The following is a 69,380-nucleotide window of genomic DNA, read 5'->3' on the forward strand; positions in this document are numbered from 1 at the left end:
AAGGGATTCCTTGGACCTGCTCGAGCATCTACCCCAAACCAAAATCTGTCTACTGTTTACTATATTATGCCTTTCACCAACTCTTCTGACATTAACAGGGGGTTATCCCCGACCAACTTTCTCTGGAGAAAATCAACTTAGGGCTCTAGTTGATAAGTCTCCTGGGCATGAAAGGAGCATTTCAATTCAAACCCCCCTGTTAGCATTCTAGCTTGCTTGGCAGGTTTATCCAGACTCTTGCAACTACGCATATGATTGTTCACAACATCCCAACCATGACACGGGAAGCCTAAGCATTCTAAAACTGTAGAGCCCTTCAAGGGGTGAAAAAGTTTTATTAAAATAATACTGATGAAGGGTTTCATTGTTGAGCCAATGCTTGCTGCCAAATTCCCATATCCCTTATCCATTGTGTGCCTGGGAGTGCGTATAGTTAGAATGTAGGAAAAACAAGTAGTAGCCTTGGCATTAGCAACATTAGACCTTGAGTTAATAAGTTCTTTCTTTGTTGTAACCCACTGCACCTTTGATCTATAAAAATGTAACTCTGTTTAAGTATTCTAAGGGTGATGCAGATTAAGGAATTTAAGAAAAAACACTTCAAGGGAAAATAAGTTTTCTGGTTGACCAACCTTTATCAAAAAAGAGTCATAAAATGTCAACAGGCCTCTGGGCCAGAAGATAATGTACAAAACATAAGACCCTTGTTTATGAAACGGTATGCAGGAAAATACCTGGTTTTGATAAAGGTTAAAACTGATGGAATGTTGAGCTGACTCTGCATGACTCTGCATCTTTCACTTTGCTCTATGTACAACTCAGGGTATAAAAGCCCCTTTTGAAAATAAAGTTATGGGCCTTGCTCACCGAAGCTTGGTCTCCCCATGTCATTCTTTTGTTCGCCGACGCCGTTCATCCTGAGGGTATCCCTGGACTCTGCTGAGGCTGGACCCCAGCATTCCACATTCTGGGACTAGAGTCTGAAAAGATGATCCTCATCAAGAGGTGTTATGTCACCAACTAGGAAGCAGAATGAAGACTGTGACAAAACAAGAGACCACAAAACAGAGTGACCTGTGAGTTGAGGAGCAGTGTCTCACACCAGTTCATGCTACCTCCGATGTCGGGAGTCCTTGGTTGCCTGTTTGTATTTTATGATTTTAAATTTTACTATTTATTTAGCTCTTTCAAAACATTGAAGTATAATTGATGTCTGTTTATATTTTAAATTAAGGCAATAAAAAATACTTGGGAACTCTATGAATGAGTGTGTTTATGAATCAGAAATGCAACAGAAATGCATTTGAGTGAGATGGTGGCTATAAGGCCAGGACACCCCTAAATGTCAAAATTTGGAAGCCTTTACCTAGAGTTATTTGGTTTTTTGAAGCAATCCCCTTGTTTCTGCCCTATGTAGAAGATATTTTATTGCTGGGTGTTCTTTTTGCAGGACTAGAGGAAGGATATGGAAGGGTTAGCTGTCTTCTGTATTTAGTTTTTTAATCTGGTATCTAAGGATTCAGGTTTGACTTTTTTTTTTAATCCTTCATAAGTGATAGAATATTTTTCATCAGGAAGTGTAAAATGTCTTGTTGTATCTCTTTTTGTGATATTAGTAGCCAATAAAAATTATAATTTTCTTAATTTTAAAAATTGGCACATTCCACAACTACTGAAGCCACATACAGCAACTACTGAAGCCCATGTGCCTAGACTCTGTGCTCTGCAACAAGAAGCCACTGCCATGAGAAGCCTGAACACTGCAACTAGAGTAGCCCTGCTTGCCACAACTAGAGAAAAGTCCACATACAGAAATGAAGACCCAGTGCAACCAAAAGAAATAAAATGAAAATTTGGAATTGCAGGAATTTCCTGGCAGTCTAGTGGTTAGGACTCAGCCCTTCCACTACTGGGGCCTGGATTCAATCCTTGGTTGGGGAACTGAGATGTCACAATTTGAGCAGCACGGTCAAAAAATAAGCAAATTTTTAAAAATTGGAGCTGCAAAATACTAATTTCTAATTTGGGCCTCCCTGGTAGCTCAACTGGTAAAGAATCCACCTGCAATGCAGGACACCCTGGTTTGATTCCTGGTCTAGAGGATTCCCCTGGAGAAGGGATAGGCTACCCACTCCAGTATTCTCAGGCTTTCTTGGTGGCTCAGATGGTAAAGAACCCACCTACAATGCAGGTAGACCTGGGTTTAATCCCTGGGTTAGGAAGATCCCCTGGAGGAGGGCATGGCAACCCACTCCAGTATTCTTGCCTAGAGAATCCCCATGGACAGAGAAGCCTGGTGGTCTATAGTCCTTTGGGGTCACTAAGAGTTGGACAAGACTGAGTGATTAAGCACATACACAATTTCTAATATGGTCATTCATTTATTTTTTGGCTAGAACTTCTATGAAAGAACTTCTACTCATCAATTGTCTAGTTATCCTGAGGGATAACACTCTTAGTAAAAGCAGAATCAACCCTTTATTCTTTTATTTGCCAGTTTTCAAAATAACAAACCAAGTCCCTAAGATTCCTCAAAGGGGACCAGTGAGTCAGGAATTCTCCCCTGAGTATTAGACCAGCCCTAACAAGCCCTAAGACCAACCCCTAGATGTGACAAGGTGATCAAATGACATTTTATCTGTCACCAGGAGACTTAATCCTCTTTCATGAGTGTAACATCATATAAAGTCTCTATAGCTTTTAATCTATAATAATTAACAATTAAATGACAAGAAACCAGGAGAAAAAATATACAACTGAAACAACTTCACAGGTGGTTCAGATATTATTAAGAAACAGTTTAAAACAAATAAAACAATGATTAGTCTATGTAAGAAAACAAAGAGCTACAGAATGCACTAGAAGTCAAATAAAAATTAAAATTCAGAGTTCAATAGACAAGAGAATTCACTGGCAGATAGCAGGTAACAAAACAGAGGATTAGGTAACTGGAAAGTACATAAGCAAAAGTATTCAGGTTAAAACACAGTAAGGAAAAAGCAGGGTGGAGAATATAGAAAAGAGCATAAGGAGTAGGTACAACCAGGCAGGAAGCATATTGTGAGTATCTCACAGTCCTGGGAAGAGAGGAGAAAAGGAACAGGTAAAAAAAAAAAAAAAAAGTTTAAGAAATGTTGGCCTAGGTGATCCAGTGGTTAAGAATCCACCTGCCAGCACTATTTACAATAGCTAGAACATAAAAGCAATCTAGATGTCCATCGACAGATGAATGGATAAAGAAATTGTGGTACATATACACAGTGGAATATTACTCAGCCATAAAAAGGAACACATTTGAGTCTGTTCTAATGAGGTGGATGAACCTAGAACCTATTATACAGAGTGAAATGAGTCAGAAAGAGAAAGATAAATACCATATTCTAACACATATATACAGAATCTAGACAAATGGTACTGAAGAATTTACTTACAGAGCAACAGTGGAGAAACAAAGAGAATAGACTTATGGACATGGGAAGAGGGGAAGAGAGGGTGAGATGTACAGAAAGAGTAACATGGAAATTTACATTACCACATGTAAAATAGACAGCCAAGGGGAATTTGCCGTATGGCTCAGGAAACTCAAACAGAGGTTCTGTATCAACCTAGAGGGGTGGGATGGGGAGGGAGATGGGAGGGAGGTTCAAAAGGGAGGGGATATATGTATACCTACGGGTGATTCATGTTGAGGTTTGACAGAAAACAGCAAAACTTTGTAAAGCAATTATCCTTCAAGAAAAAATAAATTAATTTAAAAAATCTGTCTGCAGCCCAAAATAATAAATAAATAAAAGATTTAGGATTTTATTTTTAAAAAAGAAATACTGGCCTACATTTTTCCACAACTGGCTAGTGTCTGTAAGCCATAGATTCAAAAAGCTTGAAGAACCTAAGTAAGGTCAATGCAAAGAACACACTCATGGGTATAATACAGTCAAACTGTTGAAAACTGAAAAAAAAAATCAGAAGTAACAAGAGGAAAAAGATGTATCATCTTCAAAGCAAAATAATACTGCAGACTGGCTTTTCAACTTCAGAAGCGGGAGATAGTAGACAAAAGGACAATTTCAATGTACTGAAGAAAATAACTGCCAACCTAGAGTTCTAGGTTCAGCAAAAATATTCTTCAAAATTGAAAGCCAGGACACTGTGATGACAGTGGAACGAACTCTTGAATCTATGTCACAGCAGAACACAGCTGGCAAGAATCATTAAAACAAAACAGAAAACCCAGCCCAAACTAACAACCTTCTTAATGTCTCTGGAAATTGTACTAAGGGTGAATAGCAAATTAAGCAATGTTTATTCAACAAAATTCTACTAAAACTTTGTCAGAAAAACAAGAGTGTGTGGCATCTGAACCATGGCTCATTGCACACCCGCCCAGCTCAGCATGATGGATGTTCTGCTGAGGTGCGACTAAGAAGGAGCTTCCTCTCTGCTCGATATCCAGGGAAAGTGCCCACATCTCACCAGGTTAGGCTGCCAGCACTTATCACCCCCTCCAAGTCCATCTGTTGATCTGTTGCTACTGGGGAAGAGCAGAAGGCAATTACTAAGAGCTCCCAAAAGAAAGAAGCAGCTGGGCCAAAGCAGAAACAACGCTCAGTTTTGGATGTGTCTGGTGGTGAAAGTAAAGTCTGATGCTGTAAAGAATAATATTGCATAGAAACTTGAAATGTTAGGTCCATGAATCAAAGTAAATTGGACATAGTTAAGCAGGAGATGGAAAGAATGAACATCAACATCTTAGGAATCAGTGAACTAAAATGAATGGAAATCAGTCAGTTCAGTCACTCAGTCATATCTGACCCTTTGCGACCCCATAGACTGCAGCACACCAGGCCTCCCTGTCCATCGCCAACTTCCAGAGTTTACTCACACTCATGTCCATTGAGTTGGTGATGCCATCCAACCATCTCATCCTCTGTCATCCCCTTCTCCCCCCACCTTCAATATTTCCCAGCATCAGGGCCTTTTCCAGTGAGTCAGTTCTTTACATCAGGTGGCCAAAGTATAGGACTTTCAGCTTCAGCATCAGTCCTTCCAATGAATATTCAGGACTGATTTCCTTTAGGATGAACTGGTTGGATCTCCTTGCAGTCCAAGAGACTCTCAAGAGTTTTCTCCAACACCATAGTTCAAAAGCATCAATTCTTTGGCCCTCAGCCTTCTTTATAGTCCAGCTCTCACATCCATACATGACTACTGGAAAAACCATAGCTTTGACTAGACAGACATTTGTTGGCTTTTGAATATGCTGTCTAGGTTGGTCATAACTTTTCTTCCAAAGAGCAAGCCTCTTTTAATTTCATGGCTTCAGTCACCATCTGCAGTAATTTTTGGAGCCTGCAAAAATAGTCTGTCACTGTTCCCATTGTTTCCCCATCTATTTGCCATGAAGTGATGGGACCAGATGCCATGATCTTAGTTTTCTGAATGTTGAGTTTTAAGCCAACTTTTTCACTCTCTTCTTTCACTTTCATCAAGAGGTTCTTTAGTTCTTCGATTTCTGCCATAAGGGTGGTGTCATCTGCATATCTGAGTTTATTCCTGGCAATCTTGATTCCAGCTTGTGCTTCATCCAGCCTGGCATTTTGCTTAATGTACTCTGCATATAAGTGAAATAAGCAGGTTGACAATATACAGTCTTGATGTCCTCCTTTCCCAATTTGGAACCAGTCTGTTGTTCCATCTCCAGTTCTAACTGTAGCTTCCCGATCTGCATATAGATTTCTCAGGAGGCAGGTCACATGGTCTGGTGTTCCCATCTCTTTCAGAATTTTCCACATTTTATTGCAATCCACACAGTCAAAGGCTTTGGTGTAGTCAGTAAAGCAGAAGTAGATGTTTTTCTGGAATTCTCTTGCTTTTTCAATAATCCAATGGATGTTGGCCTTTTCTAAATCCAGCTTGAACATCTGGAAGTTCGTGGTTCACATACCACTGAAGCTTGGCTTGGAGAATTTTGATCATTACTTTCCTAGCATGTGAGATGAGTTCAATTGTGCAGTGTTCTGAGCATTCTTTGGCATTGTCTTTCTTTGGGATTGGAATGAAACTGAAAAATGAATGGGAATGGGTGAATTTAATTCAGATGACCATTATATCTACTACTGTGGCAAGAAACCCTTGGAAGAAATGTAGTAGCCCTCATAGTCAACAGAAGAGTCCAAAATGTAATACTTGGGTGCAATCTCAAAAATGACAGAATGATCTCAGTTTGCTTCCAAGGTGACCCATTCAACATCACAGTGATCCAAGTCTATGCCCAGTCACTAATATGATGACTCTACCCATGGACATCACCAGATGGTCAATAATGAAATCAGATTGATTGTGTTCTTTGCAGCTGAAGATGGAGAAGCTCTATACAGTCGACAAAAATAAGACCTGGAGCTGACTGTTGCTCAGATCATGATCTCCTTATTGCAAAATTCAGGCTTAAATTGAAGAAAGTAGGGAAAACTGCTAGGCCATTCAGATATGACCTAAGTTAAATCTCTTATGATTATACAGTGGAGGTGATAAATGGATTCAAGGGATTAGATCAGGTAGACAGAGTGCCTGAAGAACTATGGATGGAGGTTTGTAACATTGTACAGGAAGCAGTGACCAAATCCATTTTAAGGAAAAAGAAATATAAAAAGACCGAGTGGTTATCTGAGGAGGCTTTATAATAGCTGAGGAAAGAAGAGAAGCAAAAGGCAAAGGAGAAAGGGAAAGATACACCCAACTGAATGCAGAGTTCCAGAGAAGTGCAATGAGAGAGTAGAAAGCCTTCTTAAGTGAGCAGTGCAAAGAAATAGAGGAAAACAATTAAATGGGAAACACTAGAGACCTCTTCAAGAAAATTGGAGATATCAACAGAACATTTCATGTAAGGATGGGCACAATAAATGACAGAATTGGTAAGGACCTAACAGAAGCAGAAGAGATTAAAAAGAGGTGGCAAGTATACAAAGAAGAACTATACAAAAATGATAACCATGATGGTGTGGTCACTCACCTAGAGTCAGACATCCTGGAATACAAAGTCAAGTGGACCTTAGGAAGTATTACTACAAATAAAGCTAGTGAAGAGGATGGAAATCCACTTGAGCTATTTCAAATCCTAAAAGATGATGCTGTCCAAGTGCTGCACTCAGTATGTCAGCAAATTTGGAAAACTCAACAATGGCCACAGGACTGGAAAAGGCCAATTTTCCCAGTCCCAAAGAAAGGCAATGCCAAAGAATGAGCAAAGTACTGTACAGTTTTGCTCATTTCAAATGCTAGCAAGGGTATGCTCAAAATCCTCAGGGTAGGCTTCAGCAATACATGAACTAAGAACTTCCAGATGTAAAAACTAGATTTCAAAGAGGCAGAGGAAGCAGAGATAATTTGCCAACATTCACTGGATCATGAAGAAAGCAAGAGATTTCCAGAGAAACATCTACTTCTGCTTCATTGACTACGCTAAAGCCTTTGACAGTGCTTTAGCCTGTGACAGCGGATCACAACAAACTGCGGAAAATTCTTAAAGAGATGGGCATACCAGACCACCTTACCTTTCTCTGGGGAAACCTGTATGCAAGTCAAGAAGCAACAATTAGAACTGGACATGAAACAATGGGCTGGTTCAAAATTGGGAAAGGAGTGCATCAAGGCTGTATATTGTCACCCTGCTTATTTAACTTATATGCAGAGCACATCATGTGAAATGCCAGATTGGATGAATCAAGCTGGAATCAAGATTGCCAGGAGAACTATCAACAACCTCATGCAGATACCATTCTAACGGCAGAAAGTGAAGAGGAACTAAAGAGTCTCTTGATAAGGGTGAAAAAGGAGAGTGCAAAAGCTGACTTGCAACTCAACATCCAAAAGAACTAAGATCATGGTATCCAGTCCCATCACTTCATGGCAAATAGGAGGTGGGGAAAGTGGGAACAGTGACAGATTTTATTTTCTTGGGCTCCAAAATCACTGAATGGTGACTGCAGCCACAAAATTAAAAGACACTTGCTCCTTGGAAGGAAAGCTATGATATATCTAGACAGTATGCTAAAAAGCAAAAACATCACCTTGCCAACAAAGGTCCATATAGTCAAAGCTATGGTTTTTCCAGTAGTCATGTACAGATGTGAGAGTTGGACCATACAGGAGGTCGAGCACTGAAGAACTGATGTTTTTGAATTGTGATGCTGGAGAAGACTCTTCAGAGTCTCTTGGACAGCAAGAAGATCAAACCAGTCAATCCTAAAGGAAATCAGCCCTGAAAATTCATTGGAAGGACTGATGCTGAAGCTCCAATACTTTGGCCACCTGATGCAAGGAGCCAACTCATTGGAAAAGACCCTAATGCTGGGAAGGATTGAAAGCAAAAGGAGAAGTGGGGTGGCAGAGGATGAGATGGGTAGATAGCATCACCAACTCAATAAACATGAATCTGATCACACTCCAGGAGATAGAGAAGAACAGGGGTGCTGCCGTCCATGGGGTCAAAAAGAGCCAGACATGACTTAGCAACTGAAGAACAACAAGAGAAACAGCAAGTGATATGAGAAACCTGGATCTACCTACAGAAGGGAGAAGATCTGAGAAGGAACAAGTGAAGGTAAAAGAAAATCTTTTACTTGTCTTATTCCTAATTAAAACGAAAGCTCACTGGTTTTCAGAGTAATAGTCTTGACAGTGTATTGGGTAACTATCGCCTGTGTACGGTGGATGCTAGCAGTGTCCTGAGGACAGGAGAGGAGTTGGGCCTGGGTTGTAAGTACCTGTGTTTCCTGTGAGGCAATGCAGTGTTATTTGAAGGTAGACTTCAGTTCAGTTCAGTTGCTCAGTCGTGTCCAACTCTTTGCGACCCCATGAATCACAGCATGCCAGGCCTCCCTGTCCATCACCAACTCCCGGAGTTCACTCAGACTCACATCCATCGAGTCAGTGATGCCATCCAGCCATCTCATCCTCGGTCATCCCCTTCTGCTCCTGCCCCCAATCCCTCCCAGCATCAGAGTCTTTTCCAATGAGTCAACTCTTCGCATGAAGTGGCCAAAGTACTGGAGTTTCAGCTTTAGCATTATTCCTTCCAAAGAAATCCCAGGCCTGATCTCCCTCAGAATGGACTGGTTGGATCTCCTTGCAGTCCAAGGGACTCTCAAGAGTCTTCTCCAGCTTACGTTAGTTCTAATACACACTGCACACTAAAACAAACCTTAAAATTCTTTTAAAAGTATCATTGATATGCTAAGTAGCAGAAAAAATTGAATCCGATAAAATGCTCAGTTAAACCAGAGAAGACAGAAGAGGGTAAGATTTCTAAAAAGAAAACAAGGGTAATAAATAAAAAACTAACTACCATATTAATAATCACTTTAAAAGTGAATGTCTAGCTACAAGACTGCCAAAGCAGATAAAAACGAAGACCTAATTACACCTTGTCTGTAAGAAACCCACTTTAAATACAAAAACACAGATTAAAAACAAAGGGAGGAGAAAGGCTTACCATGCTAACACTAATGAAAAGAAAGTTGGAGTATCTATATTGATTTCTGACATCTGAGCAAATAAAATTATCAGGGACAATGAGGTGGTATTAAATATGACAAAGGGATCGTGTCTACAAGAAAACACAAGGCTCCTTGCCGTGTATGCAGCTAACAACAGGACATCATGTACCTGAGACGGAAACTGAGAGCAGAGCACACTTACCAACAGCATTTGCTCACGTCCTGTTTGGGTGTCAGATTTTTGTATTCTTGCAATATTTCAAACCTATCATTATTATATTTGTTATGGTAATGCACAATCAATGAAAGTTGATGTTTTTAATACTACATGTCTTGCTAAAGACTCAAATTATGGTTGGCATTTTTAGCACTATTTTTATCAATGTACGTACATTGTTTTTTAGACATAATGCTGTTGCACACTTAACAGACTAGTAACTTATATTCACTGAAAAACTAAAAAATATGTGACTTTTATTGTGTCACTCATTTCATTGCAGTAGTCCAGAACTGAACCTGTCATAGCTCCAAGATGTGCCTGTATTTTAATTGCCATACTTTTTTTTATCTTTATGCTTATGTTGGGGATTTCACTGTTTAAAATTGCCTCAAGCATAGTGCTGAAGTGCTATCCAATGTCCCTAAGCTCAAGGGAACTGTGATGTGATGTCTTTTTGGAGAGAACTCGTGTTAGATACACTTCACTCAGTACAAGTCATAGTGCTGTTGGCTGAGTTCAGTGTTTAGGAATCAATAGTACTTAGCAAATAAGATGTCTTTAGAGAGAAACACACATAAAAGAAGGCCATGTATCGATTGGTTGATGAAGATGTTGTGACCAGAGGCTCCTAGAATCCTAACTGCATTTCTCCCAGGAGCAGTGGTTTGTTATTCCATAATTTGTAATTCTCAGCTACTTTACAGAACTACCAGGAATGATGAAAACTACCTGTACCTAAATATTTATATCTTAAACAGGCTAGGGGAATGTGCCAAGGAAAGATTGTGTTAGTGGAGACTAGTGTGTCTCAGGAGATAGGAAGCAGCCATGATGGTTGAGAGTGAAACGTTAGGAGTGGTTTCTGGAGTGGCTGTGGGGGTGCAGACAGCCAGGCCCGGCTAGATGAAGGCTTGCCGTCCATTTTCTGAGCCTTTATTACATACTAGGGTGGGAGGCAATGGAGAGGAGATTTGATGACATGGAAGACTAGACTTTCTACTTCTTCCTCGCCAAAGTTCTGCAAACACCTACTGCCTGATTCTGGGGGGTTTGAACAGGTGCTCATATTGTCAGGGAAGAAAAATGAGGTGGCTGGTCAAGCAGAGGGCAGTAGGGGTTGCAGGGGCCTGTAAAGATAGGTAGGGAGTGAGGCTCAGAAGGCTGGCAGATCAGCAGGGCCAGAGCAGAGTGAGGTCTGGAAATAGTTGCCTCCGTATGATTTATGGGGCATGTGCTGGCTGGAAGTCAGGAGCTTGGACTTTATGCTGGAAGTAATAGAAGATTTCTAGGCAGGAGAGCAACACAGTTTTATTTTCTAAAGACCTTTCCCACCACATGGTGGCTCAGAAAAGACAGGAGGGAGGCAAGTGCAGCCAGAGAGATGAACAAGAACTCGAATGCAGTTCAGGCCAGAGACAGTGTGTGTTGCATGGTGGAGAGGGGTGGAGATTAGTTAGCAGATAAACTGATAGGTGGTGAAAGTAAAGTTCAGTTCAGTTCAGTTGCTCAGTCATGTCTGAATCTTTGCAACGCCGTGGACTGCAGCACACCAGGCTTCCCTGTCCATCACCAACTCCTAAGGCTTGTTCAGACTCATACCCATCGAGTTAGTGATGCCATCCAACTGTCTCATCCTCTGTCATCCCCTTCTCTTCCTGTAAAATAAAGTCTGATGCTGTAAAGAACAATATTGCGTAGGAACCTGGAATGTTAGGTCCATGAATCAAGGTAAATTGGAAGTGGTCAAACAGGAGATGGCAAGAGTGAACATCGACATTTAAGGAATCAGTGAACTAAAATGGACCAGAATGGGCGAATTTAATTCAGATGACCATTATATCTACTACTGTGGGCAAGAATCCCTTATAAGAAAGGGAGTAACCCTCACAGTCAACAAAAGAGTCCAAAATGCAGTACCTGGCTCAAATCTCAAAAATGACAGAATGATCTCTGTTCGTTTCCAAGGCAAACCATTCAATATCACAGTAATCCAAGTCTGTGCCTTAACAACTATTGCTGAAGAAGCTGAAGTTCAACTGTTCTATGAAGACCTACATGACCTTCTAGAACTCATACCAAAAAAAAGATGTCCTTTTCATCATAGGGAACTGGAATGCAAAAGTAGGAAGTCAAGAGATACCTGGAATAGTAGGCAAATTTGGCCTTGGAGTCAAAATTAAGCAGGGCAAAGGCTAATAGAGTTTTGCCAAGAGAACACATTGGTTATAGCAAGCACCCTCTTCCAGCAACACAAGAGATGACTCTACACATGGACATGACCAGATGGTCAATACTGAAATCATATTGATTCCATTCTTTGCAGCTGAAGATGGAGAAGCTCTATACAGTCAGCAAAAACAAGACCGGGAGTTAACTGTGGCTCAGATCATGAACTCCTTATTGCAAAATTCAGGCTTAAATTGAAGAAAGTAGGGAAAACCACTAGGCCATTCAGGTATGACCTAAATCAAGTCCTTTACTATTATACAATGGAAGTGACAAATAGATTCAAGGGATTAGATCTGATAGACAGAGTGCCTGAAGAACTATGGACGGAGGTTCACAACACTGTACAGGAGTTATCAAAACTGTACAGGATGTTATCAAAACCATCCATGAGAAAAAGAAATGCAAAAAGGAAAAATGGCTGTCTGAGGAGAGCTTACAAATAGTTGAGTAAAGAAGAGAATCAAAAGGCAAAGGAGAAAAGGAAAGATATCCCCATCTGAATTCAGAGTTCCAAAGAATAGCAAGGAGAGACAAGAAAGCCTTCCTCAGTGATCAATGCAAAGAAATAGAGGAAAACAATAGAATGGGAAAGACTAGAGATCTCTTCAAGAAAATTAGAGATACCAAGGGAACATTTCATGCAAAGATGAACACAATAAAGGAAAGAAACAGTATGGACCTAACAGAGCAGAAGATGTTAAGAAGAGGTGGCAAGAATACACAGAAGAACTATACAAAAAGTATCTTCATGATCCAGATAACCATGATGGTGTGATCACTCACCTAGAGTGATCCACATCCTGGAATGTGAAGTCAAGTGGGCCTTAGGAAGCTTCACTACGAACAGAGCTAGTGGAAGTGATGGAATCCAGTTGAGCTATTTCAAATCCTAAAAGATGAGGCTGTGAAAGTGCTGCAGTAAATATGCCAGCAAATTTGGAAAACAGCAGTGGCCACAGGACTGGAAAAGGTCAGTTTTCATTCCAATCCTAAAGAAAGACAATGTTAAAGAATGATCAAACTACCACACAATTGCACTCTTTTCACACGCCAACAAAGTAATGCTCAAAATTCTCCAAGCCAGGCTTCAACAGTACATGAACCATGAACTTCCAGATGTTCAAGCTGGATTTAGAAAAGGCAGAGGAACCAGAGATCAAATTGCTAACACCTGTTGGATCATAGAAAAAGCAGAGAATTCCAGAAAAACATCTACTTCTGCTTTATTGACTACACCAAAGCCTTTGACTGTGTGGATCACAACAAACTGTGAAAAATTCTTCTAGAGATGGGAATACCGGACCACGTGACCTGTCTCCTGAGAAACTTGTATGCAGGTCAAGAAGCAACAGTTAGCACTGGACATGAAATAAATGGTTCCAAATTGGGAAAGGAGTATGTCAAGGTTGTATATTGTCACCCTGCTTATTGAACTTACATGAAGACATCATGCAAAATGCTGGGCTGGATGAAGCACAAACTGGAATCAAGATTGCTGGAAGAAATATGGCAATTTCTGGGAGAAATATGCAAGAAAGTGAAGAGGAACTAAAGAGCATCTTGATGAAGGTGAAAGAGGAGAATGAAAAAGTTGGCTTAAAACTCAATATTCAAAAATCTAAGGTCATGACACCCATCCCATCACTTCATGGCAAATAGATGGGGAAACAATGGGAACAGTGACAGACTGTTTTCTTGGGCTCCAAAATCACTGCAGATGGTGACTGCAGCCATGAAATTAAAAGCTGCTTGCTCCTTGGAAGAAAAGCCATGACCAACCTAGATAGCGTATTAAAAAGCAGAGACGGCCAACAAAGGTCCATATCATCAAAACTCTGGTTTTTCCAGTAGTCGTGTGTGGATGTGAGAGTTGGACCATAAAGAAGGCTGAGCACTGAAAAATTTGTTTTTGAACTGTCATGTTGGAGAAGACTCTCTCGAGAGTCCCTTGGACTACAAAGAGATCAAATCTGTCATCCTAAAGGAAATCAATCATGAATGTTCATTGGAAGGACTGATGCTGAAGCTGGAGCTCCAATAATTTGGCCACCTGAGGTGAAGTGCCAGCTTGTTATAAAAGACCCTGATGCTGGGAAAGATTGAAGGCAGGAGAAGGGGACAACAGAGGGTGAGATGGTTGGATGGCACCACTGACTCAATGGACATGAGTTTGAGCAAGCCCTGGGAGATGGTGAAGGACAGGGAAGCCTGGCGTGCTGCAGTCCATGGGGTCACAAAGAGTCAGACACGACTTAGTGACAGACCAACAACAAACTAATAGGACTCAGTGACTGACTGGGAGTAAGGGCTGTGGAAGAAGAAGCATCTGGAGTGAGGTGCAAGTTCAGGCACACATGTCTGGGCTAAGAAGGCTTCTGCAGGAAGTAGTTCTGGGCCAAGTCATAGGGAGATTTCACAGCCAAAGAAGGCAGGGAAAACCCCCTTAGGATCTGTAATTTACTCACCTCTAAAACTCTCATTTCCCAGAACTTAGAGACATCCTAACTGTGGTTATTATAAAATATGTCTACCAAAAAATAAATTAAAATATAAAATATCTAAAACGTCTTTGGTATTTCCCTGAAGAGAAAGCCTGAACTAGAACCAACCAGCTAGGCTTCGCTAGATTCTGATCCTCAGAAACTATGAGTTAATGAATGTTTGATATTTTCAATGTGCTAAGTTTCCTGGTAATTTGTTACCCCTCAATAAATCCCTAAAATGTTAGCTTTTTGAGTTGGCCAAAAAGTTCGTTCAGTTTCTTCCATAAGATGGCTCTAGTAGTACTTAACTGTCTTTAACTTCATTGTAAGCAACTTTGTTAGATTGCATTGTGACAGCTGCTGTATGGGTGTGCATTTAAAACAACTTACCAAAATTGGTGAATTTTTCTTTTTTCTATTCAACCACTGTGAGCACAATGTAGGATATTACTTCCTCGACCAGGGATCAAACCTGTGCTTTCTGCAGTAGAAGCACAGTGTCTTAACCACTGGACAACTAGGGAAGTCAGTGATTTTTTGTGTGTAACCATTTAAATATTAGAGATGTTAGGGGAAAAGCAACAGTTTTGGCCTATTATGCTTTATTATTTCAAGAAAGGTAAAAACACAACTGAAACGCAAAAGAAGATTTGTTTGCAATATATGAAGAAGGTGCTGGGACTGATTGAATGTGTCAAAAGTGGTTCGTGAAGTTTCATGCTGGAGATTTCTCTCTGGATGATGCTCCACAGTAGGGTAGACAAGTTGAAGTTGACAGCAATCAAATTAAGAACATTAATTGAGAACAAGCAAATTACAGCATGAGGGAAATAGCTAATATATTCAAAATATCCAAATCAAGCATTGAAAATCAGTTACACCAGCTTGGTTATGTTCATCACTTTGATGTTTGGGTTCCACATAAGTGAAAAAACCTTGACCATCTTTCCACATTTGATTCCCTACTTAAATATAATGAAAACTTTCTGTTTTTAAAACAAATTGTGACAGGCAATTAAACGTGGATACTATACAGTAATGTGGAATGGAAGTGATCTTGGGGCAAGCAAAATGAACAAACACCAACCACACCAAAGGCCAGTCTTCATCCAAAGAAGATAATGTTGTGTGTGTGATGGGAGTGGAAGGGAGTCATCTGTTATGAGATTCTTCCAGAAAACCAAACAATTAATTCCAACAAGTACTGCTCCCAATTAGATCAACTGAAGGCAGCACTTGACAAAAAGTGTCCAGAATTAGTCAACAGAAAATGAGAAATCTTCCATCTGGATATTCAAGATTGCATGTTTCTTTGATGATCAGGAAAAAACTGTTAGAGCTTGGCTGGGACATTCTGATTCATCTGCCATGTTCACCAGACATTGCACCTTCAGATTTCCATTTATTTTGGTCTTTATAAAATACTTTTTTTATTTTTTTTTACTTGGAGGATAATTGCTTTACAATGTTGTGTTGGTTTCTGCCATACATCAACATGAATCAGTCATAGGTATACATATGTACAATATTCTCTTAATGGAAAAAAAAATTCTATTCCTTGGAAGACTGTAAAAGTCACCTGGAACAATTCTTTGCTCCAAAACATAAAATGTTTAGGAAGATGAAATTATGAAGTTGCCTGAAAAATTGCAGACTGTAGTGAAACAAAACGGTGAATAAATTGTTCATTAAAGTTCTCGGTGAAAATGGAAAATGTGTCTTTTATTTTTACTTAAAAACTAAAGAAACGGGCTTCGCTGGTGGCTCAGTGGTAAAGAATCTGCCTACCAACCCAGGAGACATAGGTTCAATCCCTGATCCACGAAGATCCCACCTGTGCTGGGGCAACTAAGCCTGTGCACCGCAGCTACTGAGCCGGTGCTCTAGAGCCCAGGAGCTGGAACTATTCAAGCCCGTGGTCCACAAGAGGAGCCACCACAACGACGTGCACCGCAACTGGAGAGGAGTCCCCGTTCACCACCATCGGAGACAAGCCCCTGCAGCAGTGAAGACCCAGCACAGCCCAAAATACCGCCCATCCTCTTGCCTCAGGAAGCGACCCAGATTTCACTGACAGGAATGATGAACAGCACCGCGCACTCCCGTCCTCCTCATGCCTGTGAAAGAAAGCGAAAGTGAAGTCGCTCAGTCGTGTCCGACTCTTGTGACCCCATGGACTGTAGCCTACCAGGCTCCTCTGTCCATGGGATCTTCCAGGCAAGAATACTGGAGTGGGTTGCCATTTCCTTCTCCAGGGGACCTTCCCGACCCAGGGATCGAACCCGGGTCTCCGTCATTGTAGGCAGACGCTTTTACTGCCTGACCCGCAGGGAAGTCCCTGACGCCTGTGCTGCGGGGCCAACAGCGGCTGTGCAGTAGGGTGGCCCTGGGCCGGGAGCCTGGAAGCGCAGGGAGATGGTGCCGACCACACAGCAGCGTCCGGGGAAGGCCGCGACACTGCGACACTCCTCCGAGGGATGAGGGGGTTCCCTCAACCCCCGAACCCCTCTCTCACCCTCTTCCACTTCTCTTGAAACAGAAGCCGCCTGCGTTTCGGTCCGGGGCCCCACGACCCGCCCACCTCGCCGTGTGGCTCGCCCCCGCCCTGCTTCCTGCTGCCAGAGCAGCCCCGCCAGGGCTGCAGCTCCTCGGAGGACTTTGCTGACCACTCCCCGCCCTGCTGGGACAGCGTCGCTCTCAGTGACAGCTATTCATGTCTGTTTACGGGCCTTCTTTATTTTATTGTTTATGGTTTTTTGGGCCGCGACGGGTGTTTGTTGCTGCACATGGGCTTTCTCTACTTGTGGCCAGCAAGGGCTACTCTCTAGTTGCAGCCGCAGGCCTCTTGCTGCGGAGGCTTCTGTTGCAGGGTTCAGGGTCTAGGCTCTGCGCCTTCAGCAGTTGCCGACTGGGGGCTCTGCTGCCCAGGCACGTGGGATCTTCCCAGACCAGGGATCCAACCCGTGTCCCCTGCGTTGGCAGGCAAGTTCTTAACTGCTGGGCCTCCAGGGAAGCCCCCTGTTTTCCCACTGTTCCCGCCCCACTAGCAGGTGGTTCCCTTGAGTAGCAGGTACCTTCCCTTGAGTAGCGTCCCTTCATCCAGAGCAGTGCCTGCAACCTCTCCAGTATCTTGCCTGGAGAATCCCAGGGACAGAGGAGCTGGCAAGCTACAGTCCATGGCGTCGCAAGAGTCGGACACGACTGAGCGACTAACCCACCACCACCACCTGCAACCTAGTAGGTCCTGAGTGGGTCTCGTCCAGGCGGTACTCCGAGCGCCCGCGCCCCACCCACAGCGCGCACAGCCCCCGCCCCGCGGAACTCTGCGACGCAGGCTTGTTTCCCTGGGAGCGTATTCGGCGTGGGACCCCAGCCCTTCTCGGTCCCAGCGGCAGCGCATGGCGGTAAGCGGTGTACAGGTGGGGAACGCCTTTGGGCGGTCGGCGGCTCCTCATGACCCTCGTCCTTTCCCCCTTTCCCCAGGCTCCAGGACATCCTGCTCGGGAGACGGCGGCAGCCCCAGGCCCAGGTACTGCCCGTGCACCCTGCAGCCCCTGGTTCCCCAGGCTGCTTCCTAAAGCCCCGAGTCCTTTCACTGTAAGGCCTCAGCCAGTCCGTCTGCTTAGGGCGCCCTACGTGCCGTGACGCTGCCTCGAGGACCAAGAAGCAAAAGAAGAAAACCCGGGATGGGTCGTCTGTTGCCAGTGGAAGCGGGAAGACCCCAGAAAAACAGGCCCCCGAGGAAGCCCCCCTAAGCGCAGAGGCCCAGGCAAGGGCGGGCCTCAGTCGGGAAGGGTGAAGTCCCGGGCACGTACTGGGCGGGAGCCCGCCTGTGGGTGTGGTCCCGGATTTACAGCGGGAAGTGGGTGAGATGCGGCGTTTGGGGTTCCTATGGGATGAGGCTGGAGGCCCCAGCGCCCCGATGCCCGCTTACAGTCACTAACCACAATCCATCATAGGCTGAGCAGCTGGCTCGGGAACTGGCCTGGTGCGTGGAAAAGCTGGAGCTGGGACTGAAGATGCAGAGACCCACCCCTAAGCAGAGTGAGGGCCCATCTGTAGAGTTGGGGGAGGGAAACGGTGACGGTCCTATGGCCTCAGGTGCTGCCAAGGGGTGGAATTGTTGCCTTTGCGGTAGGACAGTTGGAAGTGAGGATAGAGGTTACTAGCCCTGTTTTCATTTGCAGAAGAACAAGCTCTTGGAGCAATCCGAACCTTGCGCAGCCAGAGAACCCCCTTGCCCCGGAAGAGGCAGCTGATGCGCTCTTTGTTTGGGGACTACAGGGCTCAGATAGAAGCCGAGTGGCGCGAGGCCCTGCAGGCTCTCAGGACTGGTGAGAAGCTGAGAACTGGTTGATGAAGAACTGCCTAGTTCAAGGGGGCAGAAGGAAAAGCCTGGGCAGTGAAAGGGGGAAGCCTCGAGCAGCGGGGCTCCCACAGTAGGAGGGGACTCAGGAAAGCTGCGGGGAGAAAGCCTGGGGCGCGGGTCACAGAACGCCGGCTTGGACTAGGGAGGCAAGGAGAGCAGCGTTAGTGAATCTCTGTGATTCTTAAGGGTGTGAGATGATAGTACTTACCTTATAATTTTGAGAAGCCAGTAAGTTAATTTTTACAATGGTAGAGTTGTATGGGCAGTTAATGTTTGCTGCTGCTACTGCTGCTAAGTCACTTCAGTCGTGTCCGACTCTATGTGACCCTAGAGACGGCAGCCCACGAGGCTCTCTCATCCCTGGGATTCTCCAGGCAAGAACACTGGAGTGGGGTGCCACTGCTATTATTATTCAATTCTGATACTGTCCCTCTCTTCGCTTACAGCTGCCCACTCAGCCCAGGTGCAGCCTGTAGGTGAGGCTGCCAGAAAGAAGAGCCGAAGGGTCTGCAGACCTCGTCCAGAAGGAAGGTCCAAGGGCACCTCGGATATTTGTGATGAAGAGTTTAGGTTTAATTTCTTTTAGCCTCTTCCCTAGAGTGGCCACCTCTGCAGTGGGGCAGGGTTTCTCTGGAGTGCAGCACTTTTCCAGGAATGCTGTGGGGCAGATGGGAGACCTGCATGTTGGCTGCTGACAAGCCCAGGACCCCATTTGTAGGTTTTCAGCTGAGATGTCCCTCCTGCCAGAATAGGGAGGTTCCTTTAGATGGTTCTACAGTAGACTGAAGTGAGTGTTCACACTGTGTTGTAAAACAGCTGTCCCCAGCCTTTTTGACACCAGGGACAGATTTCATGGAAAACAGTTTTTCCACAGAGAGGGTGGGAGATGAAACTCATGTTGTAATGCAAGCAATGGGGAGTGGATATAAATACAGATGACTCTTTCCTTGTTCGCTGTCTTTTCATCTCCTGCTGTGTGGCCTGGTTCCTAACAGGCCATAGACCAGTACTGGCCCAGGGGTTAGGGACCCCTGTTATAAAAGACTCTCAACAGTCTCAGGAGCAGACCAAGTAGGTATTGTTAATAAGGGTTAGTGGGGAAGCTGTATAGTTGTACACTGGTGCTCACTTATGGAAGGATGTCCTCTCAAGTGGTGTGGCGCTCCATACCATTGAGTCCCATTGCTATAATAAAACTGTTTCTTATAAATGTGGATAAGCAAAAGCGTGTGCTAACTGTGCTGTTACGGGAAATGTAGATGAGGTGGTGTCAGGCACTGCTGGGTGCAGGCTCTCACCCCAGGGCTTGGTCCTTTGTATTGCCTTCATTCCTGAGCAGGTGTCATCCTCAAGGAGCCAGTGTATCCCCCAGCAGCCCAGGCTTTGTTCTGAGGAGCAGGTAGCTTCTTGCCCTAAGAATCCTAGCCAAACACCAGCATTGAATCTCTGGGCAAGCTCTGATGTCAGCTGCTCCAGGTGATAGTCCCAGGACTTCTGCATTAAGTCGGGTTTTCATGGTGGCTTAATTCTCTTGTGACTGTGATGCCATCTTTGGTAGTGTCTCCCAAACTTGCAGACTAGACAGAGACCCAGAGCCTACCTGCCTACTCAGCATCTCTGCTTTGGTGTTTCACAGATATTTCACACTTGACATGTTCACATCTGATTAGTCCCTAAATCTATCTTCTGCTTTCCAGTGAATTCCACTACTGCCCACCTAGTTGTAATCAAAATCTGTCATCTCTGCAAAAGGAGTTCCTGGATCCAGTTCCAAAGAGTGAGTGAGTGTGTGTGTGTGTGTGTGTGTGTGTGTGCGCGCGCGCGCGCACACCTTGGCTTCCTCACACCAACAGCAATTCTTAGATGTTGGCAGCATGTCCAAAATTCAACTCAGTTATGATGCTATCTACCCAGACAGAGTCAGATTCCACAGGAAAGTGCTCAACCTCACAAGACCCAGTTCTGCTTCACACACCAGTTGCAAGTCCAGGTTGTTACCTGTATTTCTGACCAACTGGCTACAAATCAATCAGCTTCCCGTGACCCAGTTCTTGGGTTCAGTTAACTTGCTACAGTGGGTCCCAGAACTCAGGAAAACTTGTTTACTCACTAGACTACCAGCTTGTCAATAGGATGTGAATAACAAGCAGATGAGATACAGAGTGCCAGGGATGAGGAAAGGCATGGACCTCCATGCTCACCACCCAGAAGCTCTGCTGGCCTCTGTGGAGGCTTCCTTCACAGACACCATCAGTTCAACCTCTAGCCTGTCCCTGCTCCCTAGAGGTAGAAGTTTTTAACCCTCTAATCACAGGCTTCATTCTCCTGCCAGCAAAGTGACACCTGACATCCCTCTCTACCAAGTGAGGACACACTGAGGTGGCTGTACTTTAGGCCTGGGAAAGAACCCTGACCAGGAGCTAAATCAGACAGCACACTGGTCTTGGACTTCTCAGCCTCCAGAAATGTGAGAAATAAACTTCTGGATTTTAAACCACCTGGTCTGTGATATTTTGTTATGGCAGCCTGAGCTAACACACCATTCTATGGGTGGGGAAAAAAGGCTTTTCAAGAAATGTTATAGGGAAAACTGTATATCCACACGCAAAAGATTATAAAGTTGGACCCTTACCTGTCAAGATATATAAAAAATTAGTTCAAAACAGATCAAAGACCAAACCATAAGACCTAAAACTATAAATCTCTTTGAAGAGAAGATAGGGGCACATCTTCATAATACTGGATTTAATAATGATTTCCTGAATATGACACCCTAAGCACAGGCAACAAGGGAAAAAACAGGTAAGTTTTTGTTTTTGTTTTGGCTGTGCTGGCTCTTCCCTGCTGTACGGGCTTTCTCTCTAGTTGCAGCGAGCCGCTGTGTGCAGGCGTCTCTCATTACTTCTCTTGTCGAACAGCAGGGGCTCTAGGGTGAGTGAGCTCCAGAGCACAAGCTCAGAGTTTGGCACACAGGCTTGGTTGCTCCGGGGCATGTGGGCATCTTCCCGGATCAGGGATTGAACTCATGTCTCCTCCACTGACAGGCAGATTCTTTACAACTGAGCCATCAGAGATGCCCTAGATAAGTTGAACTTCATAAACATTAAAAACTTGTGAATGAAAGGACACTATCAACACAGTAGACAGAAAACTCAGAATGAGAAAATATTTGCAAGTATTATTAATCTGATAAAGATTACCCCTTTAATATGAATGGAAAGCTAGATTTCTAATTTAAAAATAGACATGCAACAAAGGTTTACTGTATAGCATAGGGAACTATAGTCAACATCTTGTATAACCTCTGATGGAAAATTATTTCAAAAATAATATGTTCATGTGTATAACTGAATCACCATGCTGTATACCTGAAACAATGTAAGTCAACTATACTTCAATAAAATATATATATTTTTTTAAAAAAGGGAAAATTAAAAAGACTACCCTTCAAAATACATAAAGAACTCCTACATCTCAATGACAAAAAGAAACAGCCCAATTCAAAAATGGGCAAAGGGTCTAAATAGACACTTCTCCAAAGAAGACATAGAAATAAATAAAGGGTCAATAAGTGCATGAAAAGATGCTCAATATCATTAGTCATCAGGGAAATGCAAACCAAAAGCAAATGAGATACCACTTCACACTCATCAGTATGACAATTATCAAAACAATGGAAAACAACAAGTATTGAGGAAGACATGGAGAAACTGGAACCTTCGTGAACTGACGGGATATAAAATGACACTGCCATTGTGGGAAAGTTTGGTCATTCTTCAAAAACTTAAAAGAATTACCATATGATCCATCAACTTTATTCCTGGGATTATACCCCCAAAGTATTGGAAGAATGGAAAGTACAAGCACAGATTTGTACACCAATGTTCACAGCAGCATTATGCACAAAGTCAACAAGCAGAAACACCCATAACCCATCAGCAGATGATGACGGGTGAACAAAACATGGTGTCTCAAAACAATGGAGTACGCTTCAGCCATGAAGAGACCTTACGTTAAGTGAAATGAGCCAGGACACAAAGGCAAATGTGTGACCTCACTTACATGAGGTGCTTCAGAGTAAGCAAATTCTTAAAAGAGAATAAGGAAAAGGGGAAGAGTGCAGAGTTTCTGTCTGTAATAGAAAAGTTTTGGAAACAGATTTGCTGATGGTCATACAACACTGTGAATGTATCTAATACCACTGAGTTGTACACTTAAAAATGGTTAAAATGATACAAGCAACTCCCGCAGCTCAATTCCAGAAAAATAAACGACCCAATCAAAAAATGGGCCAAAGAACTAAACAGACATTTCTCCAGAGAAGACATACAGATGGGTAACAAACACATGAAAAGATGCTCAACATCACTCGTTATCAGAGAATTGCAAATCAAAACCACAATGAGGTACCATTTCACGCCAGTCAGAATGGCTGCGATCCAAAAGTCTACAAGCAATAAATGCTGGAGAGGGTGTGGAGAAAAGGGAACCCTCTTACACTGTTGGTGGGAATGCAAACTAGTACAGCCACTATGGAGAACAGTGTGGAGACTCCTTAAAAAACTGGAAATAGAACTGCCTTATGACCCAGCAATCCCACTGCTGGGCATACACACCGAGGAAACCAGAACTGAAAGAGACACATGTACCCCAGTGTTCATTGCAGCACTGTTTGTAACAGCCAGGACATGGAAGCAACCTAGATGTCCATCAGCAGATAAATGGATAAGAAAGCTGTGGTACCTATACACAATGGAGTATTACTCAGCCATTAAAAAAGAATAAGTTGAATCAGTTCTAATGAGGTGCATGAAACTGGAGCCAATTATACAGAGTGAAGTAAGCCAGAAAGAAAAACACCAATACAGTATACTAACGCATACATATGGAATTTAGAAAAAGGGTAACGATAACCCTGTATGCGAGACCCCAGAAGAGACACAGATATATAGAACAGTCTTTTGGACTCTGGGAGAGGGAGAGGGTGGGATGATTTGGCAGAATGGCATTGAAACATGTATAATATCATATAAGAAAGGAATCGCCAGTCTAGGTTCAATTCAGGATACAGGATGCTTGGGGCTGGTGCACTGGGATGACCCAGAGAGATGGTATGGGGAGGGAGGTGGGAGGGGGGTTCAGGATTGGGAACACGTGTACACCCACGGTGGATTCATGTTGATGTATGGCAAAACCAATACAGTATTGTAAAGTAAAATAAAGTTTTTAAAAAATGGTTAAAATGGTAAATGTAATGTTTTTACTGGAGAAGGAAATGGCAACCCACTCCAGTATTCTTGCCTGGAGAATCCTATAGACAGAGGAGCCTGAAGGGCTACAACCCATGCGGTCACAAAGAATCGGACACGACTGAGTGGCTAAAACACAATGTTATTACCACAATAAAAAAGGCAGTCTCAAAAAAAAAAAAAAAAAGGCAATCTCAACTCTATTAAGTGACATAGGAAACTATGAACAACATGCTGTTTTAAAATTTACAAGGTGTAAAACCACATAAACACGTGGAACTCTCCAGTATGAGTTTTCCAGGACTGAGGAAACAGGAGCTGCACTCACAAGTTCCACAGTACTTCTCTTGTGGCTGCTATTTGAGTGTCTGGACACAACCTACGCTGATCTCAACAGTAGTGAGTTCTCTTTCTAAGGGTAGGCCACAGGGCTTCTCCCTTTTGCTTAGCTTTTTCCACTCAATTTCTCTAAAATGAACATGCACTGCTTTTAAGAAAAGAGGTTTTTTAAAATTAGAAGTGCCTGTTCACCTGTGACACCATGTGGACAGTAAGTAAAGAGAGGGTGGTCACGTGGGGGAAGCGCACCACAGACCTTGGGCCTCCCGACCGTCACAGGGAGAAGTCTTCCCGGAGGTGAATCCTCTGGTGCTGGGACATGTTGGAGCTGTGCCGGAAGGCCTTGCCACACTCGCCACACGTGTAAGGCTTCTCCCCAGTGTGGATCCTCCGGTGCTGCAGGAGGTACGTGCCCTGGCTGAAGGCCTTCTTGCAATCAGCACACTTATATGGCTTCTCTCCGTGGTGTGACCTCTGATGGTGGATGAGTCTGGAACTGTTGTGGAAAGCCTTCCCACACTCGCTGCACTTGTAGGGCTTCTCTCCCGTGTGGATCCTCTGGTGCTGGATGAGGTGGGTGCTCTGGCTGAAGACTTTGCCACAGTCGTTACACTCATAGGGCTTCTCTCCGGTGTGGCTTCTCTGATGTTCAACAAGCTTGGTTTTTTGGATGAAGGCTTTCTCACATTCATTACATTTATAGGGTTTTTCCCCAGTGTGAATTCTTTGATGCTGGATCAGATTGGAGCTCTGGGTAAAGCCTTTGCCACACTCTTTGCACTCGTACGGCTTCTCTCCAGTATGGGTCCGACGGTGCCGGATGAGGATCGAGCCGTCGCTGAAGGCCTTCCCGCAGTCACTGCACTTGTAGGGCTTCTCGCCCGTGTGGATCCTCTGGTGGTAAATGAGGGAGGAGTAGGCACTGAAGTGCTTCCCGCACTCGCTGCACTTGTAGGGCTTCTCCCCGGTGTGGATCCTCTGATGCTTCATGAGGTTGGGCCTCTGGTTGAATGTCTTCCCGCACTCATCGCAACGGTAGGGGATCTCTCCAGAGTGCATCCTCCGGTGACTGATGAGTTCACAGCTCTGGTGGAAGGCCTTCCCGCACTCTTCACACTTGTAGGGTTTCTCTTCACTGTGCAGTCGCTGGTGCTTGACAAGGTTAGCGCTGTACCTGAAGGCCTTCCCACAACAACCACAATAATGCAATCTTTTCCCAACAGGAATTTTCTGATCTTCTTTAACAACTAAATTCGCAGGGAAAATTTCCCCTGAATCGTGAACTGTATTTGTTTTTTTGCACCTGTGTACACGTTTATGGTTATTAAGGTATGATCTCTGTTCAAAACTCTGTTCACATATATCACATTTGTGAGATCTTTGATCAGGGATAGGCCTTGACCCCGACCTGAGGTTTCCTCCAGACTCCAGGCCACACTCCTCGTTGACCAGTGTGACTAGCCTGGGGCCTCTCTGCTCCCCAGGCCTGTCCAGGCACCCCTCTGGCTCCCTGACACGTTCATGGGCTTCTCCTGGCTCAGGTCCCTGGAGAACACTCCCCATGAGTGGGTCCAGTTCTCTCCCAAACAGCATTTCGCCTGAAGTGACCTCCTGGTTCTCAGTCCTGGTCCCATGAGCTGAAACAACAAACAGAACACCTCGAGGTTACCTGTTCTGACTCTGAAAGGAAGGTAAAAGATGCTGCCAACCACCTGTGGACTACCAGCTCCACCATCTCCAACGTCATGCAGACACGAGAGCCTGGCAGTCAGAGGCTAAAAGCCTTGCTCAGGGCTGCAATCATAGGGCAGTGCAAGTATCTGCCCAACTCTTAATACCCAAATTTTCCTGAACACAGAGCCTGCTGGGTGGGACTGCAGGATACCCGTCCTCGTCCCAAAAGGACGGAAGATGGAAGCTTCACAGCATCACTGAAACCAGAGCAAGGAGGGGCCCTAGAGGACACTAAGAATATCTGATTAAGAAGTGAAAGCTGAACAAGTCTACGGTTACCTGACAGCAGCTGATCCACCCCAACATCCACGGTGGGAAACTGGCTGCCTCCCCAGGAACAGAGAGAGCACAGCTTGTGCTAACTGAGGATTAGTGTGACAAGCACACAGGCCACATCCATTCTCAGGGCTCTCCCCAAGGACCTGAGAGACCACCCATGAGCCACCAGCACTTACACTCCAGACGCCACAGAGGATGCCCTCATATGAGGCCTTGTCTCCACCCTTCCTTCCCTGACAAGACACACAGTGACTCCACGTGCAGGAACATGCTCATCAGAAACTTGTTCTCTGTGAGCCAAGACACACACACACACAACAGGCACAAGGTGGGGACAACCAAATGCCCTGCAGAAGTATAGTGGAAAATACTCTGCGGTATGTTCATGACAGAACAGCAAATGGTGATGAGACCAAACAAACTCCATAAAACACGGCAGCCCTGCCCTGCAGGAGTCAGAGAGAAGGCCCAGGGGAGCTATGGGAGATGACAGAGGAGGCCCTGTGGTCTCACAGGAAACTAGGAATGTTCCCTATTTTGATCTGGTGGGTAGACTGTACAAATTCACTGAGCTGTAAATAGGATTTGTCTCATTTCTGTAAGTATTTATATCTGAAGAAACAAATTTACAAAAGAGAAATTCAAGTCTTTTGAGCCAACAGTTCCTTCCAGGGACACTAGGAAGACACCTGCAGGACAACACCCTCAGGTCATCAGCAGGAGTGAGTCTAAAGAACACCCTTCCCAAGTACCTCCAGTGAGCACAGGGACACAGAAACAGAAATGCGTTCAGTGAAAACTCAGCAGCCCAGCAATGCACACAGATCACTGCATTCCTGCTAGGAAGTGACGTCTGTGTGTGGGCGTGGACTAGACTCCACTGGAAAAGGGACAGCAGGCGCACACCGGCACACATCTGTATCTGGGTGCTGAAATCCAGGGTGATGTGCACCCCCTCCCTTTCCTGTAGAAGTCTATAACCATCCAGTAGGTTAACTTAGAGGAGGGTGATAAAGTGATGTTCTTCCCTGCAGCCCCGTCTGACCACCTGATGCTCCTTGGAAGGCAGGACTCTGGAGGGCAGGGCTCCACGGGGTCCCTCAGGGCATGCCCAAGTGTCCTCCCCTCTTCTCCTCCATCAACACAGCCCCCTCTCACCCTTCTACAAGATTCAGTTCAAGAATTACCCCATAACATAAACAACAAAGATACTGTACCACACGGGGGAAATAGCCATTATTTTGTAATAATTTTAAAAGGCATATAATCTAAAAAAAAAAAGGGCATATAATCTGTAAAAATACTGAATCACTAAATTGTACCCCTGAAACTAACAGAATGCTGTAAATCAACTATATTTCAATTAAAAGAAAGAGCACCCAGGTTTTGGCAGAGGCCGCTCCCAAGGCCGCTGTACTGACCATCTTCCTCCAAACCCATGAGTCAGTTTGGTACCACATTCTGTGGGCCTCCACACACGCTTGTTCAGCAGGTGAGTTGGGGTGGCAGCCCCCCACGCACCTGAGCCATCGACGCTTGGTTGCTCTGCCCCATGCATGTCCAGGACCCACAGCTCATCCCCTCGCTCCAAATGTACAATCACCTCCGGTTTGGGACCTGCAAGTCCAGCTCCTGGGAAGGAGACGGGGCCTGGGGTGGGTGCCACGGACACAGTGCGGGCTCACCCGGGACTGCCAAGGGAGAGGACATACACGTGCGGGGGTGACAGGTAGTCTGGATACTCCCTGGAGGGGTGGGCGTGGGCATGCAGGGCCTGAGCACAAGGGCTCTCTCCATCAGGAGGCGCATCTGCCTTGGGCCTGGGGAAGGGAGGCAGTCTCATCTGGGGCCGCCTAACCAAGCCCCACCGGGGGCCCTCTGCTGTGCAGACCAGGCCTGCCTGGGACCAGAGTCAGTAATACATCTCTGAACTCAGGGGATGAGGCCCCCAGCCCAGCCCCTGCTCAGCCCTCAGCCGCCAGGGCTGTTCCTTGGGTTGCATCCCAGCAAGGGGCCTCACCCAGCGATACCAGGTTCCTGTAAGTCTCCAGCATCACTTCTCTGTAGAGGCCCTTCTGAGCAGGGCCCAGAAGGCCCCACTCCTCCTGCGAAAGGAACACGGCCACGTCCTCAAAGGTCACTTCAGCCTGTAACAACAGGAGCTGCTGAGGCCCAGGCATGGCTCAGGCTGGGCCCTGGGCTAGATAAGTAGCACAGAGGTGACTACAGGCCTGACCCTCCATGTGTGGCCTGGAGTAGTGGAGGGAGGCGTGGGCCCTGACCCTTTGGCTGCTGAGCCAACCCATTCAGGGAGGCTAGGCAACTCCAAGGTCACCCTTCCTCTGCTCAGCACCCCTCAGCATCCCACACCAGAGAAGCCTGACAGCTGCTAAGGCTGAGCAGACAGGGAGGCCCTGGGAAAAGATCTCCCGCCTCCCAGGGAGGATAGATGCTCACCTGAGGCAGGGCACACAGATGCAAAGCTGCCATCCCCCGGTACCCTGGGCTTCCTGGGATGGATGCAGGAGCCAGTCACTGCCTGGCCCCTCCCGCAGTTGGCCTCAGCACTCGGCCTCCCAGGCAGACTCTGCTCCCTGCAGACACATGCAACATTTCAGATCATCTGCCCCTACCTCCTCCCAGGCACAGAGTTGTCTCGTTCACGTGGAAAATGGAGAGTCATTCACTTTATATGAAAGAATAAAGATAACACATTAAGGGCTGAGAAGGAAAGAGAAGTTAAAAAAATTCAACAGAAGGCGAAGAGCAAAGACAAAGATTAGGAGCCAAAAGACACAAAATGAGCAGAAGTCCAATGGATGGGTAACCGAAGCAAAAGGATTAAACTCACCTACTGGACGCAAAAAACTCCCCAAGAAGATACACAAAGTGCACCTATATAACCTAAAATACACAGAAAGGCTAAACATAGGCAGAGCAGAGAAACAGTAATTAAAATAAAGCTACAATAGCTATATTTACCTTCTCTGTATTTTTAAAGCTCTTTATTGGAGTAAAACTTTTATACAGGAAAGTCAACAAATCCTGACCACACTGGTCAAGGGGCTCAGCCCACAGAACCAGCCGTCAGCCCTCCGGCAGCTGCGGGCTCTGCCTGCTTCCCGACCTCCCAAGGGAGAGCTGCTACCCTCCTCTCACCAGCACAGACCAGGGCCCTGGGGACTCCATCAGACTAGCTATGCCTTCTACATTCTGTGCTGGCTTCCTCCCTTTGGCACACTATTTGCAAACTTAATATGCATTGCTGCATGTGGTTTAGCAATATTTATACCAATCAAAACAAAATTCAAACCAATAATCATTATTAGGAACACAAGCAGACACTGCATGTTAATAATAGGAAAAATCCATCAAAAAGCTGTAATTATAAACACATATGTCTACCAACAAATCCTCAACGTAGACAGTCAGAGCTAAGTGCAGTGCCGATAAGAAACATACAAACCCTCCCCTGCAATGAGAGATCTTAACACACTTTCCTCAGAAGAGAGTGGATCAAGCAGAGAATACCTACTTAAAGCATAGAGGATACATACACATTTTTTTTCAAAATGTACACTGAATATTATAAGAAATACCACATACCAAGCAAAAAAAGAAAGTTTCAAAAAAATTCCAAAGACTGGCAAACATTCATATTGTGGTTCTACTATCTGATTAATTTTTTAAAAGTACCTCTTCAAGAAAAACATAAGAACAGAGACTGAAGGGAAAATGGAAATAAAGCTTACCTGAGGAAAAATGGGCATCCTTTACACATTTACTTTAACAAAGGGATTGAAAGAATAATCTAAGCATTAAACAAGAACCCAGACACAGAATAAGAAAGCAATTCAAGGAAAGAAGATGAAGAAAATAAACATGATTTAAAGAAACAGAAAATAATCTCAACCTTGGTTCTTTGAAAATGCTAATAACATCTGGCAAGTCCAATGTGGGGAAGGGGAAGAGATGGAAAAGGACACAGTATTTTAAAGAACAAAAAGGGGAACACAATTTTACATATCACACATACAGCAGTGGTTTTCAGAGTGCAAGCCTAGCCCCTGGCAGTCCCAGCACTCAAGTCCAGTTGGTAGCAACCCTAAGGTAACACAACAGAAGCGTCTGCATAGGTCAGGGACAAGATGGGGATGCTGGATTCCTCACTCCGCTGCTGTAACAATGCACCAAAGACCCCAGTCAATGCATTAAGACACAGAAAAAGAAGCAGATGCCATAGCTCAGTGGTTAGAGAGCACAGGTCCAATCTTGGGTCGGGGAACTGAGATCCTGAATGCTATCGCTTGACCAGAAAAGAAAAGAAACACAAGCCATAAAGATTGGAAAAGAATAGACAAAATCATCATTATTTGAGAATGATAAGACCACCTACATAAAAAATGCAAGAGTATTAGCCAAGTGTTGGGATGATAAAGTTCAACAGGACTGCCATATAGAAGGTCAACAGGCTAGTTAATATCACTCCTGTGTACTAGTAATCAGCAACCAAAACACAGTTTTTACAACACCTACAAAAACGACATGTTTATGAACAAAACTTTACTGAAGGACACTAAAAAAAAAAAAAAAAAAACCACCTAAGGAGAAGTAGACAGTGCTCATAAACAGGAGGACTCAATATAAAAATGTCAATTTCCCCCAAATGAATCTATTAATTCTATACAATCAAAATTGCAATAGGACTTTCCTGGTGATCCAGTCATTAGGAATCCACCTGCAGGAGCCATGGGTTCAGTCCCTAGCCTGGGAAGATCCCACATGCCAAGGGGCAACTGATCCCATGTGTCACAACTACTGAGCCTGCTCAGTCTATACCCCAAGAGCTGCAATTACTGAGCCCACAAGCCCTAGAGCCCAGCCTCCACAAGGAGAAGCCACTGCAAGGAGAAGACTATACACCGCAACTAGAGAAAGTCCAAGCAGCAAGGAAGACCCAGTGCAGCCAAAAAAACCCCAGAACATATCATGATATCTGAGCACAATAACTATCATGAGTCATGACCTAAGATTAACCAAGGAAATGCCAAAGAACTCAGGCAGAGCCATACCCTACCAGATAGCAAGTCTTATCACAGGGCTGTGGTCATAAAAGTGAAATACAGCTATCCCTAACTGTCCATAGGGAACTGATTCCAGGATCATCCTCAACTGGGTATCAAAATCCAAAAATGCTCAACTCTCCTATATAAGCTCCATGCATATACTACGACACACTTGCAATGTTAACAGCAATGCACCATTCAATAAATGGGACCGGCACAACTGATTTTCCACAGGCAAGTAAAATTAGATCCTGCCTTCCAGGGGCACACAAAAATGTATCTCAGGTTGAAGGCCTGTTTCTTAAAAATGTTTATGGCTGGTATAAGAAAATAATACAGAAAACACACTACCCAAACAGAAAAAATTGCTGAATTTTACTCTATCAAAAAACACTTCTGTATGAGACACCACAAAATTAAAAGCAAATGGCATGATGAGAGAAGATATTTTCAAACATACTTAATAAAAGTTATGGGCATCCCAGGGCTCTGCAGTAAAGAACCTGCCTGTCAGCGCAGGATATAGCAGGTTTGATCCAGGTCAGGAATATCCCCTGGCTAGCCACTCCAGTATTCTTGCCTGGTAAATCCCATGGACAGAGAAGCCTCATGGGCTACAGTCTACCAGGTCACAAAGAGTTGGAAATGACTAAGCAACTAAACAGCTGCAACAATAAAAGATATACATAGGATATATTTAAAAATACAAAAAGAAACAAACAAACAAAAATCAATATTTAAACCAGAATTCCCTGGTGGTCCAGTGGTTAGGACTCTGTGCTTTCACTGCCGAGGGCCTGGGTTCAATTCTGCCCACATTCGCTGCCCAACTGAGGCCAAGCACCGCAACTACCGAGCACTCGCTTCAGCTAAAAAGAAGCCGGCTGGTCTCAAAGGAGATCATGCGAGCCACAACGAAGACTCGATGCTGCCAAAAATAATAATTATTTAAAAATAAAAAATAAGGCCATTCAACACACACAAAGTAAGCACAGGATGAAACCTAGTAAATCAGATAAAGAAATCAAACTGTCCAATAAACATCTGAAGATTTTCAGTGTAATTAAAAATTAGGAAAACGCAAACTAGAACAAGACTTCTCATCACCACAGATAAGGGAAAATATATAAAATGCTTCACAATATCTACCGCTGGGTTTCCCCCCATGGCTCAGTGGAAAAGAATTTGCCTGCAATGCAGGAGACTCGGGAGACGCGGGTTTGACCCCTGGGTGGGGAAGATCCCCTGGAGAAGGAAATGGCAACCCACTCTAGTATTCTTGCCTGGAAAATCCCATGGACAGAAGAGTCTGATGGGTTATAGTTCATAGGGTCACAAAGAGTCGGGACACGACTGGGAGACTGAACACACGAAGGCCTGAGAAACAGGGACTCCCAGAGTCCTGCAGACAGTTTGCTAGTCACTCTGGAAACCCACCTGGCCCTACCTGGCAGAGCTGAAACTCTTCGAAGCCCTGGGACAGGAAACCAAATTGAAGGTACGTGCCCTTTAGAAATTCTTGCTAATGCACCAAAGACTCACAAGGATGTTCCTGCATATCTGTGTACAAGCAAAAAGTATTTTTTTAAAGCGACATATTAAAAACAGAAACCTGTGAGGCAAATAAAAAGGTTCCAAACCTTGAATAAAAGCCTCTGAGAAGAGAAACAAATCTGGCTGCGGGCAGAAAGGTCTCAGAGCGTCGGAAGCAGAAACAGGGGAGGAGGGAGAAACGTGCGGGGGGCGGGGCCCGCAGGGGAATGGGGAGGGGCTGCTGCGGGAAGGTGACAGGAGCTTGCGCGCGGGCCAGCTGGAGGCCCCCGAGTCAGGAGGCGGAGGTGAAGGGCCACGGTAGGGCGAGGCCGGCGCGCGCAGCGCTTGGTTACCGGCAGCATCTCACTCCGCGGAAGCAGCCCCTTGGGGCGATTAAGGGAAGTCTGGTGGAGAGACCAGGACGGGCTTGGGGCCGGTGACGGAGGCTCCACCGCGGTAGAGGGGCCCGGCGAGTAACGACCCCAGCCGGGAGGGGCCCGCGGGACTCGAGGCCTTCGGGTGGGACCCTCGGCGGGAGATTTGGAGTCGAAGGAACGTCCCCACCCCGCGTCCCGGGCGCCCCGCGGCCGCCCTCGTCCCCAACCGCCCACCCTCACCTCAGTGCCGCCCAACAGCGGCTGACGGACCAGGCCCCGCCTGCTCCCTAGGCCCTGAAGACCTAAGCCTGATCGGAAGTGACGATCCTTCCTCCGAGATACTGGCAGGGAGCGCCTTCCGGTCGCTCTGGGAACGGGACTCCGCGTCTCGGTGGTCGGCTGTCGGCTTTTAAGTCGCTTCAGTTGTGTCCGACTGTGTGCGACCCCAGAGACGGCAGCCCACAAGGCTCCCCCGTCCCTGGGATTCTCCAGCAAGAACACTGGAGTGGGTTGCCATTTCCCTCTCCAGTACATGAAAGTGAAAGTGAAGTCGCTCAGTCGTGTCCGACTCTCCGCGACCCCATGGACTGCAGTCTACCAGGCTCCTCCGTCCATGGGACTTTCCAGGCAAGAGTACTGGAGTGGGGTGCCATCACCTTCTAGAGGAACATAAAAGCTAAGCCTTGGCTCCAAAGGCTGCCGCCAGTTGGCAGTCTGGACTCACGACCCGAAGGCTAGGCGGAGGCTTTTGGTGCTCAAGATTCCAAAAATTCTTTGCAGGGACACTCTCCCTAGACAGCCACTCAAGGCACTACAACTAAGATCAGGAAGGCCCTTTTCTTTACAGCTAAAGGCAGAATGTTAAGAAGAACTAAAGGGCCTCCTGATGAAAGTGGAAGAGGAGAGTAGAAAAGTTGGCTTAAAGCTCAATATTCAGAAAACTTAGATCATGGCATCCGGTCCCATCACTTCACGGCAAATAGATGGGGAAACAGTGGCTGACTTTATTTTTCTGGGCTCCAAAATCACTGCAGATTGATTGCAGCCATAAAATTAAAGATCAGTCCTGGGTGTTCACTGGAAGGACTGATGTTGAAGCTCAAACTCCAGTACTTTGGCCACCTGATGCAAAGAGCTGACTTATCTGAAAAGACCCTGATGCTGGAAAAGTTGAGGGCAGGAGAAGGGGATGACAGAGGATGAGATGGTTGGATGGCATCACTGACTCAATGGACATGGGTTTGAGTGGACTCTGGGAATTGGTGATGGACAGGGAGGCCTGGTGTGCTGTGGTTCATGGGGTCGCAGAGTCAGTCAGACACAACTGAGTGACTGAACTGAAAGGCAGAAAAGTACACCCTTCTTCAGGACCATGTGATCACTCAGAAAATGAAAATGCTTCCCTGGTGGCTCAAACAGTAAAGAATCTGCCTGGAAAGCGGGTTTCATCCCTGGGTTGGGAAGATCCCCTGGAGAAGGGAATGGCAACCCACTCCCATATTCTTTTTTTTTTTTTTTTAAGAGTAGAATAAATTTTTATTATGCAGCGTTTTATTTTTTTAAAAAATTACCTTCATGGAATACATTTTCACAGTAGAAATTCCCAGTGGGAAAACAACAACTTATCACTTATAATTTTATATTTGTGGACAGATTATTTTAGGATAAGTAAAATAAACACATTTGAGGATTAAGTCTTGGTTTAGAATCTGTAACAATTTGAAACATCTATAAAGGGACCTCTTTCCTAAACAGAACTTCTCTACATTCAGAAACTCTCCAGGCTCTCCTTCCTAGGATTTAGAAATCAGTAATGTGAAATATCAGCACTTCTAATTTTCAAATTTCCCTAAGACATGTAACCATCAGTAACTGGTATCAAGTGAACAGAGGGGGAGGTTTACAGAAACTAAACACTGCCTAATTTTCTGCAGTCTTTACTTATGAATTAAGTCTTTCCCTTTCTCCATCATCCTAGGACAAATACAGACGTTTGATCAGATATCGAGAGTAATAAAGCTGAATTCCCTTTAAGAGTTTGATCAATTAAAAGGCAAAAAGCTCATATATAATGTTCAGTTATACTATGAGACTTGTGAAAAGCTGAGACACTCCATTAGCTCCCCAGAATACATAAATCAGACTTATAATTTCTTAAGATACAAATTCTCTCAAATCTTTCTTCAGAGATTAAATTCTAAAAACAATCAGGTGATTAGGAGAAGAGGTTTGTCTCACCAATGTTTTTCCTTCTTATCGTGAGTTGAAATGGAATGACAGAGCAGAGGCAAGGAGGTGTACAATCAATTCTCAAGGTATTAAGTCTAAAAGGTCAGAGCTTCCACAGCATAGCCACAGCTTTGCAGATGCCCACATCATGATAGTTGAAGTAACAGAGCCCAGCAAAGGTGAAAGCTGAGAGCACCAAAAGGCCTGTCTTGGCAGCTTTCTGCACTGCATCTCCATGAACATAGTAACAACTTGTCGAATGCCCCAGTGACTGTGGAGAGTGAGGGTTGCGGCCAGAGAGTAGTCCATCGCAGAACAAGGATTCAAATAAGCAGCTGGAATTAGGCCCAGGAGCAAAACACTGACAACCCTCTCACCAGTCCAGTGGAGAGATGCAGCCTTGGAGCCAGAATGGTGGCTGGGTGACAGGTGAATATGCTGTGTTCCACACCTTCCTTGAGCAGGTCGGTCCTGGAGAAATGCTGAGACAAGAGCTGGTCTGACCACTGGGGTTCAGAGGAACAGAGCTCGCCCTTCTCTGGCGCCGTAGAGGACACTTAGCCTCCAGAGAGTCGCCATGTCCCACTCCCATATTCTTACCTGGAAAATCCCATGGACAGAGGAGCCTGGGGGGCTACAGTCCATGGGGTTGCGAAGATTCACACATGAATGAGCGACTAACACTCTGGTCAGAGTAGCCCTTGTTTTAAACCTCTGCCCCCAGCATCAATGCCTGTAAATGAGGCCTTAATGCTCTTGGAACAAACCCTCCCTATTGGCCAGCCCCCTGGACAAAGCCCCAGTCTTTACCCAGTAAAGCAAGTTATGTCCTGGCAAACATGTCCAGTGCCCTTTTCTCCAAGCAGCAGCTTACAGTCCTCTCATGACAGTGGTCTCAGCAACAAAGGGTCACTGTCTAGGTGTGGGTGGCTGAGGGCAGGTGGGACCCCAGATAGGCAAGACCAAAACTGAAGTTCACACTAGCAACAGGCATGGACCATGAGAACATGGAGCCACCTGGAACCAGTGACATCCTGTCACCGAGGGGGGACCCTGCCGCACAGCATCCCAAGACAGCCAAGGTGACCAGCTGCTGTGCACCACTTAGGAAGGTGGCTGCCAGTGCCCTCCACCCAGGCTACAGAGGGGCACCCTTCCTCAGCCAGCCACCCACCACCCACCCTTACTGTCCCCTTACCATTACCTTACCCCTGTCAGCTTACCATTCACTCCTGTGGTCAGTTACCCACAGTGGCTTGAAGCTCTTGCTTTCACATCAGCTCACTAGCAGATCCACCAGGGGCAGGGCACTCTAGCTGGCCTGTGGAAGCACATGGTCCTGTTATGGGCCCCCAATCCACATTGGTGCCCAAGCCAGCATGGCCCTATCAGCTTTGACCAGTCTATCATTTAAGTTCCAGACAAGGTGCAGGTGAGCTATCGCCAAAAAGGAAGCCCGTCTGTGGAGCAGTCAGTCTGGTCCTTCCACTCCAAGACAGAACACCCTGGCCCTCAGCCTGTGGCACCAGGGGCACCACTCACACCCAATAGCACCCAGAACCTCAAGACAAGTTGAAGGTAATGAGCAGGAGACATGGAGGTTACATTCCTTGCGAGTGGAATTCTCTGCTGTATGTGTTGGGGGCGCGGGGGCAGGTGTGATTTACAAGAGGCAAGGTGTGAAGCAACCCAGCAGCCTCACCCCCCAGAGCCTCCACTGTTCCCTGGTGCACAGGGCACTCCTCGGAGAGGGGACCCTTCCCTCTGAAACCACAGAAACACACAGCTCGGTTGTGAAAAGAAACAAGCTTTATTGAGCCGCAGCCCTAGTTCTCCTTCTCCTGCACAGTCTTGGTTCCCCGGAGACGCCCGGTCCGGCGGGCAGCAATGAGACCCACTTTCCGGCCAGCAGGGGCATCTCTGCGGATAGTAGAGGGTTTGCCGATGTGCTGGTGGTTGCCACCTCCGAAGGGATGCTCGACAGGCTGCACAAAGAAGGAGGTGATGGTGAGCTGGGGCTGACCCTGATCTACCTCAGGAGAGCTTGGGAACTGGCATAATCAACCAGCCTGCGCTTACAAACCTACCTCACACCACAGATCTCCCACCATAAAGAGGAAACTCCCCAGGAAGAAACTTGTCCACCCAGTCTTACAGGCCTTATACACTGAATACTGACCCCACTGTCCACTTCTGGGCTACTTACATTCATGGCCACACCCCGCACCCGTGGCCAGCAGTTCCTCTTTGCCTTATACTTGTGGTAGGCACGGCCAGCCTTCAGAATGGGCTTGTCAATGCGGCCACCTCCAGCCACCACACCTGTTGGAGACCAGGAGACTCAGGGAGATATATCACTCACCCCACCCAGCACTGGGGGACACTCCCATCAGGCAGAGCATCCCCTGGTGTGTCCTTGCCAGTGCCCCACCACCATGTGTTCTTCAGGATCACATGATCCCAAGAGCCTCAAAAATGCCTGGAAACCATCACCAAGCAGTAAATCCTGCTACAGCCTGTCAGTCAGGGCTTCCCCAGTGGCTCAGAGTAAAAAATCTGTCTGCAATGCAGGATACCCGAGTTCAACTCCTGGGTTGGGAAGAAGCCCTGGAAAAGGGAATGGCAACCCACTCCACTATTCTTGCCTGGAGAATTCCATGGACAGAGCAGCCTGGCAAGCTACAGTCCATGGGATCACAAAGAGACACAACTAAGCAACTAACACACACAGCCTGTTGGCTGACAGTTTCTTCAGCTGCAGGGTAGCTAAACCAGGGCTTTACTCACATCGTCTATAATGCCCACCTTGAGCCATGGCTTTTTACAAGTCCTCCCCTTTGCAGGGTCTGACACTAGGCTCCTCCCCACCCCAAAGAGGACAGCTGACCTGGCCCATCACTTCTCTGCCATTGTTTTGCTTATTCTGTGAGGACACCCTCAAGAGCCTCCCCCAGGCAGGACTGGATTTGCCACACGGATTCAAAGATGTTGTCAACCAGCCAACAAACTTGAGTACATGCATTTCAACATACTGTGTGGCTTTAACCAGGTGCCCCACAAAAGCAAAGATCACCTAAACCTAGGTTATCCCAGAGTGCAGCTAAGCCTGCCTTTAGAGTCCAGCATGTTGAACCCACTCTCATTCAACACCCAACCAGGAGTTAAATAGCAAGTACTTGCACTCACTTAACAAGTATCCCGAATTAGACCACATATTGTGCTCAAGGTTAAAAAGCCCCGAGTGAAGCAGGCAGCTGGGTTCCTGGCCAGTCTAGCTGCTGGCTGTCCACAGGAGACTCACAGCATACAACCGCTGCCTTCCACTCACCGACCACAGCTCTGTTGGCAGAGGAGATGACCTTTTTGGAGCCCGAAGGCAGCTTCACTCGCGTCTTCTTTGTCTCAGGGTTGTGGGAGATGACTGTGGCATAGTTTCCAGAGGCTCTTGCCAGCTTGCCTCGATCACCAGGCTTCTCCTCCAGACAACACACGATGGTGCCCTCAGGCATGGTGCCCACAGGGAGCACGTTGCCGATGTTGAGCTGGGCTGCAAGATAAAGGTGGTATGTCCTCGCCACTGCTTGCCAAAACCAAGGCCAGTCTCCTCCTACAGCTCTCCGGGCACTCACCGGGACGCCTGGCCAAGCAGGTGTCCCCAAGTTAAGACTGCAGCCTCAACGTTCCTCCCTCGACCCAACCTGTAAACCGCCAGGCACCGCAAGTCCTTCCCCACCTCGGCGCGGAGCTCACCCTTTTTGCCGCAGTACACAAACTGGCCGGTGTGGATACCCTCAGCAGCGATAAACAGCTCTGTTCGCTTCTTAAAACGATACGGATCCCGGAAAACCACTTTGGCAAGGGGCGCTCCGCGGCCCGGGTCGTGGATGATGTCCTGCGGGTCGTGGCAGCGTGAGCGGCTTGCGGGGCCCGCCCCGCGCCCCCACCCGTCCCGGCCCACGCCCCGAACCTTCACGATGCCCTTGATATATCCGTGTCGCTCGGCGAAATCCACGGCGCGCAGGCGCGCGGCGCCTTTTCTGTGCTTCACATGTGCGCGGAACACGGAGCCGGCGCCCTTTCTCTGCCCACGGATCACGCGGCCCATGGCGGCGGTCTGAAGGCAGCTCACGGTCAGTTGCCGTCCGGCCCTGGCATCCCCACCACCGGGCTTCAGGGACCCCGCTCCCTCGGCTCCTCCCTCCCGCCCTCAGGATCCTCCGCGTCCCCAGCCCTAGCCATGCGCCCCGGCGCTTTTTTCATACTCAGCTAGGGTCCCTAGCGGAGCCTAGGACAACGGGGGGCGCCGGATGGCGCCGGATGGCACCAACACGTCCTACCTGCTGCAGAGCGCGGCCGAAAGAGGAAACGCGGTCCTAGAGAGCCGCCTTATCTTCCGGGGTGGGCCCGAGAGCCCTCAACCTTCCGGTCAAGGGCCGTCGCCGCCGCAATGCACGCCGGGACTTGTAGTTCTTTTGGCGGTCTCCCGTAGCCCCTCCCGCGCTCCCGGCCCTCTGCGCAAGCGCACTGAGTTAGACGGGCCGGCACTACACTTCAGACCCGCGGGTCTAACGGCGAGGCTGCTGTCTAGCAGAGGGGCCGCAGATTAGGTGGGCAAGGTTACCCGGCAGGAAGTCTCCAGCAGGATACATCTTTCTTTCGGAGAGGGGTCTCCTGGAGAAGTGGAAGGAGTCCTTCCAGAGAAGGTCCCTGGAGTTAGCAGAAGAGGAGGTGGAACCCCTGAATGATAACAGAATAGGCACAGACGGGGAGAGTTTAGTGATCAAGACCCTGGGTGTGCAGGTTAGGCCTGAAGGGGGAGAGCCGGCGAGGTAGGGACAGAAGGAGGGCAGGGGTATCACGGAGCAGAGTGGCTTGCGTTCGGGACTCCCGAGTGGTGTTTTTGCTCCAGTGTGGCCTCGCAGGGGTGGATGCCAGGGAGACATCGGAAGATGACAGGAGTGGGAAGGAAGTGGCCATGTGGCCACGTTCTGAAGCCACGAGGGAACAGAGGGGACTGTGCATGAGGCCCAGGAAGAGACAACCGGCTGGGCTTGTCAAGGAGAGCCCACCAGGGGGCAGCACTTCCCACAGCAGGGCCAGAGCTGAGGGGCACCTGGATCTCCTTGGGGCAGGTTGAGGGGTTTGGGGGTCAGCTCCTCAAATGCCTCGAGGACCAGAAGGTCACAGGGATGGAGGTGGGGACAGTGCTTGGACTTGTGTGCTGTGGGGTCCCTGGGATGGAGTATGGGGGAGGGGCGGAGCGGGACACACGGCCCTCCACTCTCCCTTTGACCCTAAACTGGCTTCCCAAGCTGTGGATGCAGCTAGAATAAGGCTGACCAAGCCCACTCCAGGCTTGTGTCCAGGCTCTCACCGCAGTCTGGGTACAACAGGGGTAGCAATGCAAGCCCAGGAGCAAGGGCGTGTCTGGTGGCTGTGAGCCCCACCTGGGGGCCATGGGCCCAGGGAATCCTGAGACCTGCTGTTCCAGGGGTGGTGCTCATGTGGGCTCCTCCCTAAGGCCTACCTTGAGGCACATGTGTAGACTCAAGGGAGGGCAGCTGATGGTGGGGCTTGGAAGGTGCACACCCCTGCCTCATGCTTGGTGCATCTATGCAGAGATGGTAGTACTGGCTGGCAAACCTCCCACAGTCTGAGATCTGTGCCTCAGCTCCCCTCACTGGTCCGAATATCGGCTTCCACATGAGACAACTGAGCCTGACATACAGCCAGGTCTCTGCAGATGCGGGTCATTCAGGGTGGTGAGGACAGCCTCCCTGGGCATGGGGTTCTCAGATCTTCAGGAGGGGCCCAACTGCTTCTGTCCCCAGATGAAGCAATCCCCACACAGTGCCTTTGCTCACACTGGTCAGCCGGGGTGCCCTCTAATACCACTGAGGTCCATTTCCTTTAAAAGTTGTTCTTTTCTTCTCACACCTACACACATGAGTAATTTGGAATAAATTCGAGTAACCATGCCCCTCTACTGTCTTTTTCAGCTATGTTCCCCACACTAGCGTCTCTGGCAAACAGAACCCTATACTGCTGCTGTCTTTCATGGGAACAATAATACTACCGATCATAAGATCATTGTGAGGGTTAGATGAGTGAATATGCACGAAGAATATAAAGTAAGCCTACAAAAATCACCAGGCTGTAGAAGTTAGAGGGGCCAAGCTCAGGCACAGACAGGAGAGGTGGCCTGAGAGAGTGACCAGGGGGAGCACAGGAAGCCTTCAAGGTCCTGGGCAGGATCAGCTTGTTGACAAGGGTTGCGCTGCATGCTGAAGGTGTTTTTATCTCCTTTTTGTGTATTCTACTTCTAAAAATGTTTTTTTTTTTTTTTTAAGTGTGCATGGGGGACTTCCCTGATCCAGTGGATAGGACTCTACACATCCACTGCAGGGGGCAGAGTTCAATCCCTGGTCTCGGAACTAGGAGTTCACATGACACAACTAAAGAGCCAAACATGCCTCAAGGAAGATGGAAGAGCCTGCATGCCACAACTAAGACCCAGTGCAGCCAAATACATAATAAATATTAGAAGAAAAATTTAAAAACATTCTCTGAAAGACTCACCTACAGCGATGAATGCAGGCCTGAGGTGCAGACAGGCTGTTGCCTCTGAGCTGTCAGGCAGTGGGCCCTCTGGCTTCAGAGCTCCTGCAACCCCACAGCAGAGACCTCCCCTGCCACAACACACACACACACACACCACTCAGTGATCATCTGGTCCCACACTGCAGGTCAGGCCAGCCGCTGTGATTTTATCTGCATTTGGGGGCATCTTGGGGGCGTCTTGGGGGCCTCTTGGACATTAGGGGTTGTGTATGGGGCCTTCTTAACTTACTTGTCCCTTTCCGTGGACAAATAGCTCTTCTGTTCACTCCACCATTTCCCGTGTTCTGCCCACGTGCTCTGTGTTGTATACCTGGAAACTGGCTCATCCACTTTCCTAATTTGTTGTTCTACAGAAAAACTGAATATTCTGGAGTTGTCCAGCAAACACACACAATAGAGCCTTTATACTTTCACTTTGAGTTAATTGCTGCTCATTAACATAAGCATAATGGGGATTTTCTTTTGATTTTGAAAAAATGTTATTGACTTCCCTGATGATCCAATGGCTAAGACTGTCTGCACCCAGTGCAGGGGCCTGCGTTCGATCCCAGGTCAGGGAACTAGATTCCACATACTGCAACTAAGACCTGACTGAGCCAAATATATATATATAAATATATTAAAGTGAAAGTGAAGTTTCTCAGTTGTGTCCGACTCTTAGCAACCCCATGGACTGCAGCCCACCAGGCTCCTCCGTCCATGGGATTTTCCAGGCAAGAATACTGGAGTGGGGTGCCACTGCCTATTAGCAAATCTCTGAAGTACTTGCAAAATGTGGTCTTCTCACTAATAAGCTAAGAATGTACTTAAAGAGGTACCCTTTCTCCAAACAAAGTGCATTTTTAGCCCTGATTTTTTTTTTCCAACTTTTAAAAGCATGGTAAAACACACATAATATTTGCCATCTTAGTCATTTATAAGTAATGCAGTTTAGCAGTATTGGGCTTCCCTTGTGGTTCAGCTGGTAAAGAATCCACCTGTAATGCGGGAGACCTGGGTTCAATCCCTGGGATGGAAAGATCCCCTGGAGAAGGGAAAGGCTACCCATACCAGTATTCTGGCCTGGAGAACTCCATGGACTGTATAGTCCACGGGGTTGCAAAGAGTCGGACATGACTGCGTGACTTTCACTTTCACTTTTGGTGGTATTAGGGTTAGGGTTAGGAGATGGGCCCCTGGGTTGGACACCTGGTGTTTGTCAACAGGAGTAAAATTCAAGCTTTGTTCTCACCCTGACACTTCAAGGACAAAGCTAGTGGCAAAAACTGAGCTCTGTTAAGGCAATGAGATGACCACTCCTGAGGTTAAGGAAGACTTCTCTGTCTACACTTGCACAGGAAGGCTTCATGGGGGTCGAAAAGCAAGGGAGCCCCACCCTATTACAAGTGTGGACATGCACCTACAGGCCTCTGCCTTGGGATTCATCTTAGAAAAAAGTTGTGCATACATATTGGGGAGGGTTCAAGGACCAGTCAGATGTGAAGAAAGAAACAAAACAATTGGCCAAATGTAAACAAAGACCCCAAACACCAGGAGAGATAAGAAAGCCTTCCTAAGTGATCAATGCAAAGAAACAGAGGAAAACAATAGAATTGGAAAGATTAGAGATCTCATCAAGTAAATTAGAGATACAAAGGGAACATTTCATGCAAAGATGGACACAATAAAGGATAGAAATGGTATGGACCTAACAGAAGCAGAACATATTAAAAGAGGTGCAAGAATACATAGAACTATACAAAAAAAAGATCTTCATGACCCAGATAACCATGATGGAGTGATCACTCACCTGAAGCCAGACATCCTGGAGTGCAAAGTTAAGTGGGCCTTAGGAAGCGTCACTATGAACAAAGCTAGTAGAAGTGATGGAATTCCAGTTGAGCTGTTTCAAATCCTAAAAGATGATGCTTTTGAATATACTATCTAGGTTGGTCATAACTTTTCTTCCAAGGAGTAAGCGTCTTTTAATTTCATGGCTGCAATCACCACCTGCAGTGATTTTGGAGCCCAAAAAAATAAAGTCTGACACTGTCTCCACTGTTTCCCCATCTATTTCCCGTGAAGTGATGGGACCGGATGCCATGATCTTCGTTTACTGAATGTTGAGCTTTAAGCCAACTTTTTCACTCTCCTCTTTCACTTTCATCAAGAGGCTTTTTATTTTATTTTATTTTGGTTTAAAATAAGTTTTTATTGCCCAGGATATTTTTTTTTCCTTGTGTTATATTTTGTCTGTTTTATTTGTTTTTGTTTTCTTTTTTCATAACTATAAATTCAAGCTTAGGGAAGCTTGCCTTTGTCTTGAAAAACAAAACAACAAAGCTTTCATATCATTTGCAACCTGGTCTCATTTGAAGAGACAGGTGGGTTATCTTGTAAGAGTAAGATTTATACCACAAATGGTGCAGGTCTAGGTCTAGTGGTACTGAGAGAAGACAATGGCATTCTTGACAAAATTACAACCTGCTGGTGGCGTTTGCGGAAAAGAAGCCCTTGCAAATTTCTAAACGACAGTAAACTCTTATTAGGAAATTCTAAAGTGTTTTACAGGCCAGAAAGGGAATGAGGGTATTAATAAAATGCCTCAACAGAGTTGGAATAAAATACTGGATTTGAGAGTTACTGGAACTTGGATACGTAAAAAGAGGGTGTACGTTGGGTCATGCTTACAATGGTCTCAAGTTCAAATAAACTACTGTGACAAGACACCACTTCACAAGTCACATGCTGGCCCAGGGACTCCTCCTCCCTTAGTAGGTGCTGGCAGAAGGCGCGCTCAGTCGTTTTCCAGTGTAGATGCCTAGCCCCAAAGCCGAAACATGGGAGAGGAAGAGAGATGGAATGAACACCTTGAGAAACTCTGCAGAGAAGATCCCCCCTTTCTTCATGGCTCCACTATTCCTCATGCTTAAGGAAACGGAACGCTTAGGGTGCCTGAAGTGGAACTCGTTGCGTGGAATGTTTTCAGGTCTACTGGACCAGTCGGACACCCAGTCTACGCTTTTCTTCAGAGCATCCACTTCTTTCTCTCCTTCTGCAACTTCTTCTTCTGACTGAGAGCTATGGTCCTTGCTGGTCCACATCAAACATGATCTGCCCATCTTGTGGGGAAGGGCTGTTGCAATGAGAACTGCCTCTTGAACTGCTCTGTCCGGATTCATGCTGTGCGTCCAGAAGAATCTTCTCCATGTCCCCATTGTGAATGGAGGATGAGGAGGGTACGTGCTCTAGCCCCCCATTCTTCCCATTGCCATTATCATTGCCATTGCTACTGTTCATGGGGAGCTCCACCCAGGAACTGTTGAGGCTGGCAGGCGGTGGCAGAGACTGTTCGCCTTCCTCACAGTTATTGTTGTTGTTGTGCGGGGGCGGCGGCTGTTCTACTAAGTGAGACGACATTGTCTGGCGGCTGGAAGAGCTGCAGCCCCGCAGCAAGGACCGTCTCCGGTTCCATCAAGAGGCTTTTTAGTTTCTCTTCACTTTCTGCCATAAGGGTGGTGTCATCTGCATATCTGAGGTTATTGATATTTCTCCCAGCAATCTTGATTCCAGCTTGTGTTTCTTCCAGTCCAGCGTTTCTCATGATGTACTCTGCATATAAGTTAAATAAGCAGGGTGACAATTTACAGCCTTGACGTACTCCTTTTCCTATTTGGAATCAGTCTGTTGTTCCATGTCCAATTCTAACTGTTGCTTCCTGACCTGCATACAGATTTCTCAAGAGGCAGGTTAGGTGGTCTGGTATTCCCATCTCTTTCAGAATTTTCCACAGTTTATTGTGATTCACACAGTCAAAGTCTTTGGCATAGTCAATAAAGCAGAAATAGATGTTTTTCTGGAACTCTCTCGCTTTTTCCATGATCCAGCAGATGTTAGCAATTTGATCTCTGGTTCCTCTGCCTTTTCTAAAACCAGCTTGAACATCAAGCAGAGACATTACTTTACTGACTAAGGTCCAGCTAGTCAAGGCTATGGTTTTTCCAGTGGTCATGTATGGATGTGAGAGTTGGACTGTGAAGAAAGCTGAGCGCCGAAGAATTGATGCTTTTGAACTGTGGTGTTGGAGAAGACTCTTGAGAGTCCCTTGGATTGCAAGGAGATCCAATCAGTCCATTCTGAAGGAGATCAACCCTGGGATTTCTTTGGAAGGAATGATGCTAAAGCTGAAACTCCAGTACTTTGGCCACCTCATTCGAAGAGTTGACTTATTGGAAAAGACTCTGATGCTGGGAGGGATGGGGGGCAGGAGGAGAAGGGGACGACCGAGGATGAGATGGCTGGATGGCATCACGGACTCGATGGACGTGAGTCTGAGTGAACTCCGGGAGATGGTGATGAACAGGGAGGCCTGGCGTGCTGTGATTCATGGGGTCGCAAAGAGTCGGACACGACTGAGCGGCTGAACTGAACTGAACTGAAAAGATGATGCTGTGAAAGTGCTGCAGTCAATATGCCAGCAAATTTGGAAAACTCAGTAGTGGCCACAGGACTGGAAAAGGTCAATTTCCATTCCAATCCCAAAGAGAGGCAAAGCCAAAGAATGTTCAAACTACTGCACAATTGCACTCATCTTACATGCTAGCAAAGTAATGCTCAAAATTCTCCAAGGTAGGTACATGAACTGAGAACTTCCAGATGTTCAAGCTGGTTTTAGAAAAGGCAGAGGAACCAGAGATCAAACTGCCAACATCCATTGGATCAGAAAAAAAGCAAGAGAATTACAGAAAAACAGCTACTTCTGCTTCATTGACTACACTATACACTAAAGCCTTCGACTGTGTGGATCACAACAAACTGTGGAAAATTCTTCAAGACATAGGAATATCAGACCACCTTACCTGTCTCCTGAGAAACTTGTATGCAGGTCAAGAAGCAACGGTTAGAACTGGACATGGAACAACAGACTGGTTCAAAGTTGAGAAAGGAGTACATCAAGGCTATATATTGTCACCTTGCTTATTTAACTTGTATGCAGGGTTCAGTTCAGTTCAGTTCAGTCGCTCAGTTGTGTCCGACTCCTTGCGACCCCGTGAACTGCAGCACACCAGGCCGCCCTGTCCATCACCAACTCCCGGAGTTTACCCAAACTCATATCCATTGAGTCGGTGATGCCATCCAACCATCTCATCCTCTGTCGTCCCCTTCTCCACCCGCCCTCAGTCTTTCCTAGCATTAGGGTCTTTTCAAATGAGTCAGCTCTTCGCATCAGGTGGCCGAAGTATTGGAGTTTCAGCTTTGACATCAGTCCTTCCAATGAACACTCAGGACTGATCTCCTTTAGGATGGACTGGTTGGATCTCCTTGCAGTCCAAGAGACTTTCAAGAGTCTTCTCCAACTGATGATGCAGGGTATATCATGCGAAATGCTGGGCTGGATGAAGCACAAGGTCGAGTCAAGATTCCAGGGAAGGAAATCCCGCCTGCACAGCGTCACTGAGCACCTCCAGCTGTATTAGCGCCATTGGAATAATAAACTCAACATGGTGGTGAAAAAAAAAAGATTGCAGGGAGAAATATTAATAGCTTCAGATATGCAGATGACACCACCTTTATGGCAGAAAGCAAAGAGGAACTAAAGAGTCTCTTGATGAAACTGAAAGAGGAGAGTGAAAAAGCTGGGTTAAAACTCAACATTCAAAAAATGAAGATCATGGCATCCAGTCCCATCACTTCATGGCAAATAGATGGGGAAACAATGGAAATAGTAGCAGGCTTTATTTTCTTGGACTCCAAAATCACTGCAGATGATGACTGCAGCCATGAAATTAAGAGATGCTTGCTCCTTGGAAGAAAAATCTATGAGCAACCTCAACAGCATATTAAAAACAAGAGACATTACTTTACCAACAAAGGTCCGTATAGTCAAAGCTATGGTTTTCCAATAGTCATGTACTGATGTGAGAATTGGACCATAAAGAAGGCTGAGCACCGAAGAATTGATGCTTTTGAACTGCGATGTTGGAGAAGACTCTTGAGCGTCCCTTGGACAGCAAGGAGATCCAACCAGTCAATCCTAAAGGAAATCAGTCCTGACTTATCATTAGAAGGACTGATGCTGAAGCTGAAGTTCGATACTTTGGCCACCTGATGTGAACAACTGACTCATTAGAAAAGACCCTGATGCTGGGAAAGATTGAAAGCAGGAGGAGAAGGAGACGATGGTTAGATGCCATCACTGGCTAGAGGGACATGAGTTTGAGCAAGCTCCAAGAGTTCGTGATGGACAGGGAAGCCTGGTGTGCTGCAGACCACGGAGTCAGAAAGAGTCGGACATGAATGAGCGACTGAACTGAGCAGAAACAAAGACCCAGAAGGACTGTCCTATATAAGGGATTTACATCACCTCCTTACTGTGCTCATCCTCACTCAGGAAGCCCACACTTCTCTCCAGGTGTGTGTCTCTGCCTAGTTTCTGACTTACTGCGCTCCTCCTCATTAGAGGGCATGTTCATACTGTTTCTCTCCGGGTGTGTATTTCTGCTCTGCTTCTGTCTTGAATAAACATCGTTTCTCTGTATGCTTTCCCATACATTTTGCTGTGTCTCTAATAAACTTTGTACCTGTCTTTACAGTTTTCGCCTCCTTGAAACATTCTTATTTTCAAATGGAGGAAAGAGGCAGAGTCACTCTAGTTCTAGCCTCTAGCCCCTGGTGGTCTGGTGGTTAGGACTCCTGGTTTTCATCCAGCCCACCCAGATCCAATTCTGAGGCAGAAAACTAAGATCTCTCTTCAGAACTGCTCACTGCTGTTTCCAAGCTCAGTATTAAGTATATGCATACTGTTGTGCAACCATCACCACCATCCATCTCCAGAACTCTTCATGTTGCAAAACTTGGGTGGTCATATGGTAATTCTATGCCTAATCTTTTTACAAACCCCCGTACTATTCTCCATAGTGGCTGCACCAATTTACATCCCCACCAGCAGCATAAAAGTGTTGCAGTTTGTCCATATCCTTGCCAGCACTTTTTCTTCTCTCTCTTTTTTTTTTTTAACAGTAGCTGTCCTAATGGGTATGAGCCTTGACTTTTTAAATTTGCAGGATACTGAAAGGAAGAAGCTTTCCTCTGGGAAAAGAACCCACTAGTGACAATCTGGTGAATGAATTTTTTGAAAAGAGCCTCTCTGAATCCCACTTCAGCCATATTTTTCCATTTATCGGCTCCATCTTGATGAAGCATGAATCCCTGTCCTGAGCAAAGGATGTGTTTCATTTCTGGAAATTCTGTTTTTCAGCTTTTATCTTCATTTAAAGAAAAGTAAGATTGCTGACCCACAGGTTAGTTGGTCTTCAAACAAGTTTCTACTGAGCATGTGAGGTCGTTGTTGAGCCCAGGAGAGTGAGGCAGAATGGAAACCTCATGGGCCCTGCCTTCAGGGATTCAGTTCCCAGTGGGAAAAAAACGTTGAGTACAGGGGCTGAACCAGACAGGAATGGGTGATGACAAGGCCTCTCTATGCTGGACACACACCTGGGCCCGTGGCCCACCTCCTCAGGCCACCTCCAGCACCTCGTTCATTTTGCTCTTTGGACCCTGAGCCCCTGACCACAGATATACTTTCCTAGGAGACTCAGGGAACTTCTGCTTCTGTTCAGGGTTCTAGGGTCTCCTGGTTCCTCCTGCCAGCTTTTGTGCCAAGCAAGGCTAGGTCCAAAAGGCATTCCTAGAGATAGCAAAGGAACACTTAGAGCTAGGCGTTGACACAAACCAACCAATCCAGAGCCCACACTTCTATCTTTTACAAGACTCTCACATCACACCAGTGCTTCCCTGTCCTAAGTCACACCAGGGTCAGGTATCAGATCACTGGAGATGACCCAGTAGCCTGCAGCCTGCTGAAAATTTTCAAACACATGGCCCTAATCTTCGTCAGGGTCCTTGCCCTGCCTTGCCCATTCCTTTCACAGAAATCCCAGCAAAGGCTCTTGGCCACCCCTTCCCTCCTCTCTTTCTCTTCCTGACCAACTCAGTGCTTCCCTGTGTGGCTAGGGAAGCACTGCCTGATGTGCTTGGTGTGCCCTGCCTCCTCCCATTTCTAGACACCTGTGAGTATAAAAGTCCACCTGCATTTCTGACATCTTCAGTTCAGTTCAGTTGCTCAGTCATGTTCAACTCTTTGAGACCCCATGAGCTGCAGCACGCCAGGCCTCCCTGTCTATCACCAACTCCCGAAGTCCACCCAAACCCATGTCCATTGAGTTGGTGATGCCATCCAGTCATCTCATCCTCTGTAATCCCCTTCTCCACCTGCCCTCAGTCTTTCCCAGCATCAGGGGCTTTTCAAATGAGTCAGCTCTTCCCATCAGGTGACCAAAATATTGGAGTTTCAGCCTCAACATCAGTCCTTCCAATGAACACCCAGGACTGATCTCCTTTAGGATGGACCGGTTGGATCTCCTTGCAGTCCAAGGGACTCTTCTCCAATACCACAGTTCAAAGACATCAATTCTTTGGCGCTCAGCTTTCTTTATAGTCCAACTCTCACGTCCATACATGACCACTGGAAAAATCATAGCCTTGACTAGACAGACCTTTGTTGGCAAAGTGATGTCTCTGCTTTTTAATATGCTGTCTAGGTTGGTCATACCTTTCCTTCCAAAGAGTAAGCGTCTTTAAATTTCATGGCTGCAATCACCATCTGCAGTGATTTTGGAGCCCCCCAAAATAAAATCAGCCACTGTTTCCACTGTTTCCCCATCTATTTGCCATGAAGTGATGGGACTAGATGCCATGATCTTCGTTTTCTGAATGTTGAGCTTTAAGCCAACTTTTTCACTCTCCTCTTTCACTTTCATCAAGAGGCTCTTTAGTTCTTCTTCACTTTCTGTCATAAGGGTGGTGTCATGTGCATATCTGAGGTTATTGATATTTCTCCCAGCAATCTTGATCCCAGCTTGCGCTTCTTCCAGCCCGGCGTTTCTCATGATGTACTCTGCATATAAGTTAAATAAGCAGGGTGACAATATACAGCCTCGACATACTCCTTTTCCTATTTGGAGCCAGTCTGTTGTTCCATGTCCGGTTCTAACTGTTGCTTCCTTAACTGCATACAGGTTTCTCAAGAGGCAGGTCAGGTGGTCTGGTATTCCCCATCTCTTTCAGAATTTTCCACAGTTTATTGTGATCTACACAGTCAATAAAACAGAAATAGATGTTTTTCTGGAACTCTTTTGCTTTTTCTGACATCTTACCATCCCTGATTAAAGCAAAATCCACATACATTTTAACTCAGTAGGAGATTCCTGAGTGTTCAGGGATAGTGACAGCCTTCAGCGGCTCTGTCCCACTTCACTGAATGTGTTATTTCCCTGTGCCATCTACTAGACCACAGAAAGTGGCCTTGGAAACACATCTCTTTAAAAATATATATACATATTTTGTCCACACATCTTGTGGAATCTTAATTCCCCAATCAGGAAGTGAATCTGTGTGCTCGGCAGTGACAGTGTGGAGAACTAACGACTGGCTTGCCAGGGAATTCTTGAAGATAATTTAATTATTGATTGATTGATTTTTGGCTGTGCTGGATCTTCGTTGCTTTTGTGTGGGCTTTCTTTTTTTTTTTTTTTTGTGGGCTTTCTTTAGTTGCAGCAAGCCGGTCTACTCTTCATTGCCATGTGTGGGCTTCTCATTCTGGTGGTTTCTCTTGTTGCGGAGCACAATCTCTAGGCATGTGGGCCTCAACAGTTCTTGTACATGGAATCCTCCTGGACCAGGGATCAAATCTGTGTCCCCTCCCATCCACTGCACCAACAGGGAAGTCCTCGAAAATAACTTTCAAGCGTGGCTTTTCCCCTGGGAACACTTATAGCGCAGAATCCTAATCCCAAGCTGGAAATAGCTGGAAAGTGATTTGGGTTTGCCCAGAGAAGAGGCACTGTGAACATTTAGGGGACCATGCAGGCCCCTGGCTGTTAACAGTCTGTTTGCTCAGTGGGTCCAAGGCTCAGTGAGGATGATGGAACTCAGGTATGGAGGCCCTGGAATGGCCTGCAGTGGACAGACACAGTCTCCTTCACCCCGCTCCCAGGTAGCACCCTCAGCACCCTGGTCCCCACACCTCCCTCACTGCCCAGGTGTCTGCCGGGTGGACACGCTGGGCCAGACTCTTGTGGCAGCTGAGGTGGTTCTGTCATCAGTCTGAAGATCCCAGTGTCAGCCCTGGCTCCCCCTCTGGCTCCCTGGGTCAGCCTCACATTGAGTAGGAGTACTCCCCTCACCTTGAGGGGCTAGGCTGGGGCCCAGGTTTGCCAGGACCTCCTAGCTCAAGATGGTGCAGTGTGATGACACTCCAGCAGAAGGGGGACCCAGCAGGTCAGGACACCAGTGAGCTCAGGGTGCCTGAGTACTTGCCTAGGGGTTAGGGTTAAGAAGCAGGTGTACACCCAGTCCTTTCCTATTCTCCATTTCTTCATCTATTCATCTTTTGCACAAATGCTGTCAAGAGTTATCAGGGAGGATGTGGAGATGGGAGAGCTGAGAATTATTCGCCATCTGGAGGCATGGGGTGGGAGACCCAGACCACATTGTGCAAGCGCCCAGGGAAAAGAGCTGGTTACTCTGAGCATACTAGGTTTTCCCTTCCACCTCCCCTAGGAGTCTGTCCAGGAACTGACTGTCCATCTCCTTCCTTGGGCTTCCGCCCATTCACTGGGGTTTTGCCAGGGACCCCAGGGTTTGGATCATCAATGAGGCTGGTGTCAGGGCCCTCCCCTCAACCTTGCCGCTCCAGGGCTGTCCAGTGTGAGAAGTTCCAAGGGTCCGGACTGCACGGGAAGCTGTGGCCTCCGAAGACGCGCGCAGCGTCATTCCCAAAGCTGAGGGAGCTGGGCTGCCGAAGAGGAGGCTCCTGCCGAATCCGGAAGAAGCTGGGGTGCCCTCCCCCTACACACAGGACCGCGTGGGTATGGGAGAACACCCAGAACAGGCTGCCCCAGGAGCCAGACAAAGCTGGGGTGGGAGAGGGCACAGCGAGGAGCAGCCTTGACCTGACACCCGGGCGCGCCGCCCTTCGCCTGAGGGCCCACCGCCTCAGGTCTCTCGGCGGGTCCTAGGCTGTCCCGCTGCCTGGAGCCCCGCGACGCAGCCAGGGACCCCAGCCAGACGTCCCGGTCTAGGCCGCTCCTCCTGGTAGTCCTCACCCTTTCTGCAGCCCTCCCAGCTTCATCTCTGGGCTGTCGGTGCCCCTCCACACTCTGCGGTGCCCGCGGCCCGAGACATCTCCCAAGGACAGGAGCATCTACTCTCTCCACAGGGCTCCTCTGCGCCCCACCTGGCCGCTCGCCCCCGTACTCCACTGGGCACAGCTGGGGCAGCGGCGTCTCTGTAGTCCTGGAGCCTGGAACAGGCCCAGCAGGCGCGTTCTGCCCGGCAGCAGCCCGCACACAGAACCCAATGCGGGGACCAGCGACCCAGTCTGTGACCAGAGGTGCGCCCGGGCGACCCTCAGGTCGCTCGCCTCCGGCTTCGTCCGGGTTTGCTCCCCTCCCCTAGGCCACACAGCAGCGGGCCCGGGCCCTAGCTTTCCCTCGGCTCCGGCCCCGCCCTCCTTGAACTGTGACCCCGCCCTTTACCGGATTCTGCCCCGCCCGCTCCGGGCTCTGTCGGTTCTCAAGCTGCCTGGCCCCGCCCCTTCTCCGGCTCCCCGGATTGGGGGCCGGCTGGGAACCACCGAGTCGGCTGAACCTCCGAACCGCCCAGAGCAACCGGAAGTCTGCGAGGCGAGCGGCGGCGAGCGTCCGAGGCCCGTTTCCGGCGTCGTCGCGCTGCTAGAGTCTCTGGCTGGGCCCGGGAGGGTGAGTTGGTGCTGAGGGCGTAGATTAGAGTCGGGGCTGCCCACGTTCCCTTCTCCCCTTGGGCTAAAAGGTCTCCTACCGGCCCCCGCGTCCTCCCGCCTCCGATGCGGCGGGCCCCGCGCTCCCCTGGCCTCTCCGCTGGGAAGCGCTGGTGGAGCGGGCGGCTCTGAGAGCCCGTTGGCGTCAGGTAGGGCGGTGGTCGAGCCTTGTCCGTCTTGGCCGGGAAGAAGCGGGAGGGGTCATCTCACAGATCCGGCCTCGCGGCAGCCTCGTAGCCTCCCCTCCGGTTCTAGGCATGCTCCAGCCTGCATACCCATCATCTCCCTCGGGGGCACTCTTTTACCCTCTCTCACTGCTCCTTCAAGACCTAGACTTCGTGAAGGTGGCCAAAAGGGCTATGTCTTGGGATTGTAGGCTGTGTATTTTCTCTTAATTCTGGCTGCTACTTAGAGCCTGTACTTCTCTACAGGGGGCCCAGGATCCAGCACTGGGAGGCACATGCCTGCTGCTGGCCAGGCCCAGGTGGGGAACCGCTTGACAGTGGTCACTGCTGTCTGAATCAGCTCATGGCCTAAAGCTTCTTCCCTCAAGCCGCTTTTGGAGTCAGAATCTCCCTTAGGAAGTCCACTTCTCTTTCTGACCTCCCAGGGGAATGCCCGGAGAGGGGTCAGATTTTTGTACGAGGGTTGGGGTGTGGTCAGGTGTCCCCTCCTCTTCTCCCTGCAGTCCATCTTTCTGGTTCCTGTCTACTCCAGCCGCCCGTCACACCGTGATTCATCTTGCTGCCTGAGATCTTGCCCCACTAGTCTTCCCTGCCTCGGAGGGTCCTTGCCTCTGGACCTTGCACACTCTGTTCCTGCTGCCTACGAGTTCCCTCCCCACCCCCATTAGCACCGAGTTAGCACCTAGGGGAAGTGACCCCATCAGACTAAGTCAGAGTTTCCTAGTTTAAATGCTTTCTGAGTCCCTTGTACTTGTGCTGTCATCACAGTTGTAATTTTGGTTTGTTTGCATGGTCAGTTAACTCTTTCCCCCACTAGGCTGCTCCAAGAAGGTAGAGTCCTTGTGTGCTGTTCACTACCACATTCCTATTGCGTAGCCAAGCACCTGGTACACGTGGCAACTATCCATTACATGTTTGTGGAGTAATTCTTCCATGTCACACCCTCTGAAAGATGAATGAAGCTTCGGAGGGCAGATACTGTAGTGCTACGGCCATTTTGGCCCCACCACAAGTCCCTGCCAGAGAACAGTTGGAGTTGGAAGTAAAGGATTGGAGGACGTGGTACCCCCTCGATGAGTTTGGAAGTGAGAGGTTGGGGCCTCCAGGATCGTGACCTCTGACTCTTTGGTAACTGCCAACAGGTCTCTCAGCCAGGACACGTGGATTCCCACCCACCGAGCCTCATGGTAGGAGTCTGACTTCCCCTGTTCCCTCCCTCGTCTTGTGAGGCCCCTGTCTGCTCCTCTGGGCACCCACCGTGCCCAATGGGCCTGGACCTAGACCCTCGGCCTCTTGCTGACCCCTTGCCAATCTCGGGTGTGTCCAAGGTAGTGAACAAACCCTGCTCAGATTGGGCCTGCCTGAGGCTCTTGGGGGAGGGTTACAGATCCCCATGGTCTGGGTCCCGCCCTCTCCTCCATACCGTCCCTCCCCTTGATTTTATTTTATTTTTTGGCCACACTGCACAGCTTGCAGGATCTTACTTCCCTGACCAGGGATGGAGCCTGTGCCCCCTACAGTGGAAGCAGAGTCCTGACTGCAAGACAGCCAGGGAATTCCTTCCTTCCCTCGATTTTAAAACCAAAGGGGCCTGGTGACTGTCTCACTCAACCTTGTGGTCTGTGTGCTTGAGACAGCCAGGAGACTGGGGTGTGTCCTTTCAGGAGGCTGTGACATTTGGTGATGTGGCCGTGCACTTCTCGCGGGAGGAATGGCAGTGTCTGGACCCTGGCCAGAGGGCTCTCTACAAGGAGGTGATGCTTGAGAACCACAGCAGTGTGGCTGGACTAGGTGAGGCTTTATTCGGACACCCCTACCCCTTCCATCATCGGTCAGCACCCACCTGTTTTGGCCTGTGTTAGAGGCTGCAGATCTGGGGGCCATGTGGTCGAGCCCTCATGACTAGGCAGGGGCTTGGGACTGTGAGTCCTTGTGGGTCAGAAGCTGACCCCAGGAGGAGTCTTGGTGAGCTGAGATCTTGCCCCAGGCTCCCAGGTTTGCATATGTCATGTGATTCAGTGCTCACAAGGTAAGTGGACTTTCTGCCTGAGTAGGTAGAAATACAATCCAAACTTGAAATAACTTAAACAGCTACTCAGATTTTCAGTTTTTCTAGTGTGTACTTATTCACAACACTCTTCATTTTTAATGTCTGTTATGTTTGTATTTGTTTCTCTTATTTATTTTTGCAGCATTTTTTCACTGTGTTGACCATGATTGATACTGCCATGAGACTGTTGTTTCATCTTTCAGAGACCCAGCTTGTGGGTTTAGGGGGCAGGAGGGGCAGGGCGCTCCGTTACTGAGTCTTTCCGCCTTTCTTCCTTCCTCCCTTTTAATTTATTGGGTCTGCTGTGTTGTTTCTTTTCTTGCCTTTGTACCTTTTGGCTGTGCTTACAGTGTAGATGGACTTTTAAAAGTTAGATACGTGGACTCTCTGCCTGAGTGAATAGAAATAGAATCCAAACTTGAAATAGCTTGAACAGCTACTCAATCAGGTTTCTTATTGTTTCTTGAGTTTAGTATTTACCTGTTCTGTGTTTACCATTCTTGTTTCTAGTTGGTGTATTTAAAAACATGAAATTTTATGCATAAATATCACTTCAGCTGCATCCTACAAATTTTGACTCATAGTAAATACAGTTGCCACTTACTAATTCATCACATAGTTTCCGGATAGTAATAGTTTTGAGCCACCCATTGTGATTGCTGTTGTGTCCAGCTGCACTTAGATCAGGTGCAGGCTGTAGTATTGTTTCATGGCCTTTGCCCGACCCCCTTTCTGGCTGCCCAGGGACGTTTCTCTGAGAGCAGCACACATGTGCTTGTCAGGAACCTATTTCCTGTTGAGTGTGGGGTCCTGCTGTCACCTGAGCCTTTGACCTTCTCTGCCTGCTGCCTTCCCCAACCCATGGCTGAAAACCTGAGGAGTGCTCTAGCCAGAGGGCTTGACCAGCCCTTGGGTGGGCTGGGAGCACTTCACATGGCTGCCCCACAGCATGGGGGCTACTGGCCCCAGAAGGCAGGTGCCAGGGGGTGCCTGCCAGTCTCCAGCCCTCTGCTGAGGCCCTGGGCTCTGTGTGAGGGCTTGAGGCTGGGGCTGCTGGCTGCTGACTGGGCTTCATACCTTCTGATTTAAAATCCATTTTGTTGGTTGATTTGTTGTTGTAGTGTTTCTTAAGCAACCCTGCCTCTTGGAGCATCCCTGAGGGGACTGAGGGGGGTGCTGGCTGGGCCTGCTTCTCTCCCCGTGGAGGAGAGCTGGCCTGTGTTCTGCAGACTTGGGTGACAGGACTCCCTGGCAGTCCTGGCCCTGTCTCCATTTGCATCAGGGCCAGAATGGGAGTCCACACGTTCCTCTCTATCCAGCCTCAGGAGGCAGCAGGTCTGGACAGGAGGCCCCTGTGCTCCAGTAGCCCGCAACCCTTCACTCTGGGGACCAGGGAGAACTGAGCCCCGAGCTACACTCCCAGCCACAATGATGCCGTCTCCTCCTCTGCTGCCCCCACAGCAGGATTCCTGGTCTTCAAGCCTGAGCTGATCTCCCGGCTAGAACAGGGGCAGGATCCATGGGTCCTCGACCTGCAAGGAGCAGAGGGGAGAGAGGCAGCCAGGACCACCCGGACAGGTGAGGCTTCTGGGCACAGGAGGGATTCAAGGTCCCCATGCCTGGCGAGGGCTCAGGTGGGAGGCTGGAGGGGGACCCCAGAGGCCATCCATGCAGCTTTGCTGAGCTGCCTGGGTATGCTGTGGGGTGGGCCTGGAGGCGAAGGCCAGTCATGGGGTAGCCTCAGGAGAGACTAAACTACAGAAAAGCAAGGGCATAGAACTCCTGTGCTTTATGGCAAGACAGTTTGTTTTTGAACCACGTTTTGTTAGTTTGAATTTTACTAATCTTATTAAGCAAAGGCACACGTGTGACTCTTGAGTAGCTGTTCACCTGTCACTGCCACGCTTTCTCCAGAGTTTCATGGGGTCTGGGTGACCTAGCTTCTCAGATGAAGTTCCAGGGCTGTGTTGGTGTCCTGAAGCTGCTGTAACAAAGCACATAGACTGGAGGCTTACCACAGCTGAGATTTACTGTTCCTTAGTTGTGGGGAACCACGTCCAAGATCAAAGCAGTGTCGTGTCCCCTCTGAAACCTGTAGGGGAGGATCCTCCCTGCCTATTCCAGCTTCTGGTGGCCCCAGGTATTCCTTGGCTGGTGGCCACATCCCTCCATGTGGAGGGCAAGCAGGGAGGTGGGCCCTCTGGAAACCCCCAGGAAGGAGGCGTCAGTGTAGCTCAGTGTAGTCACTGTGGCCACCTGGAAGCTGAGGGGCAGGGCAGCAAGGGATGGACACATCAGTGTGAGTCAGAGGGCAGGACTGGCAGGGGCTGGAGAGAACCCTGCCCAGTGGACAGCTGAGGCCCACCTCTTTTGGATTCACCCCTGTGTGCCCCTTAGCAGCTCTTGTGTCTCATTTTTCTCAGTACAGAACACCCCTCTGTTCAGTTTTCAGCCCCTCTTTCCTCCTTACTCTACTTCCTCTCACAGGCACCCTAACCCTGCCTCTTATCCTCCACCCTTTTGGGCTCACTTTGCTTCTTTGTGGGTTTTTCCTCCTGCTCATTCCCTGTGAGATGACCTCCCCTCCACGTAGGAGAGTGGCTCTTTGCAGTCTTCCAGGTATATAGTAACTGAATGAATGCATTAAGCATGAACAGAACCAGATTTTGACCACTGTCAAAAGGCACTGACTTCTCATCACATCTTTCCAAATGCTCAGTACAGCCTGTCCTGGGAGGGGGCTCAGTCCCAGGGATGGTATGCACCCCCACCCCCCAGTCACCTTTCTCTGAGCACAGGGGATTAGCCGCAATTTGCTTCCTGTTCATTTCAGATGCTACAGTTGGGACTGATGGTGAGCAGGCCTGTGAGGACATGGACAGTCTTAAATCAGAATCTGGGGGGGTCATGGTCAAAACCTTGCCCCAGGACTTTCCCCAGAGTCCTGGCTTTGGAAACACCTCAGATCCTGAAGTCTGTTCACAGAGACAGCCAAGCTCCCTCTTCCATAAAAACTTCTTGAACATGGGGACCATGGTTCCCAGGAAGGCCTTCGCTGAGGACGAGTTCCAGGGTCATGGCGAGCGGGGAAGCAGTGGCCACTTGGGTTGTCAGCCTGATCAAAGTCAGGGGTCCTTCCGAAGGTGCGATGTATGTGGCAGGAGTTTGCGATCTCCTTCAGATGTTGCTTTGCACCAGGAAATGAATACCCAACAGAAACCCAACAGATGCCAGGAGTGCCAAAAAAAGTTATCTGATTGCTTTCAGGAGAGACATCTGAGTACCTTGCCTGGAGAGAAACCATATGAGTGTAGGGAGTGTGGGAAGGTCTTCAGGTTGTGCTCACAGCTTACTCAGCATCAGAGGATCCACACTGGAGAGAAGCCGTTTAAGTGCACCGACTGTGGGAAGGCCTTTCGCCTGAGCTCAAAACTTATTCAGCATCAAAGGATTCACACTGGGGAGAAGCCCTACAGGTGTGAAGAATGTGGAAAAGCCTTTGGGCAGAGCTCCAGCCTCATCCATCATCAGAGGGTCCACACGGGAGAGAGGCCCTATGGCTGCCGGGAGTGTGGGAAGGCCTTCAGCCAGCAGTCTCAGCTGGCCAGGCACCAGAGGACCCATACAGGAGAGCGGCCCTACCCGTGCCAGGAGTGCGGCAAGGCCTTCAGCCAGAGCTCAACCCTAGCTCAGCACCAGCGGATGCATGCTGGGGAGAAGCTTGAGCTCCCGAGAACCCCGGAGAGTCCTAGCCTGGGTGCACGTCAGAGGATGCATGCTCCCGAGAAGCCATTTAAGTGTGACGAGTGTGGAAAGGCTTTCCGGTGGGTCTCCCGCCTGAGTCAGCATCAACTGACACACACTGGAGAGAAACCTTATAAATGCAACAAGTGTTCAAAAGCTTTTGGTTGCAGCTCACGACTTATTCGCCACCAGAGAACTCACACTGGAGAAAAACCATTTAAGTGCGATGAGTGTGGGAAGGGCTTTGTCCAAGGCTCACACCTCATTCAGCATCAGAGAATTCACACCGGGGAGAAGCCGTACGAGTGCAGTGACTGCGGGAAGGCCTTCAGCCAGAGCTCGAGCCTCATTTACCATCAGAGGATTCATAAGGGGGAGAAGCCCTACGAGTGCCTCGAATGTGGAAAAGCCTTCAGCATGAGCACACAGCTCACGATCCACCAGAGGGTGCACACGGGCGAGAGGCCGTATAAGTGCAGCGAGTGTGGCAAGGCCTTCAGCCAGAATTCCACCCTTTTCCAGCACCAGATTATCCATGCCGGGGTAAAGCCCTACGGATGCAGTGAGTGCGGGAAGGCCTTCAGCCGGAGCTCATACCTTATCGAGCACCAGAGGATCCACACTCGTGCCCAGTGGTACCGTGAGTACGGGAGCACCCTGGAGGTTTCCACCCACGCGAGTCGTAGGAGAGTTAATCCTGTAAAGAAACTTCACAAATGTAATGAATGTGAGAAAATATTCAGGTGGCGGTCGCATCTCATTATCCACCAGAGAATTCACACTGGAGAGAAGCCTTACAAATGTAATGAATGTGGCAAAGCTTTTAATAGGAGCTCAAGGCTTACTCAGCATCAGAAAATTCACATGGGCTAGACCACTTACCTTTACAAATGTGTATAAATGTGAATAAACCTACAGCCTTAACTTATTTGAAATGGGATCTTTTACACTGAAGATTTAGAAAACTGGGGAGGATTCAGAACTGCTCTCTTAGGTTTTGAGATTCATACGTGGTGTATGTTTTTGCTGGCACGTTTGACCTTATCCCCTCCAGTAAAGCTCGTGTCTCACATCAGGGTGACACGTGTAGCATTTGAGCTCTCAGAGGGATGACCCTGCACCTTGTGGACGAGACATGAGACGAGCCCCGGCAGCCCCACTGGCTGAGGGGGTGAAAGAAGTCACCTGGGATGCCTTGCTTAGGCCCCAGGTACCAGACTGGTTTCTGGAGCAAGGATGTGTTTGTGCAGGGCTGCTAGGGGGTGCCCGGGCTCCCCTTCTGCTCTTCTCAGCGGATACGCCTCGCAGAGCAGCCCTTCTCTTCGGGGAGGTGCTGGGTCCATGCAGGCACGCCAGGAGCAGCACCCAGGCCTGGGGACAGTCCCTGGCCTGCTGTAAGTCCAGAACCCAATGGCCTCCCCGAGCGTTGTCTTAACAGTGGTTACAAGAGTGAAAGAGCAGCCCTGAGGATGCACCAGAGGCGTACCCTCAAAACACCAGCCCCACGGACCACCAGAACTGGAAGGTCTGCAGGCAGACGCGTGAGCTGGTGCGTTTGCATAGGCCGATAGGTGCTGGAGACACCTGCTCACCAGGATCAGCGTGGGGATGTGGCCTCAACGGGCCCCACAGGTCCCTGGGCAGAGGGCCCATGGGTGCCGAGCACTGGGTGCCAGTGAGCAAGCCCACTCTGCTGGCATTGCCTCCTGCTCAGGTTTTCTCTGCCAGCATGGCCCAGCTTGGGTCGAGTGGTCAGAGCATGTGGCCATCTTGTCGCCAGCGGGAGGAACGTGCAGGGAACATCACTGCTCTGGTTGACTGACAGGCTGGGCTGCAGAGCGGCTCCTGGTGCAGCTCAAGGCCTGCGAGCTGCAGGATGAGGCTGACGTGCAGCAGTGGCTCCCACATGACCTAGGGCCCTGGGCTGTGCAGGGGGACTCAGGATGAGGAGTGTCACCAGCTGCTACCCAGGACCACCCTGAGACCCGGCTATCTTTGGCACCATTGACAATAATCATAGGGCAAAGGGCTGTCTCCCATGGAGGGGCCACTTCTCCCGTGTCCAACAGGTGACCCTGAGGACACTTGCGGGTTTATTGCAACAGGACTTGGGTCACGTCACACGTTGTGTTAAGCCCAGGTTCGCCTTGTGTGACCTAGCCCAGTAGCAGCCTGTGGGTTTTTCTCCGAGAACAAGTGGCAGCCGCTCCAGGTGCCTGGAGAGGTTGGGACAGCAGAGTCCAGGATATTCTCAGCAAGTAGACGGGACTCAACCCCCCAGCAGCTCAGCCTGATTGGCTGCTTCCCTGGCACAAGGAGTGTAGGTCGCAGCGCTGTCTTGAGACAAGGATTGCCCCACCTGCAACTTCGGTGTGCTCCTGCCCTGGGTGGGGCACCATGCAGACAGTGTGCACCTATAGCAGCTATAACCCCCTGCTTCACCCACAACTTGTGTCTGAAAGTCAGTGCAAGAGGGCAGGGACCTCTCCAGACACCAGAGGTTACGTCTGCACCTCAGCTGCTGTGCTCAACCAGGTGGTCACTGCCTTCAGAGCCGGGCAAGGTGGGCACCTGTAAGTGGGCCATATCTTAGGCCTTTTGAGCCACCTAACAGTAGGACAAGATCAAAGTCCTGGGTGGACATGCCACACCCCCACCCTCTGCTGGTGCTAGGAAAGTGGTTTGTCATCAGATGGGCCCTCCCCACAAGGGAGTCCTCCTGGCCACTTCCTGGTAATGACGCGCAAAGGGGTGCAGGGCCTCTGGACTCCAGGGTCTGCGCCACAGGATACTTGTCTTTCCTGACAGCACTTGCAGGCCAGCCAAAAAGGGCCAGAGGACCCAGCCTTAAACACACTCTAGCACCTGGATTCGGAATCAGCATGGTCCTGTTGGGGGCTGGCCCACTGTGTGCCCCGCGGCCCAAATGCAGGCCTGTGCCCACATCTGTGAAGCCTGGTGATCAGCCTGAGGACACTGGCCTGGGACCTCCACAAAACCTGAGCTGGAGTCAGTCTGTAAATGCATGCATGTCTGAGAAATGTAATCACAGACAGCCAAGAAGTCTTCGCCAATGCGGCAGCTGCTTCTGATCTGACAGCCTCCTGGTTTTGCTTCCAGGCCGGTCGGCAGGGCTCCTGACATGTGGGCTTGGTGCTGCTCACAATCCACATGTGCTTGAATCACCTTCAGAATTTTCATGTCCCAGTTTACCTTGTAAAAGGCCTAAGAACTAGAATGGTTTTTACATTTTTTAAACAGTTGGAGGGGGGTGGGGAAAGACTATTTTGTGACATTTGAGAATTATATTGAAATCAGATTTCAGTATGACCAAATAAAGGTTCTTGGAACACAGCTGGCCCTTTGCTTGCAAGGTGCCTCTGACTGTGTGGCAGTCCTGCCTCCAGCCTTTGAGGTATTATTTTTCCACTGTTGTTATGTTTTGTTCACTTAAATGTCCCAGGATAACCAAAAATTCAATAGAAATAAATCTCAAGGCCTACATTGGGTGAGGAGTCTTCTTAGCTGCATCCACGTGACAAAGGTTTGTGGTATTTGTGTGTCACCTGATGACGTTGCATTCAAACGGCTGCTGCATGGGTTTCAGATCCCAGAGCACGGAGAAGTGTCTTCGTACTTGTGTGTGTGTGTTGGGAGGAGAGGAGAGGGCTGCCTGCCAGGTGTGGGAATTCTGGACTACTGCTTCCAAGCTGTATTTCCCAGTTGGGGTTTCAGGAACAGTAAACTCATTTTAAGAATTTCTGTGAAGTTCTTGGCACTCCAGTGGTCAGGACTCAGCTTTCTGTAGATCCCACAAGATGCCCAGCATGGCCAAAGAGAATTTCTAGAACACTTATAGATTCTAAAATACTTTGGATTTCTCTTTTGGAGACAAATTAAACTCATAATTTTGACCTGAAATTTGTCTTCATTATCAGATAAGCTTTATGATACTTTGAGCATTGTGGAAGCTTCACTAATAAAGTGGGGTGTCTGCAGAGCCCAGTGGGTTGTCACATCCGTGTGTCCTCTTGTGGATGTGGCTTGCACTCAGAGCCCAGGAGAAGTTTGTTGAATGAATGCTGTGTTTGAGGTACATCAGGCTTTGAGGTGAAGCTTTAGAGGCCCACAGATGAGAGAAAATGCTCCAGCGCCAAGAGTTTCCACAGGTCTACATAAGGTCAAACATCTGCTCTCTGCAAGGTCTTATTCTTGTCTGGGGACACGGCGGCAGGGCCAGCTCTGCAGTCAGGGAGCCCTACAGGCGTGCAGGGAGGTGCAGCGTTTAAAGCCACCCTCACCCCACCTGGTTTCGCATGGCCCTGGAGGTGAGAATGGTTTTTCTGGTTTGGGGTGTGCTGGGTCACGGTTGTGGCACACAGGATCTTTTAGTTGTGGCATGCAGGCTCTAGATCCCCGACCAGGGATTGAACCCGGGGCCCCTGCACTGGGGAGTGTGGAGTCTTAGACACTGGACAACCAGGGAAGTCCTAAGAATGGGTTTCAAATGGTTGAAACAAATTTTGTGATGTGAAATTAAAATCTAGTGTCCATAGGACATTTTATTGGAATATAATCATGCACATTGGTTTCATTGTTTTCTCTGGCTGTTTTTGAGCTACAGGGGCAGAGCTGATAGAATCATGACCTGAAAGGCTAAAATATCCTCTAGCCATTTAGAGAAAAGGTCACCACACACAATGCAGGTGAGGAGGGCCACCTCTGCTAGCCAGTAAGCCTGTGCCCCACAGCTGGAGGGAATTTCTCCAGCTGGATCATGTCTACCTCCTGCACACAGTAAGGCCAGAGGCTGTGCCTGGTCTTGAGTCTGGTGGCCCTCATTACCTGGCTCCGTTCAGCACCAAGAGCCAGCAGTCCTGGGAACAGCCTGGTGCCCATCGTCTGCTCACGAAAACCTCTCTCTCTCTACAGTGATGCCTATGTCACTGTTTGCCCGTGTGCGCCTCCTTGAGACAAGCACGAGGGCTCACAAATGGACAACCTGCGGTTGGCAGTATTAGAGCTGTCGAGCTCATCGGAGGCCAAGGCGAGGGGTCGACATAGTCAGGGCCCACCACATCCAGCCTCCCAAGGATGTCAATGTTCTGGTCCAGGTGTTCCTGACCAGTGACTTAAAAGGCACAGATGGTGCCTTCTGGGGATGGGGGAGAGAAGCAGGTGAGCAAGCAGAGCTCTGCACCCCCAGTTAGTGGCCTGGACCCCTCAAGGGTGGAGATGACAGCACGTATTGACACAGAGCCTCAGAGGGCCCCAGACCCTGAGTCTGCTGACCTTCCAGGGCCTGGGGAGGGGATGAGCACGGTGGACACAGCCACGTGGCCGGCGGGGAGGCAGCGGGGCTACCCTGGCCGGGAGCACAGGGACAGAGGCCTCTGTGGCCTGGCAGGCAAGAGGCTGTGCAAACCCTAGTCCTGAGGCGCGGAGCTCCGAGCCTCGGTCAGAAAAGCACCCCTGCCTGCTAGATCAGCCGAGAGGATGAGGTGGGCTTCAGCTGAGAGCTCTTGTCCTCCTCCAGGGTCCCTCAGGAAGGGACCCTGTGTGTGTTCCTGCCAAGCACGTGCCTTAAAATCACGGAATCATAACCACAGGGCCCTTTTGTGGCAGCAGAGCTAAGAGCTGGGGCACCTGGGCCAGGCTTGGACTCCAGGCCTCGTTCCTGGTTGCACCAGTGAACTTTGCTATGCTAACCAGCAAAAGAGACACGCCCCAGCCTGTGGACATCTGCCCCGAGCGCGTGTCCTCACCCTGGGGCCAGCGGCCTCGGGGGACGGGAGCCAGCACCGAGTGCCTCTCTCCGCGGAGAACCGCCCACCAGCTCCCCCATCAGCTGCGTGTCCTTGGGCAAGATTCAAACCTCTCTGCGCTTCGCCACCACGTCGGTGCCTTTGGGTTAAGGGGCTAACATGAGCCTGGTGGAGCGCCTACACCTGATGGTTCCTTCAACCTGTACCTTCTCCCCGCTCGGCTGCGTCGTCAGGGCCTGGCCTGTAGGGGGCGCGCAAGGACGTGCTTTGGGAAGTTAGGTAATGTCCGAATCTTTGGGTCTCTGAGGATTGCAGCCCGCCAGGCTTTTCTGTCTACCGTGGCATTGCTCGAGGCAAGAATACTGGAATGGGTAGACATTCCCTTCTGCAGGGTATCTTCCCGACCCAGGGATCGAACCCTTGTCTTCTGCATTGCAAGCGGATTCTTTACCATCTGAGCCACCAGGGAAGCCCCTAGGGCTTTAAAATGGTCGCTTTTTTTTTTTTTTTTCAATAACACTATGCTAAGAGAGTTCCAGAAAATCATCTATTTCTGCTTTATTGACTATGCCAAAGCCTTTGATTGTGTGGATCACAATAAACTGTGGAAAATTCTGAAAGAGATGGGAATACCTGACCACCTGACCTGCCTCTTGAGAAATCTGTATGCAGGTCAGGAAGCAACAGTTAGAACTGCACATGGAACAACAGACTGGCTCCAAATAGGAAAAGGAGTCCGTCAAGGCTGTCTATTGTCACCCTGCTTACTTAACTTATATGCAGAGTATATCATAAGAAACGCCAGGCTGGAAGAAGCACAAGCTGGAATCAAGATTGCCGGGAGAAATATCAATCACCTCAGATATGCACATGACACCACCCTTATGGCAGAAAGTGAAGAGGAACTAAAAGGCTTCTTGATGAAAGTGAAAGAGGAGAGTGAAAAAGTTGGCTTAAAGCTCAACATTCAGAAAAGATCATGGCATCCGGTCCCATCACTTCATGGGAAATAGATGGGGAAACAGTGGAAAAAGTGTCAGACTTTATTTTTTGGGGCTCCAAAATCACTGCAGATGGTGATTGCAGCCATGAAATTTAAAGACGCTTACTCCTTGGAAGAAAAGTTATGGCCAACCTAGATAACATATTGAAAAGCAGAGACATTACTTTGCCAACAAAGGTCCATCTAGTCAAGGCTATGGTTTTTCCAGTGGTCATGTATGGATGTGAGAGTTGGACTGTGGAGAAAGCTGAGCGCTGATGAATTGATGCTTTTGAACTGTGGTGTTGGAGAAGACTCTTGAGAGTCCCTTGGACTGCAAGGAGATCCAACCAGTCCATTCTAAAGGAGATCAGCCCTGGGTGTTCTTCAGAAGGAATGAATCTAAAGCTGAAACTTCAATACTTTGGCCACCTCATGTGAAGAGTTGACTCATTGGAAAAGACTCTGATGCTGGGAGGGATTGGGGGCAGGAGGAAAAGGGGACGACCGAGGATGAGATGGCTGGATGGCATCATTGACTTGATGGATGTGTTTGAGCGAACTCTAGGAGATGGTGATGGACAGGGAGGCCTGTCGTGCTGCGATTCATGGGGTTGCAAAGAGTCGGACACGACTGAGCAACTGAACTGAGAACTGATGCTAAGTAAAACGCCAACACAAAAGGCTACACAAGGTATGATTCAATGTGGAAAATGGTCACGTTCTGCCTTCTCTGTTCCTACCTCTAAACAGTTTTAATACATAAAATCCATTTACTGCTTACTGTTGGGGTTCCCTGGTGGCTCAGAGGTTAAAGCGTCTGCCTGGAATGCAGGAGACCTGGGTTCGATCCCTGGGTCGGGAAGATCCCATGGAGAAGGAAATGGCAACTCACTCCAGTACTCTTGCCTGGAGAATCCCATGGAGGGACTGGTAAGGCTACAGTCCATGGGGTCGCAGAGAGTCAGACACAACTGAGCGACTTCACTTTATTGATATGTGATCAAAACAATTTTGTTGAAATACAGCTGATTTACAACGTTGTGATAATTTCTGCTGTACAGCAGTGAGTCAGTTATACATACACATTTTCCATGATTTATCATGATCAGGGCTGGTCAAGGACTGCACACTGCTGCCCTAAAGGCACCCAGGAGAGGCCCGTGCTCCCCCCTCCCCAGCACTCTCAATTGAGTCTATGGACTCAGTTGTTGAAGCCCACACCCCTGCTGAGCCTGCATTTAAAAATGCGGCCTTCAGGGAGGTGATTAAGGTTGGATGATATCATAAACACAGGGCCCTGATCCCACAGGACTGGTGCCCTCTTAAGAGGAGAGCGCTTTCTCACACACACACATACACACTCACACACTGTCACATACTCACACACACACATATTGAATATAGTTCCCTGTGCTGTACAGGAGGACTTATTGTTTTTCCATCCTGTACACAATAGCTTGCATCTGCTAATCCCAGACTCCCAATCCTTCCCTCCTCCGCCTCCTCACCCTTGGCATCCACAATTCTGTTCTGTTTTGTAGATGTGTTCGTGTGGTATTTTAGATTCCACATGTAAGTGATATGTCTTTCTCTGACTTCACTCAGTATAATAATCTCCAGTTGCATAACATCACTGTCATTTTTAATTGAGAAAAAAAAAGGAAACACAGAAGTTGCTCTGCTCTGAATGTTTGTGTCAAATGACCTAATGTCAAATGTGAGGAGGGGGGCCTTTGGGTGTGCTCAGGTCATGAGGGTTGAGCCCCCTCCCTTTTTTGGAGTCCCCTCATGTGTCCTCTCTCCACATGAGGACAGCGATGTCTGCAGCTAGGACAACGGCTCCCTGACCCTGCTGGCCCAACCTCGGCTGTCCGCCCTCCGCACTGTGAGAAATGGATGTCTACTGTTTTAGGAGCTGCCCAGTCTCTGGTGCTCTGTCTGCCAAGCCCAAGGGGAACTCAGCATGCCCACTGAAGGGATGCATGCTCTGCAGCCAGCAGACAGACCATCATGTTCAGGGAGAGTTAAATGAACAGAGCTGCGTTAACACACAGACACAGCACAGAGAATAAGTTCAAATCTGGTCAAGACGGTTTCTCCATGGCTGTCTATGGGCAAAGCTTTTTGATTCTTTTTAGTTTTGATTTTTTAGGATTTTCCAAACATATCGTAAGTACATATTCCTGACACATGCCTGATGCTTGAGGAAGAAGTCATAGCAAAGAGGGCCTCCATCACTGGTTGAAGCAGACATGGTGCTCAGCTTACAGTGCAGGTCCTTGTGGGCAGGCCTAAGCAGCAGCGAGGATGGCCCAGTCCAGCTCCTGTCCTCAGGGAAGAAGGGCCCAGGATGCTGGCTGATACTGCAGACACCGGGAGTCCGCAGCCCTCGGCTGAGCCAGGACTGAGCCCCACATGGGACATGGCTCAGGAAACCCCAGCTCTGAGTGCAGCCCCCAGGGCACCTCCTCTCTGTCCCTTTGGCCCAACTTGCTGGGACCCTCGCTCAGGGAAAGGCCTAATTATTCAAGATCATGGGAGCATTCTGGTAACAGCACAGAGGAAACACTGCTGCTCTTGATGGGTTCTGGCA

General features: G+C 48.1%; 4 protein-coding genes and 2 pseudogenes across 5 annotated transcripts; 2 read left to right on the forward strand and 4 right to left on the reverse strand.

Annotated features, from left to right (window-relative positions):
* The first annotated feature begins 17,767 nt into the window (after window positions 1-17,767).
* On the forward strand, window positions 17,768-19,918 carry C11H8orf33 (chromosome 11 C8orf33 homolog). 2 transcript variants are annotated; one of them, XM_068983985.1, is made up of 6 exons: window positions 17,768-17,830; window positions 17,910-17,955; window positions 18,053-18,195; window positions 18,386-18,470; window positions 18,614-18,760; window positions 19,242-19,918. In XM_068983985.1, the coding sequence occupies exons 1-6, from the start codon at window positions 17,825-17,827 to the stop codon at window positions 19,379-19,381; spliced, it is 567 nt and encodes a 188-aa protein (XP_068840086.1). In that variant the 5' UTR covers window positions 17,768-17,824; the 3' UTR covers window positions 19,382-19,918. The 2 variants fall into 2 exon arrangements, with proteins under 2 accessions (XP_068840086.1, XP_068840084.1); XM_068983983.1 differs by lacking the exon at window positions 17,768-17,830 and having other exon boundaries at window positions 17,855-17,955.
* A 4,302-nt stretch (window positions 19,919-24,220) lies between these two features.
* Window positions 24,221-33,644, reverse strand: ZNF34 (zinc finger protein 34). The gene is made up of 5 exons (XM_068983353.1): window positions 33,613-33,644; window positions 28,854-28,990; window positions 28,417-28,543; window positions 27,918-28,028; window positions 24,221-26,020 (listed from the first exon to the last, which is right to left on the reverse strand). The coding sequence occupies exons 2-5, from the start codon at window positions 28,884-28,886 to the stop codon at window positions 24,657-24,659; spliced, it is 1,635 nt and encodes a 544-aa protein (XP_068839454.1). The 5' UTR covers window positions 28,887-28,990; window positions 33,613-33,644; the 3' UTR covers window positions 24,221-24,656.
* Window positions 33,645-35,144: 1,500 nt separating this feature from the next.
* Window positions 35,145-36,180, reverse strand: LOC138088513 (succinate dehydrogenase [ubiquinone] cytochrome b small subunit, mitochondrial-like; annotated as a pseudogene).
* Window positions 36,181-37,399: 1,219 nt separating this feature from the next.
* RPL8 (ribosomal protein L8) lies at window positions 37,400-40,027 on the reverse strand. The gene is made up of 6 exons (XM_068983470.1): window positions 39,939-40,027; window positions 39,569-39,715; window positions 39,352-39,493; window positions 38,930-39,148; window positions 37,808-37,923; window positions 37,400-37,586 (listed from the first exon to the last, which is right to left on the reverse strand). The coding sequence occupies exons 2-6, from the start codon at window positions 39,704-39,706 to the stop codon at window positions 37,428-37,430; spliced, it is 774 nt and encodes a 257-aa protein (XP_068839571.1). The 5' UTR covers window positions 39,707-39,715; window positions 39,939-40,027; the 3' UTR covers window positions 37,400-37,427.
* Window positions 40,028-44,972: 4,945 nt separating this feature from the next.
* On the reverse strand, window positions 44,973-45,621 carry LOC138088707 (BCL2/adenovirus E1B 19 kDa protein-interacting protein 3-like pseudogene; annotated as a pseudogene).
* A 9,778-nt stretch (window positions 45,622-55,399) lies between these two features.
* Window positions 55,400-60,913, forward strand: ZNF7 (zinc finger protein 7). The gene is made up of 4 exons (XM_068983352.1): window positions 55,400-55,430; window positions 55,908-56,034; window positions 57,755-57,871; window positions 59,127-60,913. Exons 1-4 carry the CDS (start codon window positions 55,428-55,430, stop codon window positions 60,908-60,910), a joined length of 2,031 nt encoding a protein of 676 aa, XP_068839453.1. The 5' UTR covers window positions 55,400-55,427; the 3' UTR covers window positions 60,911-60,913.
* The last annotated feature ends 8,467 nt before the right edge of the window (window positions 60,914-69,380 follow it).

Source organism: Capricornis sumatraensis, chromosome 11, assembly GCF_032405125.1.
Source record: "Capricornis sumatraensis isolate serow.1 chromosome 11, serow.2, whole genome shotgun sequence".
Classification (NCBI taxonomy): domain Eukaryota; kingdom Metazoa; phylum Chordata; class Mammalia; order Artiodactyla; family Bovidae; genus Capricornis; species Capricornis sumatraensis.

Coding starts and splice junctions, on each gene's coding strand:
- ZNF34 (XM_068983353.1), bottom strand. CDS start 28,886: ATGGCAGCTTTGCATCTGTGTGCCCTGCCTCAG. Junction 28,544..28,853: donor ATCTGTGTGCCCTGCCTCAG/GTGAGCATCTAT, acceptor CTGTTGTTACAG/GCTGAAGTGACCTTTGAGGA. Junction 26,021..27,917: donor ACCAAGCGTCGATGGCTCAG/GTGCGTGGGGGG, acceptor TTGTTGTTTCAG/CTCATGGGACCAGGACTGAG.
- C11H8orf33 (XM_068983983.1), top strand. CDS start 17,880: ATGACCCTCGTCCTTTCCCCCTTTCCCCAGGCTCCAGGACATCCTGCT. Junction 17,956..18,052: donor GGCGGCAGCCCCAGGCCCAG/GTACTGCCCGTG, acceptor CCGTCTGCTTAG/GGCGCCCTACGTGCCGTGAC. Junction 18,761..19,241: donor CCTGCAGGCTCTCAGGACTG/GTGAGAAGCTGA, acceptor CTTCGCTTACAG/CTGCCCACTCAGCCCAGGTG.
- ZNF7 (XM_068983352.1), top strand. Junction 56,035..57,754: donor CAGCAGTGTGGCTGGACTAG/GTGAGGCTTTAT, acceptor CTGCCCCCACAG/CAGGATTCCTGGTCTTCAAG. Junction 57,872..59,126: donor AGCCAGGACCACCCGGACAG/GTGAGGCTTCTG, acceptor TGTTCATTTCAG/ATGCTACAGTTGGGACTGAT.
- RPL8 (XM_068983470.1), bottom strand. CDS start 39,706: ATGGGCCGCGTGATCCGTGGGCAGAGAAAGGGCGCCGGCTCCGTGTTC. Junction 39,494..39,568: donor ATATCAAGGGCATCGTGAAG/GTTCGGGGCGTG, acceptor CACGACCCGCAG/GACATCATCCACGACCCGGG. Junction 37,924..38,929: donor TGCCAACAGAGCTGTGGTCG/GTGAGTGGAAGG, acceptor GGTCTCCAACAG/GTGTGGTGGCTGGAGGTGGC.